This window comes from Heloderma suspectum, chromosome 3, assembly GCF_057233095.1.
Source record: "Heloderma suspectum isolate Gila_16-S chromosome 3, 16-S_ref, whole genome shotgun sequence".
Lineage (NCBI taxonomy): Eukaryota > Metazoa > Chordata > Lepidosauria > Squamata > Helodermatidae > Heloderma > Heloderma suspectum.
Window position 1 is genome coordinate 127,502,009 of NC_139460.1, and position 72,089 is coordinate 127,574,097.

The window sequence follows — 72,089 nt, forward strand, 5'->3', positions numbered from 1 at the left end:
AAGAAGAAGAAGAGGAGGAGGAGGAGGAGGAGAATGGCAACTATATTTCAGTAATACTCTGAATAGTGTCTGTAAAAATAATCTTCCAAACGTTTACATAAACTGCCTATTTTTGGAAACAATTCTTTGGATTCTGAAAGGTCATTTCAGCAAACCTTTCTTGTAGTTGAATTGCTAACGTCCAGGCGTGTGTGTGTGTTTTCAAGGCACACAGCACAGATTTTTTTGATTATGTAGATTTTCCCCCTACTGCAGTTTCATATGCAAAGCATGCATCAGCCATATCCATGCTATCTCCTAAAGCAGTCGTTCTGAAACCCAATCTGAGGACAGTGCAGACTAAATAAAAATTTCATTTTGATTTGGCCTCCCGCTGAGAATGGGACTGCTTTGTTTCAGCCGACAGAACAAGCAAGCCAGAAAGGTATGTCCTGCTTTGCATGGCTGATGGTGTGACTTGAGGATCACAATCAGGCCGTTCATGCTCCTAGGGCTCGGCATCTCATCCACATCCTGTACTGTCTTTCTGTTTTCCTTTCCATTTGCTTTCCTTCTGTGCTGCCTGCCGTCTACCTGCAGGGCAAAGCTGGGGCAGACCTTAACACTATTGTTTACTTTGGCATATGTTTAATAGCTGCATGCTGTTTAAGGTTGCTACTCCCCCCCACACACACACACACCCTCTGCTTGCCTTTGTATTCCCCCCTTCATGCACACTATCCATATTCACTTTCCCTATTATTATTTTTTAAAGGTGCAGAATACACAAATACTGAATTATCAGGAAATTACATAAGTACAGATTGCAATGCTCCAGGGATTTTACTGGAAGGTTTATAATACAGAATCCAACTGCAAATTTGATTGTACATTTAGCAGCTTTTAGGGACTTGTTTGCTCCTAGTCCTTTTTGAGCTGTTTAGGCAGACGAGCAATCGTCCATTATACTTAAAGTGGGGTGGGGGAATAAACACACTGTTTGTTCCAAAGGAAAAGAGCTGCTTTTCATCACTTCCATATATTTTGTAGGACATCACAGTGCAGGGCTGAAACATATCAGTAAATATTGCCTTGTCTAAATATTAGTCTTCACCTAGCATCACATTCAATAATAAGCCATCTAAAATTGACTGTACTCCCTTTGGCCCATGGTTTGAAATATGGATTGGGCCATGGGGAACTGACTGCTATTTTATACTTTGAAGATACTTCAGACAATATGTCAGGATTCGAGAACACACAGCTTTACAAGCATATCTGTGCTGTTCCGTTCCATAAATCCTTTCCTTTAAATAAAAACAATAGGTTTATCCCTTATTTAAACATCAGGGTAAGACTCATGTGTACTACAAGTTGTGTTTGACATGAGTAAGGCACTGTACACAGTAGAGACTAAAACTATAACCACCCAAAAGTAAATTGAAGGATTTTCCTGTGAATTGTAGTGCATCATAATGTATGGCAGCAGTGCTTTATACAGTCCACAACCCAGTTAAAACAAAATGCTAGCATGTAAGCTGATTGAAGCTGTGATCTTAAACTGCTTTCTTGGAAGAAAGTTCCAGTGAAACCAGACTTACTCCCAGATAAATGTGTATATGAAAAGGATTTGAGTCCCATTTACTTCACTAGGACTAAATAAGGTTTAATCAGTATATTTTGAATTACCTGCATTGTGGATTAGACACTTCAGACCTCAAACTATTTTATTTAGATTAGCCTAGCACTCAGCATCAACTGATACAATTTTTGTGGCAAAACGCCCTTGTTAAAATTCTGGCCACTTATATGAAATCCAAAGAAAGTTAGGCATGCCTAAGCCCCAGCAAAATCAATGAGAGTTCAGTGCACATTGATTTCACTGACGAACTAACTAACATGTTTAGTTAGGGCCAAATGAAACATGAAGTAGAAGATGTATGAATGCCTCTCACGACATCTTTTTCGTTTGTCAAAAGCATTCACTCATATTGTACCTGTATGTTTTTTCTGTCTGTGACCAATTGCAGCCTCAGTGGCTGATTTGGACTGAGGAGGCCACAGTGAAGGGGGAAGGATTAGACCTTTTCCTGGAGTGCCATAGCCCTGATCCAAATAACCTGCCCCACCCTAATGCTTCTAGCAAAAAAACAAAAATGTTGAGAAAGTAAAACATCTCGCACTTCATGTTTCGTTTGGCCCTTAGGCATCCCTATTTTTTTTTCAGGATTACACCTTTTGCTTAAGGCAGGCACTTTCGGTGTCCTTGACCCTCTAGTGCAGAGCTTTCCAAACTGTGTGCCGCGACACATTAGTGTGTCGGCGGCAGTGTGTAAGTGTGTCGCACAAAATGCAGAAAATTGTGCGGAAGGGCACCGTGGAGCTCCCTTACTTGTGTTTGCTTCCCTTGGCCCCTCCCCCAGAACTTCCCAAAGCAGTTAATGTTAAAGCAGCTAAGGCTTAGCTGTAGGGATGTACGAAAGGGAATTACCTGGTCCCGCAGCTTGCTTCGCGGTGGGGGGGGAGTGCTTCGGTTCTCCCCCTGAAGTTCAGGCCGGGGGGGGAGGCGCCCCACCTCGCCCGGACGAAATTCAGGCTGGGGAGAAGCGCCCCATCTCCCCGGCCGCGAAATACAAAAGTAAAAAAAAAAAACCACCCGTGATAGGCTACGTAACGATTAACGTAGCCTATCACGGCTAGATTTCCAAAGTCAGCCATGATAGGCTACGTTAATCATTACGTAGCCTATCATGGGTGACTTTGGGGGGGAAAAAAAGCGCGTACGCAAATGGCGGCGCCCATGGGCACCGCCATTTGCATTCCTTATTTGGTCCCGGTAGTCTACGTAAAGATTTACGTAGACTACGGTGAAAATAAGGGCAACACTATTTGCGTTGCCCTTATTTTCGCAGTAGTCTTCATAAATCTTTACGTAAACTACCGGGACAAAATAAGGAACGCAAATGGCGGCGCCCATGGGCGCCGCCATTTACGTACGCGCTTTTTTTTTCCCCCAAAGTCACCCATGATAGGCTATGTAACGATTTACGTAGCCTATCACGGCTGACTTTGGAAATCTAGCTGTGATAGGCGACGTTAATCGTTTCGTAGCCTATCACGGGTGGTTTTGGGGGTTTTTTTACTTTATTTTGTAATGGCGGCGGCAGCAGCCGGTCAGAAGACCGGCCCCCGCCCCCGACGAAACGCCGCCGAACTCCCGCCGGGACCCGCCGCCGCGGGGGACATTCGAGGGAGGCAAGTCCCATCCCAGGGGGGGTGGGGGGGTTGCGGAGAATTTCATCAACAATTTCGGGGGGCCGAATGCGTTGGCATTCGGCCTCCCCGAGATTCGTGGAGAAATTCTCCGCCATCCCTACTTAGCTGCTTTAACATTAGCTGCTTTAGGATCATGTGGCATCTTGATGTAGGGCGCACGTGATTGGCGGTGTTGGAGCAGTACGGCGAGGTAGAGGCGCAGGGCAAAGAGAGGGGAGGAGAGGTGCCACCCTGGGAGCAGAGCTTGGCCGACGCCAGCACAGAAAAGTGGCAGCGGTCACCAGCTCTGTGAGATTTCGAGCGCGCCCTTCGCGGACTTCTGCACCACACTCCTGCGTGGCCAGGCCAGAGTAGGGCGCAGGTGGAAACACCGCCTGGGACTGGGATTGCACTAAGCGGGCTGTCCGCCATCTTGGCCAGTTGGAACGGAGCTCAGTGGAGGCCAGAAGCCTCAAAATCAGTGTGCTACCAATCACCCGGGCGAGCGCAGCTGCAGGCTGTCACCAGTCAACCCACCTGCTGCTGGCTGAAGGGAGGCCACCCTCCCAAACCCAATGAGGCAAACAGCAAGCCACCCACCACGTGGCACTTATAATTTAATTTCTACCATTTTTTTTATTTTTACTTTGCTGTAATTGTGGATTAACCACCCACCGGCAGTGTACCACCAGAGAGTGCTGAAACTGGGCTCTGGACATAGGCATTGCAAATATTTACAGCAATATAGCCTTGTAGTGAGACATATATATTTACACCAATTTTGTTTGACTTTTGCTTCTCTACTTCATGTGTTTTTGCAGCTGAGCTCCTACCTGGGCTTATGTGTCCTAATATGGATTGTAAATACTTTAGTTAATTTTGTTTATTTTTCACATTTTCTTGTACATATTTACATACTGTTACTCATAAATGACAACAATGTATGTTATTATCTTACAAATCATATATTTTTAAAAATATAAATGAAAGGTTTTCATGAGATATGTTCTATCCCCATACATTTCGTTATTACAATTTATGTATCTGTCATATCTCTTATAACAAGTTAGTTTAACCTCCGGTTTGCTAGTAAAACTGAATTACCATGTCACAAAATGATGCATGTCTAAAAAGTGTGTCACCAACATGAAAAGTTTGGAAAGCTCTGCTCTAGTGGCATGTACCCAGATTAGGACCTCTTCATGTTTTGGTAATTGAAACTTGATTATTTTACTGGCTGCTGAGGCAGATACCTAACATCAAAACTAGCTGCACTTTCCTGCAAAGTTTACAAATAACGGGCTCTTTTTGTTGTTGTTGTTTGTTTTTGTTCAAGCATTTGGGAGAAGACAGAGTTGAATAAAATGTATTTGAGCTCTTGGCCATTGTTAGGCTTAATTTGAGCCATAATTCAGTTTTCCTTCTAGCAGTGAGCAGGATTTAAGCCAGTGCTAGTAGCCCATTTAGCTACTTTTTGTAGAGGCTGCCAGTGCAGAGGACATGATTTGACTAATACCTTAGGGAGCTGGGGGAGTCCAGAAGTGAGCCTAAATACTTTATTAGGCCCCTATATCATTTGAGGACTGGACTTAGCCTGGTCATTTTTTTTGCACAGAAATGCTTTGGAAGGCCTAAGACTGTATATAATGCTATGAGTAAGTATGTCACATTCACTTTTGTAAATAAGATTCAGTAAGAAAATGACCCACAAACCCATATTTAACACAAAGAGGTTGTACTGTTCATGCTATCAGCAGCATTTCTTGCAGTTGCCAAACACTGGAAACCTTGGACAGGGTCCACCATCCAAGGCTGGCCCAGTAGAATTTGGCAAATAGCACTGGTCAGGGACATTGCTAGGTTCTTAAAAGATCTGGGGCACAGGCCCATAACACAAATTTGCATGTGCTTATATATACGTATGTCCGAATTGAAGTGGGCAGGGGGAGGGGGCAGCCAGTGCACATCTCGTGTGTTTGTGTGTGTGTGTGTGTGTGTGTGTGTGTAGATAGACAGACACATTAGAAGTGTGCACTGACCCACCCACCCACTTCAACTCAGACCCTGATTCAGTGGTTTGGAAAACATCTCACTTCCACTCAGACCTATTTGGAGTCAGTCCACTTGAGCACAGTACCAAACATGAGTTTGGAAAACTAAGTTTTTATGCTCCCTGTTGACTATCATAGGGAAACATTAAAAAAAAAACTAAATTTTTTATCTTGGTCAGAACTGTGCGATAGTTGTAGACATAGTAGTCTCTTAGGATGGGATTATACCCACCCAATGTCAGAAAAATAGGTGCGGGGGGGGGGGCGGTTGTGTTATGTGCCTTTATATTTTGATTTTCTTTTCTTCACTTTCAATAACATTTTTATTCCTTGGAAGAATTGGATGAAAATTTCAGTATTTGTTGCCCCATCAGAGGAGATTATGTCTGCTAAATTTCAAAATGGTAGCCCCAGCAGTTTTTATGCAAGGGTATCCTTGACATTTTGAGGGTCTTGAAAAGAGGACATACTTATATCCCTATGTTCCTTGTGGACCATTGTTCTGAAAATTACACACAGCCTAGAGGTGTCCCTCAATAAGAAACCAGAAAAGTTTCAGAAGGATAAGTGCAGCAATTCAGGTGGAAGGGGAGTTCTCCAGTTTGGGGGAGGGAATTATTTGGTTTCCCTTCTCTTCAAACCCCATAGTTTGAAAATGTACAGGTCAGTTGTCCCTCAGACAAGAAACCTGCAAAGTTTCAGAAGGACAGGAGCAAGGGCTAGGGAAGTATGATTCTTTAAATCCAGTTTAAGGCTGTTTCATAGTTAAGTGTGCTGGCATTAGAAGAATGGCCATCTCATGGTCCCATCCTTGCCCTCCCCTAAAGCACAGTGATGGGAGACAATGGTAAAAATATGTCCTAGGATTAGAAGGTGGACCTGTAACTCATTGAACCACACTCCCTCCCTCATCTTGCAGCTCTTAGGAAAAACTAAAGCAAAATATGTTATTTTGACACATAAAGACTGCCCAATTCTGCTTGGGCTTCAGAACTGGTCCAAACTCAATGCACATCTCTCCTTCTCCTTCTCCCTCTCCATGTGTGTGTGTGTGTGTGTGTGCGTGCGCACGCATGTGCATATACTTGTGTGAGTGTGCTCACAAATTTAGAATTACTAGAATGTATTTACATTTCAACAATGTTAGCAGCAAAGGAACATGGGTGGGTGGATGCTTTTGCACTCATGTCCTGCCTATAGATTTCCAGTGAACTTCCTGGATGGCTACTGTGTGAACAGAGTGCTGGACTCAATGGAGCTTGGTTCAGTGCAGCATGGCTCTTCTTATGTTCTTAAATATAGAGTGCCTCTGAACATATGAAGAATGCTTTTTTCCCACTGAGCACTTACATTCTCCCCTACCAATTCCATTCTCCTCCATACAACAACCCCTCCTCATTCTATTGTCCTCCAGCAAATCTTCATAAAAACAGATGTCTCCCTACCTCCTCCTTGTTATGCCCAAGATCACATTGTATCTTCCTCCGCATAACTGAATTTGTGCCAAAACTTCACCAGGATTCTGTCAAGTACTCTGTTTTCAGAACTAGGACTAAGTTATGGAAAAACTCTGAGCATGTATTAAGTCCTTTCCATAACCACTGAAGCTAGAGTTCTTGCAAAATGGGGAGGGGGGGCTCACAAATGACAAAACATGCATAGGACTGGGCTCAAAGGGTAGCCAATTCGTTAGACTGGAATTGAGTGTGCAGCGTATTAAGCCTGCAGTACCATGTTCACAACTCAGGACTTATTTATTTCTGAGTAAACATGCAGACAATCAGGCTGCAAACCTTCCTGCAAAAGTAACTTGTGCTGGTATCCTATGCACAGTTTCCTGGCAGTAAGCCTCATTAAACATAATTGGTCCCACTCTGACTAGGCATACATGTATGTATGACTGAGCAGTATTTATCTCCCCAACATCCCCCAAATCCCTATTTTATTAACACTTTCTGTTCATGCAAGCATAGAAAGCTGCCTTATTGTCAGAACATTGGTCCATCTAGCCCAGTATTGTCGACACTGACTGGCAGTAGGGGAAGGAGAAAAAACAACCCTCTTGTCTGTTTGTATAAAGTCAAATACAGTTCAGAACTTCTCTTGCCTACCAAGAGAATTCTCTTTAAGAATTCCCCAAGATAAGTTCTGGGTAGAATAAAGAAGAAAAAGAAAGGCCAGGATAGGGGAGGGAAGAAGAAGAAGAAGAAGAAGAAGAAGAAGAAGAAGAAGAAGAAGAAGAAGAAGAAGAAGAAGAATGGTGATTGGAAATGGAGCAGGGGAGAGGGGATAGGATTCCACAAACTAAGTGTTTCAGAGAGGTAGCACTTCAGAGGAATTTAGGAGGCCAGATGTGTGTGTGTGTGTGTGTGTAAGGATTGCACAAATTAACTATATGAGGTGGGGTGGCTGAGGACTTTTTCTTGCTTTGTTAAAACTGTAAACCCTATTTAAAAGTCCCAGCACTTCCTCAGTCATGATGTCACATAGTCCTAGCCCTGCTTTTGGAATAATCTTGAGGCCTGCAGCTATTTAGGAGAACTTAAAGTTGAGAGAGAGAAAGAAGTTTGTGGAGGTTGACTGAATCTTTTGCTGTGCTAAAGCTACTAAATTTCTGCAGAAGCCAAAGTTTCCAGTTTGGGGTAGTAAAATTGGGTGCTGCATGAAATAACAGTATTTCACAGGGATCCCTTATTGGCCTTCCCTCTTCCTCTTCAAAAAGTCATTGTAAGCAAGCTCCCAGCACTGGGCATGTAAGAGCAGAAAAGTAGCAGGGAGAGAAACAACAATGAGTAGACTCTAGAAGGAAAGGTGGTAGTCTCCCCTCTTGTTTAAAAGGCTGTTGCATTCATGCTACATTCCCTATTAGTCTGCAAAGGGAGTGAGCCCTAAGGCCGCCTTAGTAACTGCAAGGCTACTGACATCAGAGGGAAGAAGCAGACTTGTATTCATGCAAATGATGGCAATTGGGGCTGCTCAGAAGATCCAGGGCACACCACAGAAGATCTGGGGGCCATGCCCTAGTGGCCCTTTTTAACAACACCCATGGCACTGGTTGAGAAATTGACTCATCATAGCAGGCTTGTTAGAGGACTAGCAAATCAAGATCAATGGACAGAAATATGGTCCCAGTACCTGTCTAATATAAGTAAAATGCTCTTCAACATCCTGAGTCTCAGACATCATTTTGCAGAGATACACTTACCTGAACGAAACCAATATTTGTAACTTTCTTTAAACAAACAACAAAAACCCTTTACAAATGTTGCTGTACTACGATAACATAAACTGCACTATCAGAATGTGATAATGCTGTAAATTGTACTCTAAATACTGTTTGTTTTCTGTTTTATAATTTACAACTTTAATAAAAAATAAAAATGGCATTTGTCAAACTGGTGGAATTGAGGTAGGATGGCCATGTGCCCTACTTTACAGAGGACAGTCCTCTATTTGAAGGGCTCTCAGAGGACAGTTGTCTATTTGAAGGTGGTCTCTTTTGCAGGGACTATCCAAGTCCGGTTTAAAGATAAAGAACCTTAATGACAGAGAGCAGCAGGGGCCTTGAAGTTACCCATCCACAGTGAGCTGCTGGATAGCTGGCTGAGCATGCATGCAGCTCACCAGGTGATAGCTTCCCCTACTATAGTGAGGTATCTATTCTATTTACCTTATAGTGATGATTTCTAAATGTGCATCTATACATGTAAATTAGCATATGCAAATCTGTGTCCTCTTTTGTCCTTTTTGTAGATGGTGCATTTTCTCTTTTTGGTCATCCTACATCAAGGTATTGTAGCGGACATAGGCCCTAATCCAATTATGTACAAACAGCTGCCAAGGGCTACATGCTCTCTCAAAAAAGCCATAATTGCACCTATAAACTGTTCTGCAGGGAGTGAAGGGGTGCTAAATCCAGCCCCCCACCATTCTTCCAACTGCTGATCAGTTCTATGGCCAGTTTTTGCACACACCCTGGTTAGCTGGATTAGATGGGAGACCAGTATAATATAACATGCATGTTTGCTGCAATTTCTCATCAAGCAAGGGATACATATGCAGGAGCCTGCTTTAGCACATCTATTTTCTCAAGCTGGAATGGTTCAATACACTTTAAGTAGTTGCTACTTCTTTACATTTTGAATAGGTGATTGAATAATTGGATAAAAGTATAAAGATTTCATCAGTGCAATTTCATCCATGTCCAGGTTTTCATCTATCCATCCAGTGGACAGATTAGGCTGTACATCCCTTACAGTGCATTCCTATACAGGTCTATCCATAAGTAAGACCCACTGAGTTCAGTGGGACTTACTCCCAGGTAAGTGTGAATAGGACTGCAGCCCTATAAACCTTGAGTTAATTTCTAGCCATTAAAATCATCTCAGGGTGCCTTCTTGACTATAACTTCTATGCGCATGAAGAGAGACTTCCTTGGTGGATGTTTCACAGCTATTGAATTCCCATCTCTTGGAGAGCTGCTAAACTGATATTTTTGGTAGGCACTGAAAGGTATTTATTTGGGCTGGATTTTAATGGCTGGGATAAAGCAAGCATGGTGCAGTCTTAGGCAGATATTGAGTTGGATTGGATCTATACTAAGTGAGTGAAACTTAGGTCAGTCCCACTGCAATCAGTGGGATGTATTAGACATGACTTAAGTCCAACTGATTTCAGTGGGAACTAAGTATAATTTATTTATTTCATTTCATTTCTATACCATCCACTAGCTAAAGTTCTTTGGGCAGTTCACAAAAATTAGAACCATAAAATACAACACTATACAATACAATGTAAACGTTTAAAACTACAGTATCAAATCACAACAAAAACAAAATAAAACCTAGCAGTGGTACAAAGATTTAAAATACAGTAACAGATTTAAAACAACAGAAACCGAAAGACTAAAATGCCTTGAAAAATAAGAAGGTTTTCTTCACCTGGTGCCGAAAAGAGCACAATGTAGATGCTGGGCGAGCTTCTCTGAGAAGCTCATTCCACAATTGGGCTGCCTGCCGCAACAGAAAAAGCCCTCTTCTTAGTAGCCAGCCACCCCCACCTCACTTCCTTTGACAGGGGCTCACGGAGGAGGACTGCTGAAAACAATCGTAGGGTCCAGACAGGTATATATTGGAGGAGGCGATCCTTCAGATAACCTGGCCCCAAGCCATTCAGGGCTTTGAATCTTAACACCAGGACTCTGAATTGGGCCTGGACATGGACTGGCAGCCAGTGCAGCTGGAAAAGTACTGGCATTATATGATCACATTGGGCAGTCCCCGTTAACAATCTGGCTGCCCTATTTTGGACCAGCAGAAGTTCCCGGACCGTTTTCAAAGGCAGCCCCACGTATAACGCATTGCAGTAATCCAGACGAGAAGTTACCAGAGCATGGATAACTGTAGCTAGGCTATCTCTGTCCAGATAAGGGTGTAGTTGGTATATCAGCCTAAGCTGATTACAGGTGCTCCATGCCACTGAGTCCACCTATGACAATGCTGGATCCAAGAGCATCCTCAAACTATGAACCTGATCCTTTAGGGGCAGTGCAACCTCCTCCAGAACAGGTTGAACTTCACTTAGCCTGGCAGATGAACCACCAGTAACAGAGCCTCTGTCTTGTCTGGTGTGAGTCTCAGTTGATTGGCCCTCATCCAGTCCATTACCATGCCTAGGCACTGATTCAGAACAGCCACTGCCTCACTTGGATTTGATGAAAAGGAGAGATAGAGCCAGGTGTCATCCGCATATTGATGACACGTCAGCCCACACTGCTGGATAACCTCCCCCAGCAGCTTCATGTAGACGTTGTACAGCATGAAGGAGGGCATAGAGCCCTGTGGAACCCCATAGCATAGCTGCCAAGACACAGAGCAAAAATCCCCCAGCATCACCTGGAATCAACCATCAAAGCAGGAGGAGAACCACTGCAGCACAGTGCTTCCAGCTCCCAGCCCATCCAGAAGGATACTATGGTTGATGGTATCAAAAGCCGATGAGAGGTCCAAGAGAATCAACAGGGATGCCCCCCCCCTCTAAGTTTGGATTTAAGGACACAGTCCTCTGGATACTGTTCTGCATATAAGCCCCATTGAACTTAATGAGAACTATGAGAGAGCAAAGTGCAAGAAAACCTCCCAGTGGATTATGCCCTAAGGCAGGGTTTGGCAGATGTCAGGCTTGTGAGGTCGACTTTGTTTTTTACTCAAGCCCCAAGATCCACCAGCTGGAACCTGATGCAAAAGACAAACATTCAAGCCCAAAGTTTTTTGTTTTTCTTTTAGTACTACAACTGAACAGAATTCACAGTTCTTATACACACACACACACACACACATATGCTCCTAGTTACCCCAAGATCTCTTCATTTCAGCAGTAAAATTTAGGGTGGAAGAGGAGTCATTTTGTTGCTGCTGTTACATCTTTTTGAGTCACTCTACTCAGAGATCTACCAGTAGATCTATCTTCTGCTCACTCCTTCCCTAATGATGCAACCCTACTCACAGTTATAATCAGTGGGATTTCAGCTGCCTAATAATAATTGCACACACAAATGCAGCCTTAATAGACATTTTATTTATAATTTTGAATCAAGTTTTGATTTGTTACTCACCCTAAGCCCTGGGGACGGGGCTAGACATCCAAATAAATTAAGGTTGTGATGTGCACAATTATTTTTGTGTTACCACTGAAATTCATTGATTCTTGCATGGTGAAACATTTTTAGCATTTCAAATGGTGTAAATACATGGACATATATAGATTATCTGGTTGCCAGTAACGCTTAGGATTTACAGTAGTTTGTAACATCTTATTGTGATTGATTTTTGCTTTATATGGGATATGTGTTGTTTTTGCTACTGTTTTAAGTTGACATATATGCTGTTGGAGTAAAGACAAATTAAGCTTCAGGTCTTCTGGTGGTCTACAAAAACAGATTGCTTCTTACCAAATCTTCTGTTTGGCTCAAAAGTGTGTGTGCTTTTTACCCACTGACCTTAGCAGACTGCTATATGGAATAGTTTTGCTCTTTACTGAGTGTTAGCAGCACAGAGCAGCTTTGAACACTTTCTAGCTAGCTAGTTTGGTAATATAGCAACAGAGAGAGGCAGGGATCAATAAAAAGCTAGCAAGCAGACAAATGGAAGAATTTGTTGAGGATCACTTAAAAAAGGAAAAGATCAACTGCAAGGTGTCATGATGAGGGACCTTGAGATCTAGATGTCTATATCCATAAGTGCTGCTGTCCAGACCCTACACCCATTCTCAAAAATGCTGCTCCCCATTTTTCTTGCAACCAAGCCTCCATAGTTTTCCCATACCAATCTTGGCCTTGGACTTAGTATCTTCTTATATTTCCAGCCATTGATTACCTTTCTCATTGGGCTGTGACATATGGAAAAGTTACTGTTCAACTCTTGTGTCTGCCAATTTTACATTATTGGGAATCAGCCAGCTTTTCAAGGATTACCCTAATGCAACTACGAAGAGAAAAAAGCCTGTAAGTGTACATCCATAAATGTCTATGTGGGAAGGGGAAGAGGGGCGAGTCAGTGGTAGAGCAACTGCTTTGCATGTGGAAGGTCCTCGGTTCAGTCTCCAGGTAGGACTGGAAAAACTCCACCTGAAACCCTGGAGAGCCACTGCAAGTCAGTGCCAACAATACTGGGTTAGACAGACCAACGGTCTGGCTCAATATAAGGCAGCTTTCTATGTTGCTATGAATAGGATTGGATCCAAATGAAATATGTCCCTACGTGAATGGAAGGAATTTGTGCAGAGGCATTTGCACATATTTTTTATCTGCGGAAACATAGATTTGCACAAATTACAGCAACAATTTACATAATGTGCACAAAGTTTGGCTGCAATTTGCATAATTTGAGCAAGTTGAGGCTGAAATTTGCACAGATTACACAAATTGCACCCACAATTTGTGAAAATCTCTATTTGCACAAATAAAAAATTACAGAAAATCTGTAAATGCAGTTCGAGTCAGGCCAGTTCATGGAAAATGGACTGAAGTCCAGAGACCCGGCCCAAATGAAGCTGGTCGACCTCCACCCCCAAATGGATTCCTCCGACAGGTGGATGACTTGAAAAGTTGATGACTACTGATCTAAGACACTTGATAGAGAAATACTTTGTGTGTTTATAGATATTCCAATTGCAAGAAAGGCATACCATTGATGTAGCATAGCAAGAGGATGTATTTTTTGTGAATGTGATTAGATTTGAAGCTTTGTGCTGTAACAGTCATCTGTTAATATTTGAATGATCACATCTATTGATGATTAAGTGAAACAAAACCCGCTGCAAGTCTTTGGGGTCATTCTATTTGTGGAAGAGCTTTTGATCAAGATAACAACAGAAAGGGGGAAACTACTTGGAAGAACAATGTTGGGTGCAACCTATTCATTTTCCTTTGAAGAGGAGTTTAACCCCAAACATATATATTAGGATCATAGGAAGCTGTCTTTTATTGATTCAGACCATTATTCCATCTAGCTCGGTAGTGTAGACTTTGACTGGCAGCAACTCTCTAAGGGTTTGAAGCAGAGTTCTTTCCTAGCCCTACCTGGAGGTGCTGGGGATTGAAGCTGGGACCTTCTGCTTGCAAAGCAGGTGCTCTGCCACTGACCTACACTCCCTTCTTATTGTTGAACTAGAGCATATCTTCTTTTTAATAAACTTTTTCCTAGGCTAGCGCTTCTTGAACTCTTCCATGACCATTTCATTCATGTCATTAGATCACAGAATGCATATAACTTAAAATCACTTTTTTTCTAAAACAGTAACAACACAAGACTCCGTTCTTCTATTTTCCAGGAACACCTTGTATATACTACCTCACAGCAATACATATAATAATTTTGGTGTATAATAGCAAAGTTCATATCCTTGTCAGACGATGACACAGCTATCTCCACACTGCAACCTTGAGGCTGCAATTCTATACCCACTGAAGTCAATGGTACTTACTTTTGAATAAACATGTAGAGGGTTGTGCTTGCTATTTAACTTTTTAAAAGTATCCCCAAACAATATGTTTAGCTTGTAAAAGGACCAAAGTGACACATTAAACTAGCTTTGCACCATAGCTAAAGAAGTGAAGTTAACCAGTAGGTGCTTATGTTGTTTTGTTACAGAGGCAGAACCAAACAGCTTAACTCAGAAGCTACTCTGGGAATCTAATATTTCCTGAGAAGGGAGCAGAAAAGGAAATTTGGAATCAGCAGGGAAAAAGTGACCAGAAAGTCCTGTTATTTATACCATATACTTCTGTGGAAAATCTACCCTTGGGATGGCTTTATCAGAACAAAGTTACACCCAGGGATATCTTTTTCATTAAATAGAATTTGTGTGAGATTCAAAGAGGAGAGAAATTTACAGCCCAGAGAAGTGTTTGGCTGAAGGTTAAAAAAAAAAAAAATCATCTCTCTATCTCTAGATACAGAAGTATTAACAATATTTTAGTTTGTCACACAAATAAATATTTTCCACCAACCATTACATTTTAACTCAGCATTTTAAATAAATCTGAAGAAGTTAATTCTGAACTTCAAAACCAGTGGGGGGGGAAAATACTATGGTAGAATTTAGCAAGCACATTTGCCATATATTCTCTATTCATTTTGATGGGCCTTTGAAAGCTCTCAATGTTAGGCTTGTTAGGTTATATTCAAAGAGCTTTTCTGCACAGTGAAATCATGATTTCATAGCATAAGGTTCAAGCTTCAGGTTTGAGGGGCCTCTTGGCAAAGTGGCCACTGGTGGGCTGTCTCCTATGGCGTCCCATCCCAGGGTTACCTGACAGCAGCAGCAAAGAGCAACTGAAGCACTGCTGCAATAAGCACTGGGCAAAGCGGAGCCACCATTTTAAATTCCTGCAGTGCCTCTGATGTAGCATCATTCTGGGGCATTGCATGAAATTAAAATGGCAGGCGACACTCAGAACCAGCTGCCTGGCGCTGTGCCATCAAAGCGCCCTGCCAGGATGCTCGGGCCCCAGCAGCTGCCCGACTCTGCCATACGCTGGCGTCAAGCTTGAACTACATATTAAGGTTTGTACAATAATCACATATGTCTCTTTATTATGCTGTCAGTAGTAGAATATACTATCTTTGCCTAAGAGTTCAAGAGAGAGCCCTGTTGCAAGAGACAGCTCTCCTTCTAGTTGTCTGCCCTCCTGTCTCCCACACCACTATCTGGACAGACAGACAGAATAGACAGGCTCCAGCACATGAGGGAGGAGCAGTGGAGGCTGGTGGCTCCAATTTCAGTGGGGCTATGCATCCGCTCTGAATTTTAGTCAGAACCAGCCAGAACTCTAAAGGAGCTATCCAAGGTGCTGAATCCAACCCCCGAAATGGGTTCGAACTGAAATTGGAACCCCCAGCTTCCACTGGGGAGGACCACACTGGCCCTGAAGGATGAAATAAAACAAAACTAAAAGATTCACAAATGGCTTCACTGGGTTTCACCCTTTAAATTCATGCCTAGACGAGCAGGCCTGCACTGGAGCACGCGAGCGTATAATTCTCTACAGCATGAAAAAATATTGGTATTAATAGCTTTTTCCAGGTATTCATTCAGGGTAGAATCAACACAGATAGGGCAGGGGAGTAAGCTCTGCCCTGAACCGATGTGTGTTCATGAGAAAGCCTGAACAGCGTACAGCTACATGCACAGGGACTCAGTTCAGGCCTGACATAGTGATGCTGCTACTCCTGGATGCATTCATTCTGCCCAGAATGAATGCCTGGAAAGGTCTGATGAGGGTACAAAGTAGGTGCATGCAAGAGAGAGCGAGAGAGAGGTTACTAGTTCACTAGTTAACCATTAGCAATCTTATTACAAACAATATCCAATAGGGGCCCATGACACTGTTGTAACCACAGTCTTTACAGCAGTCACACAATAGCAAAGAATGTGCTCTCTGGAAGAAGAATCACCTACTCCCAGGTAGGGATGAACAGATCTCTGTTTTTTTCCATTCCATCTGTGTTTCATAGTCTTCAAGTTAAATTCTATTCTGTTTGTTTAATGCAGGTTATTATGAATTCAGAGTTATATGTATGTTATTTATATTAACTGTGAAAAGTTAATAAAAGTTAATAACGCATCTTTCTATGTACATCTTTTAATTTTTTTATTATTTTTTTTTACATCCTGGCCACTTCCCTCTACCCAATTTGGCTTTCCCCTTGCCTATATAACTTACTTCTCCTCTCCTGCCTCCTTCTTTGGAAACATTTTCACTCCATTGAATAATGTTCTGCTCTATTTTCTCACCTGGCAAGCCGGGGCACCCACTTTCTGTATGTTTCATTGCCTTTCTAACCTGAGCTCTGTAACAGCACAATACTATGTCTGTCTACTCAGAAGTAAGCCCCATTGAGTTTAAAGGACTTACTCCCAGGGAAAGGTGTGTAGGAATGCAACCTAAATATACTTCCTTTATATATCTGCAAACACATGCATACATACAAATAATTACATTTTGTTGTTGTTACACTGTTACATGCACATACAGTTTGGCCTTGGAGGCTGAAAAACTGCATATCTTTAAACTCAGTGCGGCACATAATCTTACAGGGAAAGGCAATCTGATCCATTGGTTGTTCTGTATATAGTACATATTCATGGAGTTGGACTCCATGGTCTTATAGGCCCCTTCCAACCCTACTATTCTATGATTCTATGATTCATACAGTTAGAACAGAAGTGCTGTGTGGATTCCTCAAGCATCTCTATTCCCAGATACAAAATATTGCCATTTGAGTCCAGCAAAATGTGATATTTCCCATGACAGAAGCATAGCCTTTGAGCAAACATATATGGCCTGCTTAAGAAGGAGAAACAAGTGGATATTTATTGTTCAATAAACTCATCACCCCTAAAGTCTACAGCTATCAGACGATACTATATGAAGTTGGAATGTAATGGAATGTGCACTTTTGGCCTCCAGTCTTCCATCTTGGAGGATATCCAAAGCACTCTGTTCCTGTTATGCTGTAGGGAAATAAGTGGCCATGATTTCTTTCTTTTAACACAATACTGTTGTTTCATGCTGCAAAAGTAACTACTGAAAACTCAGCAACTCACCCTCACATCCCTGTTGACACCAATCTCCAGGAAGGGCATCACAGGAATGGGAGTGAGCAGCAGGATGGGCTTATCCCACACAGCCTGGGGTTTGGGATATTTTTGTAGCCTGGGAAGAAGTTGCACTAGAACAGATTCCATGCCATAGAAAAAGCTGGCGCAAAACATTTTGCTTCCTGAGGCAACAGACAAGGTGATCCCCCCTCCCCCGCATTCCACTTACAGAAGTCAATTGGACTGGCAGCTGCATCTTACTTCAACACTAGTGACAAAACAGCATCCTCCATTGCACCCAAGGGCACAGGGCAGGTTGCATTTATAGCTCTGCCCCAACACCTTACAAAAGCTAACTGCGAGAGTGAAGCTTGCATTTCTTATCTGGGAATCAGAAAGAACAGAATTTCAAATGCTTGAATCATGTCCTTATTCAAGATACGCCAGCATTAAGATGTCCAGGCCAATGGCAGAATGTCTACTATAGATTCACCATAGAATTTAGCATAACATTATTGATGCATCTATATTTCTTATTCTGCACAATGAGATATTTACATTTAAAGACGTACTGTTCAGAAATAGTCAAAGCAACCATTAGCTAGTTAGATATTACTATATATTCAATGTAAGATGTGGTATATATGATGCAAATAATCTATTTATTGTATTTATCAACTGATATTGTTTTAAAAAATCTAAATAATAAAAAAGATTCACCATCTTCTATTTCAGTAAGTATCATTGTCATTGTCATTAACATTGGTCTTGCATTTCATATCACAAAACGGAGACAGCAAAATGAGCTGCAGATAGTCTGGGCAAGAAAAGACAAACAGAAGGCATTCTCTGGCTGCTGTGAAAAAGAGGATCCAGACACTCAAAACTCTAATGCTAGACCAGTTCTTAATAATGCCCACTGCACTCATTTCCTGAAACCTCTCAGCTGGTACATTTTGGACAGGGTAGTTTTTATAGATGTTCAACAGGGTAAGGATCATAAAAGGATTAAAATGCAAACCTAGGAGAGCATAGGTAGTGGAACCATTGATTAGCTGATCCAAACTCTTTTCAGAAATGGAGGTAATATCTGGTTTCTGTCTTAGTGGAATGTCAGTAAAATATAATACAGTTATTTTAATTTTCAAAGGATTTTTTCTCAGGATTATTTTTAATGTAGATTCATTTTAATAGATCTGGTGAGATTTTTGAGTTATTTTTCACTTGTGTATATGGTGGGTTGGGATGAAGGCCGACATTCGAGATATTCCCATAATTACCTGAAATGACTCTGTATTGAACTACAACAAAGCATAATGGTATGACTCAAGGCCAAGGTTCACTTCTTAATGTGAAATTTCCTCAGTCTCAGCAGGTCCCTATCATGCTGCTTTTAAAATAAAGTTTTAAAATCAAGGGATGTCGGAGAAATCCACAATGGATTCAAATGAATTAGGATTACTACGAATCTGACCTGCAGATTCCTCAGCAGACTGGCTTTTTCTGACTCACATGGATTCCATTGATATGTGGACAGTTTTCACTTTTGGAAAGGATTTGCACTAATGTTCATTAGCACAAGTGCACATTAGCACTAATGCACACTTGCGCAAATGCGTTAAAGTGCATTAATGCTGATTCGTATTAACTAATGCACATTAGCACATTTAGGCAAGTGCGAATTAGCATTAACGTGCATTAGTGCAAGTAAAACAAAATTCTGGTAAGACAATATGGTTCCATCAGTGAGTGGATGATGGAATGAAAGATGCCTGACAATACATAAACATAAACAGAAATATATCAGAATCCATGCAGCCCTAATCGCTACTGATTTGCTTGCGTGTTTGTGATATAAGAATCTGTAGAATCTGGAAATGGTCAGCTAGACAGTTTTCCCTGGAAACCTACCTCACTGTCTCTGTGTGTGTGTTTATGTGAAGTACAGCAATGGGGCCCACTCATGGCTGACTGGTAAGTCATGTTAAAACATTGCTATATCAGTTCCTCATCTTTGGCACTCAAGACTTTCTCACACCTTTCAAGAAACGTTTAAATAAATCTTTGTACCTTGTGTGCATTCATTTTCAATTCATTTATTTCATTTCTATATCTGTTTTTTATCATTAACTCTTACACACACACACACACTCTGAGGGAAAAATAAAACAATCATTTGTGTGTGCTAATATTTAAGTGTGTGTGCGTACTTACAGTTGACCATTGCTCAGCATTAAGGCTTAGCTTTAAATAATGGGACTTACTTCTGAGTAAACTTACATAGTACTCAGAAGTAAGTCCCATCATTTAAAACTAAGCCTTAATGCTGAGCAATGGTCAACTGTAAGTACGCACACACACTTAAATATTAGCACACACAAATGATTGTTTTATTTTCCCTCAGGGTGTGTGTGTGTGTGTGTGTGTGTGTGTGTGTAAGAGTTAATGATAAAAAACAGATATAGAAATGAAATAAATGAATTGAAAATGAATGCACACAAGGTACAAAGATTTATTTAAACGTTTCTTGAAAGGTTTGAGAAAGTCTTGAGTGCCAAAGACAAGGAACTGATATAGCAATGTTTTAACATGACTTACCAGTCAGCCATGAGTGGGCCCCATTGCTGTACTTCACATAAACACACACACACACACACACACACACAAGGGGGGGGGAGAGAGAGGGAGAGCACAGAACTCTGCTTTGTTGAAACAGCATCAATCACAGTTCCCAAGCATTGCACTGCATCAGGTCAGGTGCATATTTACAAAATTCAGTTCAATGGGATTTGCACAGGAGGAACAGAGGCGGAAATGAATAGAGGGTGCACAGCAAGAATGTTTGGTGAGAAACACTCTGGGTTATCTTTGTATACTGAAATCCCCACAACTAACCAACCAAACTTTCCTGTTCAATTTAATTCAATGTATCGATCCAAGAGACTTCATAACGTTTGAAATGGACACAGATTGAATAGACTGATTTGTCCGTTTCGAATTATAAAATATATTAGCCTTGCTTCTAGACTAGTCTTTTACTCTGCCATCGTTTGTTTTAATGATAATGTTTTATCTGTTGCTATTTACATATTACCTTTATTTTAACTGGAGCAGGTGAACTTAGCCCAACAGAAATTGTAATTTGCAAAATTGTAATTTGAAAACTTGTAATTTGCTCGTCAAATAATGAATTCATCTGTCCAGACTTGGACAAAAGTTCTCCATTATTTTGAGATCTCATTGTGTATATACAGATTGTTGTGCACAAGTGTCAAATGTATCTTGGGAACTATAGGATGGCATCACTATGTGTCATGATGTCATGACTATATTATGTTCCCCTCTCTGATTGGCTGTTTTCACATGCTCTACAGTCAGAATGGAGCTCCTGGAGCTGATGCAAGCAGCTGTGGTATGAGCGGCATGGTGCAAGCAGCGTGAGTAGGAGTTGCAAAAGAGGCACCTCCATTTGCTGAAGCCCAGACCTCCTCTTCACCCACCAGCTGCCCCAGGCTGCACTGCTCCCCTCCTGACTTCCTCCTCAAATTCCCTTTCTAGTATCCCCTCACCATGCCTTCCACCAGCTCCCAGGCCTAAAGTAAGTTGACTTACCAAAAACAAGGGGGAAATCTCTCCAACACTAGAGAGAAATGGCCTCAGTTGACTAGCTGGATACAGGATGGAAACCACACCATGAGTGAGAAAGTAATACTGAAGAAAGGGTGGATGCTAACCTACATGGCTCTTTTTTTCTGATGTTATTGGTTTGTTGAAGGATTTCAAATCCATACTTGCTTTGGGAAACAGTAACTAAGGGAGCCATCCAATGGCTCCTTGGTGGCATATGGGAAGCCATAGGATGTTGCAGATCCCCTCCTCCATGGCCATAGACAGAGCTATGTCCACAAAGGAGGAGATCTGATCATGGATCTCCCCTCTCCCAGGGAATGGTCCACAGTGGCTTTGGTAGGCAAAGAAGGGAGAGGAGAGGATGTGGATCCACCAGATCCAAACGCCTCTCCCAGGGGCAGGAGAGTAACTATTGGATAGTATCCAATGCTGCCTGTGCACCAGTGAGATCCACCACTATGCAACAGGAAGCTACACTCCCTAAAGCATCTGGAAATGAGCCAAAGCCCACATTTCCAGAATGGACAGGTCAGTGCAACTAGCAGAAGGGAGCTCTACTGAGCTTTCCTGTTCCAGAAATAAGAGTTTCGGCTCATTTCTGGGGGTGCTCTAGGAAATGCTAACTTCCTGTTGCAGGAGTGGTGGGTCCCGCTGGCACAACATAATCAGTGGAGGCAAACAGGCAGTGTTGGATACTTCCCATTATCTCTGGCAAAAATTCTGAGAATTTAGACCAGTTTGGCTACATACAATACATTGGTTTCAGCCATAAGAAAAGCCACTATTTCTGGGAAACCAGCTGCTGGTGGTGCTTATTCTTCTAAGTTCTAAGTAAAAATGGCTGTGGGAAATAACTTAACCATAGCCAGCAAGAAAAAGCAGATATTTCTATGAATATTCAGATTTGTTCGGATAAGTCACTTTCCATACATTTGCTTACCATTCTGCGTTTAGGGCTACAAACAGTTCTACTCTTAACAAGTGTTTACTAAAAAGAAGAATTCCCATTCAGGGTCATCCACTGTTCATCTTACTTGTTCAGAAAGTGAGGCAACACCGTGTGACTTCTTTGGCCAATCAGCCCAAAGCAATGCAGCTTGAATTCTGAGTACCTGCAATCAGACCATAGAGTAAAAAAAACAAGTTAGACAGAAGGCTTGTCAAATAAGCCTGAATAATGAATAAATTAGAGACAATTGTGACTGGCAAAGAGTGAAAGAAGTGAAGTTTGTCACATAAAATATTTGTTATGTGTTATCTGCTCGGCTCAAATAGCAATATTCAAGCAGTTTCCTTAAGGATATTTTTATGCATATAAGCATATGTCAGTTAGTGAATGAAAGATATCGTATTTGGTGTATTATTATAAATGATGTGGTGTTGGTTCTTATCCATTCTATGTTTCCATGTGTGATGCAGTATGGTGCTGTAATGACATGTGACATAAATTGTAAACATAATATATCCCAGTGCTGTGCAACAGGTAGAAAATGATGTTAAAGTGCTGTTTATTATTTGTTGCTCATATGGAATCAAGACAGAACCAGGAATAATGCAACTGCTTTTCTTTTTTACATTCTTGTAGACAGAGCTAAAAGGGGGTGAATAGGGGAGAGTGCTCTTGCAGAAAGGTATCAGAAAGGTTGCTGTTGACACATTTCTAAGGTGCATGTTGTAGATTTCCTATCTGTGTGTTGCCTGAATCAACTTCTTTAGAAATGTAATGCCTTTATTGGCTTTTAATAACCGAGTACTATAATGCCCAGACTAAAGCTTTTGCAGAAAAATCCACCCATATTTTCAGATTGTACTTAACATTGATGGAAAATGCAGTTAATTCCAAGCCCTGTTGTCTATTATAATTTGAAGGCCTGAATTTCCAACTCAGTCCTACTGACGTCAAGGAGATGCACAAATAGGGCTGCTATACTTTTGTTCTCATTGAAGAGAATGATTCATTTCCCCTCTCAGTTGCTCCAGCTGCACTTTTGAGTGATTCCAGAGTTGAGAGGGTGCTGGGCTTCTAGTGTGAATGTCATTACCATGCTCTTCTTTTTAACTCATGTTGCCATTCTAGAGTTTCATATGCAATATTTACTGGCTGTAATGATTTTGTAAGGAGCGAGTGTTGCTATCATTTGAATTATCATCTGAATCCTGGGTTATTGATATACCACATTAAATGTGATAGTATCAGCAAAAGCTGAAGCAGACTGATTAAGGATATCTGTAACAGATTTTAAAGGGATTAATTGGGGATTAGTGTAGCCATCTAACAGGTGAACTAGAAAGACCTATGGTAAAACTATTATTGGAATCAACAGAAACCAAAAACAGACAAACCAAGCCTTACAGTCCAAACAAAGTTGGGTTGGATTGTGTTCTTTTCACTAGTGTTTCAGTGGCTTCACTGAGGCCAGCATCCTCCAACCTGGCACTCTCCACATGCCACCTGGGAGTTGTAATTGAATATATCCAGAGAACACCAGGTTCGATAAGGCTGGCCTAGACTCTGAAACTCCCTGCCAAGGGAGGCTGTTGCTTTGCATCCTGGTTCAAACATAATATGCATCTGAACATATGTAATGACAAACGTGGGTCTGAGGGGGCCTTTAGGCAGAGGTATTGTGCACGCACAGTGGATTGATGCCTTATGCACTAATAAATATGAAGTAGCTACTTCTAAACTGGACATTGGCACAAACACTCATTGAAGTCCAAAGTATACTTTTTTTTTTTTTTTTTTTACAGATCTGCTTTCTTTTAACATACACACACACACACACTTGTTAAAGAAGAAAACAATGGTTTAGTTGGTATATCCACTCCCTAGCACATGGGCCAATATGGTAGTTCCAATAGGCCTAACTAAAAGATGGAGAAGGATGAAGACTGGGGAAATGGGTGTTTGCAAAGTAAGGAGGGGAAGGTGACACTATGGATATGGCAAGGCAAGGGATTGGAATGCCATGTGACAAAGGGAGCTTGGGTGCTAATGGTGAACCACAAGGGAAGAAACAGATAAATGAAGAAATAGAGAAAGAGTGGTTATAATTATCTGTCTTTGGAGGATGGGAACGCAAAGGACTTCACTTCCTAAATGATTGCCAATAGTTAGAAAAATGCTATGGGCACAGATTACCCGTGGGTTTCTCAGCTTTTGTTACAAATTTAAAAATGGGACAAAAGCCTTAAATTGCTTAGGCACCCCTGAATACTATATTGCCCACCAAGAGCCAAAAAATGGCTTCTGAATGGATGAGGATCAGGAGACTAAACTGAGGCCATTATAAGGGCCCATCAAGAGCCACCACAATTTAGTTAAACACAGACTTTAGAAGGAGAGCCTTGAAACTGGGGCATCTTTTTAACGTTCCAGTAAAATTTAGAAATTGTGTATTCGGATCCATTTATGACCTATATTAGAAGCCAGTCAGACTCTGGGTTATTCTCAGAGCTGAGATCCAGTACCATGAGGGATGTGGATGTCCAAGCTAGGGGTGTACGAAACCCCGCTTACCTGGCTGTGCCAGGTTCCGCTGGTGGGGGGAGGCGATCCATTCCTCCCCCCAGAATCCTCAACGGGGGGGGACGCGATCCGTTCCTCCCCCCTGGAATCCTGGCTGGCTGGCTCCGTTCCACGGCCAGGCTGCAGAGCCGCCGGCCGGGCCAACCCGCAGTGGGCCCTCCAGCCACTGCCGGGTTGGTGTGGACGCAAATGGCGTCCTGTGTAGGGGATGCCATTTGCGTCCCTACGCCAGCCCGTGATAGGCTACATAAATATTTACGTAGCCTATCACGGCTAAAGCAGGGACGCAAATGGCGTCCCCTACGCCATTTGCGTTCCCGCTTTAGCCATGACAGGCTACGTAAAAATTTACATAGCCTATCATGGCAAAAAAAAAAAGGGAACGCCAATGGCTGCAGCGGCTGCCATTTGCATTCCCTTTTTTTGCCGTGATAGGCTACGTAAATATTTACGTAGCCTATCACGGCCATTCGAAAGATGCGTGAATGGCGGCTGCAGACGCGGCTGCCATTCGAGGAGCACCAGAACGGCCGACCAAGGTAGGCTCCATTCCGGGCCCATTTCGTGGGGTGAGGGGGGTGGGGCGCTTTGTTCTGCCACGGATTTCAGGACGAATTTCAGGGCGAGATCCGCGGCAGAATTCTCTGCCATGCCTAGTCCAAGCTGAAAAAAATGAAAAACCACTTCCTAAATTCCAAGCCATGCAGGAAGCAATCCTATGGGGATAGGCGGATCCCTTCGAACTCGGAGGTGACCGCCTATCCAATGCAGGGCAGGTGGAGCATGGAGGGGATCTTTGCCTCTGCACTCTGGCCACCCTGCATTTGTGGCTAGATGGCCAATTTTGGCTGTCTGGCCACAGTGCTTCGGAGTGGAGGGGGTGGCCGGTTGATGCATAGGAAGTATCGTACCAGCCCTTCCAAGGTCCCTCCCCCTCCCCTCGGAAGCCCCCCTTTCCTCCCACTCTACACTGCTCTTATGAGTGTGGAGCCCAGGATAATCCATGTTGCCTACCGGATGGTGCGGGGGGGGGGGGCAGGAAGGCAGTTTTCTGGGAAGTTACCTCAGAGCACTGGCTCAGTTCCCAAAAAATGAAAAATCCTGTGGCCATCCATCCACTGTCTAGCAGCCATAGGATTGTGCCCTTATGAGGTTCAAAACAAAGGGTACAAAGAGCTCAAAGGCTCAGAGGCTGAACCCAGGATGGGTCAGAAGAAGGGAAACAATAATTTAGGTTTGAGGAATAAAAAAACACTCAGGGAGGTTCCTCGCCCCTTGATTGATTCAAATCTGGCTAGCCATACAGAACAACATTCAAAACAAACAGGTATGATTAAGGTCATCAAGGTGGTATCCAAACCTCCTGACTGCCAGTCCTTGCTAGCTGACTGCAGCTGGCAGGCACCGGTGGCAATAACTCCTTAGCTGATAAGCAGGGTCACAAACCTGTCCAAGGCTAGGAAAGGAGGAGGGTTGCTCAGAGCTGGGAACTTTACTGGTTCAAACAAAGCAAAGATGACATTGCAGAGAGAAGTCATATTTCCAGTCCACAGTCTAAACACAGGGATTCACAAGCAAGGCTGAGGTTCAGGATTGGGGTCAAGGTGGGGCTGACAATATCCATCCAACACATGAAAATGACATTGTTCTTCAGCAGCTTTGCCCCTGCCTGCTTCCTGCTTTTAACTGCAGCATCCTGGAGCAACTGCTGGCAATCAGTCCTCTGGTTTCTGGGATCCTCTCTGTCTTAAACGGACAGAGGCTCACCCCTGTTGTTCTTTTGCATGAAGCTGCCTTCACTCTGCTGGGGTCAATGGAACTTTACCCTCTGAATCTGGGAAGGCTGCAGCCAGGCATGGATCATCAACAGGTAGTGAAGAGGCCGCTTGGGCTACTTCCGTGCTAGCTAGCCTCTTCCCCCAGAGTCTGGTGCCTGCCATTCCCCCTCATCCTCAGAGGAGTCCAAGGGAGACATAATAACAATGACCTCTCTAAGACACAGGGACTCTTCAGGATTGGGTCATTTTTCCTGGCAGGGCTTTGGATTGGCCAATTCAGAAGTACCCTCATGGGTTAGTCAGCTGGATGGTGGTATAACTAACGGACAGGAATGTGCATGTTTCTATGGTTACAGGTTAATCTATGGTTAATCAATGGAGGAATCATATAATTCCTGTGCCTCAGCAGCCTTATTGATGACATTCCTGGTATGTTCTGCACTGCTTCTTCTGGAACCAAAATGGATTCTTGACCCAAGATGTCAGCATAATGTCAATTCAATACATTGCTCACAATACACATGACAGAGATCCAGTATGTCTAAAGCTCCTCTGTGACAAGGCCTATCTCACCCCTTTTTTGTTAATGACCTTCCAGAAGCTGGTGAACACCTTTTGGGATGCAATCCTATACATATTTACTTGAAAGTAAGCCTCATTGAATGCACTGGGGCTTACTTCTGAGTAGACATGTCTAGGATTGCACTATCAGCGTGTCATTGTAATTTGCTGTTTTAATCAGTCTCTGATTTTTAAAAAACATTTGAAATCTTTTGATTGCTGTTGCATTTTCTGCTGCTGTTTTTGTACTCTATGTTATGTTTCAAATTGGGAGGATGTTTTTACTTGTTAAATTATTGTCTTGTAAGCCACCTACAGTAGAACTCCTTGGAGACACAGTCATCAAATGTTTAAAAATAATACAAATAAATAAAATACCCAGTTCTTTTCTAGGATAAACGGGGGGGGGGGGAACGACTATCCTTGCCACTAATGGTGTAAGTCAATGGAGACCTTGTTCCTCATTCTGGAATGTTATGTTTCTACTCTTTGTGGATGTACTATTTGCATGCATAATGAGCAGCCAAAGTACATGGCAGCAAGGGCTTCAACCTGCAATGTGAAGAAGCATGGTGGAGATACTTACTCACGAGTAGATCTACTGGTGGGTAGGAGGGTGCTTTTTCTCCCAGCCAGCACATCTGTTTCACACCTTCATAATGTTCTTGTTGATGTCTGTTCAACAGACATTATGTGGAATGTTGCAGGGAAATGAATTCCTCTTTAATAAGGAACTTGCTTTCCTTCAACCAAATCCAGAGCTGGGTCAGGAATTAGTGCCTCTATCCAGAACAAAGTATGAACTGCACCAGTTTTCCTTGGGACATATACTGAGAATGTAGTTATGCCCGGCCTGGTGAAATAAACCAGGGGTACATGTTCATCTCTCAGTGAATGGCAATGTTCTTGTTTACTGTTATGTTAAATGTACATTAGTTTTGCAATCAATTTAAACTGAATTATCTTATTTACAAAACTGAAACTATGTCAATCCCCCCCTCCCCCTCAGTGCAGTTATTTTCAGGGTTATATTCTAAAAATATATGATGGACATTTTTGCAGGATTGTCTTTGTTTGTGCTGCAAATTGCTATGATGTACTGAAAGGGCTATTTAAACATGATTTGGAAGTCTCATAGTAAACACCAGCTGCATGATCTTCCTCTGCAACTCAAAGTTATAGAATTTGGGACTAAAGGAACTCTGTTTCAAAAGGGAAAGAGTGTTATAAAACAAAGGGCACAGGGCCAGCTGTGCTGTGCATGGGATTTTCCTTATTTTTTAATCTGATAAAGTAGGCTATTGCAATTGAAAGCATAAGTATTTTTTTAATGAGTTAGTCCAGATGCCACAGCACTGTTTTTGCTGTGACTAACATGGCTATCCTTCTGGAAAAGTAGACTATGAGTGGATACAGATGACCATTTCACCACACATCTGCAGCTGATGCATTTCAAAAAACAACAAAGAACTATTTACTACTCGGATGAATGATACATGTTTCTAAGTACCCCAGGATGAGCCTTCTTAATGCAGGGTAGTTTTGTTGTCTGTGTAGACTCAGTAATGACTACCCTTCTGGAGTTTCTCCATTTTTCAGTGGCAGTTAGTGCTGTAGATGAGTCCAAGCTTTTCAAGAGAGTCATCCTAAAACGAATCCAGGGATGAGCTTGTGTGATCCCTCTCAGAATTTATTCTTGTTTGTTTGCTTTTTTGTTTGTTTAAACTACTTTATTTGAATATTTTTCAGGCACAAAAGAAAAATCCATCAACCAACATTTCATTAAGCACTCGTTTCAAACAAAACTTACCAGTTTTAGAATATAATCATAAATATCAAAATTTGAGATCTGCAATCTCACACTGATCCTTCTTTTTCCAGGGGAGAGGACTCGGGTCCCTTTGTACACAGAAATATGGGAGCTGCCTTCCCACAGTTCTGGACACATGCAGGTATGCGGGTGAACACTATTCTGTCATTGGTGGGACTGATTGCATGAGTTGTTCTGGGGTGATTGCTACTTTCCCTGCCAGTGGAGTGCTGATCAGGTGGTCATGTTAAAAGCTTCTTTAAAAGAGACTGTAGAGAGACCTTTATTGGAAAAAAATATCCTGCAGACTCACCACGTTGGAAAATTTCCAGCCAGTCTCTAATATTTCATGGTTGGGCCAGGTGCTTGAGCAGGTGTATCTCTCAGCTCCAGGGTTTTCTGGATGATATGGCCATGTTGCATTTGCTTGGGGGTGATGGGAGTTTACTACAACATATCTGGAGTGAGGCAGGTTGGAAAAGGCTAGTCTAGACCCATTTCAGTCTGGCTTTAGGCCCAGTTTAGGAACCAAGTCAGCCTTGGTGGATGACCTATGCTGGGAACTAGGCATCTCTGGGGGAGTGCGTTCCTGTTGGTCCTGCTGGACTTCTCAGCATGTTTTGATACCAGGGCATCCTTTGGCCTAACTCACCAGGATGGGGTGTATGGCATGGTATTATGGTGACTCTGGTTTGTCTTGGTGAGCCAGTTCCAGAATGTGATGCTGAGGGATTCAGTCCTGCTTGACACCGTGGCTTTTGGCCTGTGGGTTCCCACAGGGATCTATCTAATCCCCCATGGTGTTTTACATCAGCATGAAGTCATCCAGGGACTGGGAGTTAGGTGCCATCAGTATGCAGATGACACCCAACTCTGTCTTTCCTTTTCATCACATTCCAGGGAGGTTGGGAAGGTCCCGAAATGATGCCTGGAAGTGACAATGGAATGGACTAGATATGGACAAACACAGTGAAGGTTAATTCAGGCAAGAAAGAGATGTTCTTGGTCAGTAGAAAAGACCAACAAATTGGGGTTCAACCAGTGTTGAATAGGATTGCACTCCCTTTGAAAATGCAGGTTGGTAATATGGGTTCTTCTAGAGCAGGGGTGGGCAACATGCAGCCCATGGGCTGCATGTGACCCCCTCCACCAGCCTTTTTGCAGCTCCCACTGCCCTCTCCACCACTGAAAATTGGCAGTGTGGTAGCTAGGGTGTTGTTTTTTTTACTACTGCTGCTGATTTTTGGTGACAAAATCATTGGTGCGGCAGGGAGGGGCATGGTCCCCAGTTAGCTCCAGGGTAAAATTATCCCCTGATTCTGCCAAAGTTGCCACTTTGCCCAGCTGAGACTTGTGTGTCAACTATGACCATTGCTAGAGAATTCAGATCTGGCCAGGATGATACATGGATTAGTTACATCGCATCTGGATTATTGCAACATGCTCCACGTAGGGGTGCCTTAGAAGAGTACTTGGAAACTACAGTTGGTCCAGAATGTGATATCCAGGTTGTTAACAGGGGGTGCAGATATGAGCATGGGACTCCCTTACAGTAACAACTTCACTGGCCTCTTGAGATAATATTCAGAAGCCCTCCTATGTGTCCCCAGGTCCCCAGATCAGGAAAAGGGCCTTTGTGGCCTTTGTGGTTGTGCCACAAAGGGCTTCTGTGGTTGTGCCTGTACTCTGGAACTCCTTCCCAAGGGAAATTAATTTTTTAAAAAAACCTTCTGCAAATTAGTAAAACCATTCATGTTTTGGAAAGCATTTGGTTTGTAAGTGGTTGTTATATTGTTCCGGTTTTTACTGTCTCTGCTTTTTAAAATAACTTTTACTGCTGTTGGTGGTGCACTGCTATTGTGTTAATGTCTTAATATTCTTTTGGAACAGATGGTTTTAAACTGTAACTTTATGGTTTTACTTTTGTTATTAGCCACCTTGAACTTGTCTGAGGAAAGATGGATTATAAATGTTTTAAATAAATAAAACAATGACCTACATAATCAGCCCAATCCACTCATATGGTTGAAGTAGTCATACACATAAACAACCACATGTAGGATGACATCACAGGAAAATGGTTCCCACACAGCTGTGACTATGCACATCTTCTCAGAAGTAAGTCCCACTGCATTTAGTAGGGACTACCCAATATCAGTTGCATAAAACTGTATGTGGAATAGCCCCATTCACAGAAAACGCAATAAGTAAAATCCAGCCAATATGAAGTGCTTTTAATTCCCCATCAATTCTAATAGGTGAGTTAAGCACATGCTTAACAGCACTATCCTAAGCATGTTTACTCAGAAGTAAGCCATACTGAGTTCAATGGGGCTTACTCCCAGGTAAACATGTATAGGATTTCAGCCTAAGTCTCTCCCACTGAAATCATTAAGACTAAGCTATTGTTAACTTTGGCTGTATTGTATCCGTAGTCCTTAACTACACATTTCTCCTTGGATATCATCCTTAAGTGTCCTCACAGTTCCCTTGGCTCTAGCTGAAGCTGCTGCCTAGTCCTTTGTGCGTCTTCCATGCTGGGGTTATGGCAACAGTAGAGACAATGTGGTGGCTTCTCCTATGCAGGATGACTGCCTGTGGCTCTATGTGGCATGTGTGGGGGGCATTGCTGGCATGGTCCCTGACTGGAAGCCACCGGCTATGTTTCCAGGGGCCCTGGGGATGTATCTGTAATTTTTTACATCATTTTTGTCTTTTCTGTGTTGTGTGTTTCTTCCCCTCCCCCTCCCAGGTGAAGCACACATTGGACACTCCCAGGCTATACACCCTAAGTACACAACCAGTGTAGAAGCAGTGTATCTCCAATCTTGGTGTAATGTGAGTATAGGATTGCTCCTCTGCCCAACTGCACTAAAGGTAGCAGTTTAAGATTTTATGAAGAAGGATGTGAATTTGTTGCAAAGCTTCCTTTTTGCAGTATGTATGTATGTGTGTGTGTACTCGTGTATATATGTAACAAATTGTGTGTGTGTGCGCGTGCCTTTAATGCTACGAGTTTTAGAAAAATTAGATGACATATAACTAGGAAATAAGAGTGGTGTTACGTGGGTTCAATATTCCTCCAGTCTGCATTTGCACAGAATGACTTACATACTCCCTTCAGGCTCTGAAGCTGCCATGTCTGGGTGAATACAAAGTAAGCACAGAAAGCTTTTTGTTTCAAGACTCCACATATGTGGAATCAGTTACCAGTTGATATAAGAACAATGGAAAGTGTTCCCTGTTTTAACAAGCAACTCAAACAACATTTCCTAGTGACTAGAAATTGCTGTAACTGTAACTGTTTTAATTGGTGTTATTCCAGGGTTAGTCAGAATTATTTTTATGCATTTGCTTGTTGCTGATCAAGCTCTAAAATAGTCTTTCACCTCTGTTTACAGATCTCACACATAAAAATAGTTTTAATGCTCTGTGTACTTTTATTAGACATACATATTTTTGTTAAATGGCATAGCAATATATGTATACCTACACTTCATACCTTCTGGGGCTGCAACATTTAGTTGCTGTATCATTATTTGCATGTTTATTCAGTAGTAACTCTGACTAAGCTCAATGGGACTTACTCCTTACTAATTGTGCTTAGGATTGTACCTTAGGGTGCAATCCTATGCATGTTTAGACAGAACAACTCCCAGAACAACTCCCAGAATTCTCCAGCCAGCATGGGGCAATCAGTCAATGAAGCAATCAGATTAATCAATTAAAATTGTTTGGATGAATAAAAAGATACCATCCAACTAACTGGGGCAATAGTGCTTTTCTTCTTCTTTTTTTACATTTGAATCATACCAGTTCCTTCTTCCTCCCCCCCACCCCCAAATGTGGACAAATTAGTTTGTTTGAAACACCAGATGCCGAAATGGTTGCTGATGTTCTAAAAACACAGGGTGGTCCTTCATGTGGTGTTGCTCCCTAGGAGTCAATGGAGCTGTCCCTCTCACACTGGGCTTCCTCCAACATTGTTCACGTGACAACCCACATGGGGGAAGCAGGACTGTAGCTTTGTAAGCCCCACCCCAGAGCTACAGATATTCACCTGACTGTCTGGTCCCCACAGATGTATTTGCAGTCAACCATGATATCATCATATTACACCAATGCTTTATGAACTGCATTGGTTTCCAGTCCCTTTCTGAGTCCTTTGTGGCTCCAAGCCCTAAATGGTCTGAGGCCAGATTAGCTGAAGGATCATCTTCTCCCGTATATCATGCCCAGACCCAAAGATCATCTCCTATGGGTGCTCCTGCTCTCACCAAATGAGATGAGGTGGGTGTCTACTGAGGACAGGACCTTTTCAGTGACACTAAGGGGAGATGCCCTAACTGTAGAATGCCCTCCCTGGAGAGGCTTGCCGGAGGCATACGTTGTGGTCTTTCGGGCACCAAGTGAACACTTTTTTATTCTCCCAGGTTTTTTAGTCCTTCTGTTTTTAAAATCTGTGTTTGCACTTTTTAGATCTTTCCACTTGTGTGGATTTTACTTTGTTTTTATTCTGTAGCTGCTTTTATTTTTATTGTTTAGATCTTGTGCTATATTTTATTGTGTTAATAAATTTTGTGGTTTTAAGCTCTATTTTGCAAACTGCTCAGAGAGTTTCAACTATTGGGAAGTATAGAAATGTAATAAATATAGGAATAAAATAATTAATATAAAAGATTAATTAATATTATATAAAAATAATTAATATAGTGCTCATAGGGGAGTTATGGAAGGTTTGCCTGAATTGTACTACTGCAAGCATGGCAGCTTATGTGACCACTTACAGGACTGCATCCAAAGGAATACTCTGGCATCTCTATAGCTGCTACTCACATTCTTTTTTCAATTGGTTTTATTGATCTGATACTTTTTTGTTTTTAATTGCTGTTCCTCACCTTGGGAATTTTTGTTATTGAAAAGCAGGTTGTAAATCTATTAAGAAATAAAATAAATAAATAAATAAATAAATAAATATGTTCCCCTCTCCCTTCAGAAATTATTGCTTTTATTCACCTGCAGGTATAGGCTGCAATCTTGTACACACTTCCATGGGAGAAAATTCCATTGAATGCACTAGGGCTTACTTCTGAGTAGACATAAGGCAGTATCCAGTGGAGACTGCCTGCAAGCAGCCAGCCCTGGTGATTCTGTTGTGCAAGCGGCATCCACTGCTTGCATAATGGGGATTTGGCATTTCTGGGAGCAAGGCCCCAAACAAGCAGAAATGCTCATTTCTGGAACAGGGCAGGTTGCTAGAACTCCCTTATGTGAGCTCCACTGACCTGCCTCATTCCAGCAATGAGTGTTGACTGTTTACCCTCATTTCCGGTTGCCCTTGGAAGTGCTAAATCTCTGTTGTGCAAGCAGTGGGTGCCCCTTATGCAAAAGACCCGCCAGGGCTGGCTGCTTCCAGAAGGAAGCATCAGTGGGCCCTGCTCATGGATGGGCATCACTGGATACTGCCCCATGTATAGGATTACACTGTTAAAAAGTTATTATCTATTATAATGTCATCAGATTAATAATAACATTAGTTATCCTTAATATCTTCCTGGAGACACCCCCAACAGTGTAATCCTATACATGTCCACTCAGAAGTAAGCCCCATTGAGTTCAATTAAACTTACTCCCATGGGATCATAGGCTAAGAGTTGACTTCTGAGACTATGATCTTACGAGTGCTCTCAGGAGGAAGCAAATTCGTTGAGACCAACACACATTTACTTAAAGATAAGCTGGCAGGACAAGCGAGGGAAACAAGCATCTATCAAATGGCTCTTACCACTGTTCCATGTAAGGTAACATCATAATTGAGAGCCAGTGTGGTGTAGTGATTAGAGTGCTGGACTGGGAGCTGGGAGATCTAGGTTCTAGTCCCCACTCGGCCATGGAAGCTCACTGGGTGACTTTGGGCCAGTCACTGTCTCTCAGCCCAACCTACCTCACAGGGTTGTTGTTGTGAGGATAAAACAGAGGAGGAGGATAATATACGCTGCCTTGGGCTCCTTAGAGGAAAGGTGGTATATAAATGTAGCTGCTACTATTTATGTTGTCGTTGTCATCAACATTGCTGTTGGCATCAACATTGTTGTTGTTGTTTAGGATTGGGCTGCAGCGTCATATGAGCATTAGGTATCCTCCAAATCCTATATCTCTACCCTAGATATGCTGGATCAGGTTTTTTTAAGTATTTGCATCACTAAAAGCAAATTAAGTATATAGAAGCCACAGACAGTATCACTTAGATGAAAGTAATATGTTGGCATCAAGTGCATATTATTGCTGCTAATAAAGAAATGGCATATTTAATTCACACTGGGCCTGAGTATGGCAAACATCTGAATAATTATCACTACCTGTTCCTTGGAGGAAGAGCAGGATTAAGATGTTCTAAATCCATGGGTTTGTTTATCCAAAAGCAGTGCACTCAAGGTTTACTGCTTGGGAGCTTACCCAAAGCATCCAGCAAACAATATTTGTAAACAGAGCACAGGACTAGGTGAAGCTTGGTCTGATCCTCAAAGCATCTTATCTTTAGTCCTATGTGGCTGTCAGTGTGTACATGTGGATTGGGGGGGGGAATTATGTGTGCAGCAGCAGGTCCTACACCCATCATCTGATCAACTTCCACATGTTGGTTGGAACTAGTGTGTACAGTTGCCTGCATACATAAATGAGAATGATGTGAGTGGTACACTAGGACAAAAAATGTGGAAGTCATGCCTCCGTGACTATGCACATGCCCTGAATAATACCACAATGGAGGTGTTTTATTACTACTGCTACTATTATTAATAATAAATATTTTTACCCTGCTTTTCAGCCAAAAAGACTTCTGATAAAGATCAGATTTATGACCTAACAGGCACAACACAAAAGGAAAGTGATTAGGAGAGAAGAAAAGAAAATTCAGGCACCAGCTTCTTAGTTACAAAGTTCAGCAGGAAATAAATCAGCAGGTCATGGCACAGCAGCACCATGGAAGGGCTGCTGCTTCCTCTCCCTCTCATGGCCTCAGCAGTGGCAGTTGGTCCTTGAAGGGAGGAGGTGCTCAGCTGGAGTTGTATGCAGGCACAAAGGTCAGTTGGGTGCATGCAGGGGTGGGACTAGCAGCGCAATGACCGTCCCCCTTCCACAAATGGCGAACACCTGCACAAAGCTAGGGACATGGTAACGTGAATCAATAACTGCAGTCTCATAACAGACTTTTCTGAATGCATGACTTCGGTATTTATAATACATGGCCCTCCTGCTGCGCAGGGTCAGTAGACATGCTGACACATGCCTCTCAGGGGTTTGGACATGTGCTTCTATAGCAGCGGCTTTGAAACCAATGGCCACCTCCCTCACACAGGTTTGTTGATGTATTTCCAAGATGTTTTACATGTTCATCTAAAGATGTAAAATGTAAGGGAGAAAACCTCATTCACGTTTTCTCCTCAGGAAGTGGGACTTGGCCACAGTCCCCTGTCTTATGTACATCTGTACCACCATGGAAAGGAGGAAATGGCCCTCAAGGCAGCTTCTCGTGCTACATTTCTGTACCTGGATACAAATACCAGAGCACAAAAGAAAATTGCCCTACCACACCCCTTGTGAAGGGTGCACGTGTGGGTAGATATGTTTTCCCCTTAAAATTATGTAGAAATAGCAAACATAAAAGGATCTCTACACACACGTGCACATATCCGGCTCTTTTATTTTAAACTCTAAAATTTAAAAGGAAAAATCATTATTTATACACATGAACTCTTTGGACCTTGTGTCCGTTATTGAGTCATTACAAACATGCTTGCTTGCTTTAAAAAAAAACACCCATATTTTGCTAGGCGTATGGCAAACCAGTTAGCAGCAATCTCAAATCATAATCTTGCAAAGCACCGCTCAACCCACATGAGAAACGTTTGCTGCAAAGCAAAATCACCATTTGTTCTTGTGGTGAAGGATTCAGACAGCTCAATGGCTTGCTCTGTGAACAAAGCAGTTGTGTGGGCTACATACAATAAGCCTAGCCAGGCCAAGAGTTGGATTGTGTTGGCCCTTACCACTATGCTACTGTGCTGGCTATTTTTCTCTCTTGTTCAAAGTCCTTCAATCAATGACTTACATTTTCGTCGGGACTCTTGCATGATGAAATTGCCTGTGTCATTGTTGCCTTGTGCAGCTGTTTGAAAGAAATATGAGGAGGTTTCTGTCCCCTCCCTTCTTTAAAATGTTTTTGGTACTGTCGCTGAAGAGGGAATAATACAGTATGAAAGAAACCTGAAGGAGCCGTTAGGGTCCATTGTGTCAGTCCAGCTGCTACACATACATATTAAAGCCACATTTTAAAATGCCTGTGAAGCTTTTTTCTGTTTGTTTTGTTTTGCAGTCCATTTTTAAACCTTCATAGTTCCCCCTTTTCATTTTCAGAATATCTTAGCTATTAGTGAAACATGTGAGCCAATCCTCAGACAATTTCCAAATTAAACTGAAGCTGTTATTTGCTATTGGAAGGCAGGGATGCATCTCAAGCTGGTAACCTCGTTTCTAAAAGGCAAAATAAAATAAACATAGATAATTTATGTCAGCCCCAACTGAGAAGAATTGCATCCTATTTTGGCTCTATTGCCACTCTTAGGCTGGAATAAAGATTTGTCTGCCTGCCTCTCTCTCCCATTTGTATCCTGCCATGCTTCCAAGGGACACATGCTTATCCATGGTTATCCCATTTTATCCTCAACAATTATGTGAGGTAGGGTAAGTTCCCTTCACATCGACTGCATGGCATATTGGCGTTTGCATCCCTGTGGTGTGATGCCACTTGACTGGAGTATGTGTGTGAACAGCACAACTACATGGGTGCGACCTGACTGCTGCAGGGTGGTGACCAGAGGGGAAAGGCCCATGTGGATAGCCTTCCCCAGGGCTGGCTCAAAACATTTCGCTGCCTGAGGTGAAGGACAAGGTGGCGCCTCCTCCCATTTTATGTACAAACGCTGACCAGACAGACAGTTAAATCATACTTCAGCACTGGCAACGGGACAGCGGGCTCACTCAGGGGGTGAGGGGACATTGCATGGCACACCCAGCTCCATCCTCCAACACTAAATTGCCTCTCCCAACCCTGCAGCACCCGCTACATAAGGCAGCTCCCGCATGCTGGCTAAGGGTGGGACCAACCGCAGTGGAGGCTGGTGGCTCCAATGACAGTGGGGCAGTGAATCTGCTCTGGGTTTCACTCAGAACTGGTCAGAACTCTAAATGAGCTATCGAAGGTGCTGAACATCCTGGGTTCTGTCCCACGACATCGGAGCACCAGCCTCCACTGGCCAACCCTGCACTTGCTGCACGATTCCAATATTTGGAACATTATGGTTCCATGGTTCCATGGTCCCAATAATCTGGTTGCAGTGGTTCCAAAATCACATTCTGGTTCCATGGTCCCAATAATCTGGTTCCAATGGTTCCATGGTTCCAAAATCACATTCTGGTTCCATGGACCCAATAATCTGGTTCCAATGGTTCCATGGTTCCAAAATCACATTCTGGTTCCATCATGGTTCCATGGTCCCAAACCTATACCCACCTACCTGAGAGTAGGTCCCCTTGAACTAAGTGACACTTGCTTCTGAGTAAACAAGAATAGTATTGCATGATTAAATAAAAGGGAAAAGTCAGGGCATGTGTTTTAAACACATTTGCATACAACAAGTAGTTAGTCCTGAGAGGTAGATTGAAATGGCAATTTGTGGTGTGATGGCTGTTTAAAAACTCACCTGAGGTACTTCCAGATGGAAAGCTCCTAAGTGTTATCAGTCAGAATGTATTGCACAGCTATTCCAACTTTTTTCCTTAATGAATTTTCAGTAGTAAGAAAAAATATGGACAAAGTGGTGGGAAAATATGGGAGGGTTATAAATGTAATACGATGTCATCTGGACACCACCACCACCCATAAAATTCCATGAATGAGGCAGGATACTGGCCCCATAAGGGTGCAATCCTATGCATGTTTAGATAGTAAGAAGTCCTACAGCTCCCAGCATAACCCAGCCAGGTCTAAGCACCTACAGAGATGGTTACCTGTAACCTTCCCCAGGTTTTTGAGCCTTTGAAGGACTATGTTCATGGTTGCCTTGTTGTGATGCACAAGTCTGCAAATGACCAGCTTTCCGCATGGCTAGAGCTCCCACACTGCAAATGGTTTTCTGAAACTACTTTAGCTCAGCTCTAGTTCAGGTTGTTGTGGATTAGATCCCTTTATTTAGAACCTTAAAATTATAAATAACTTTTTTTTCTCCATCAGGTTTTAATAAGCTCAGAAAATACCTTTGTGCATTTTCGTTGTGAAACAGTAGTACGTATCCAATAGGAAATGCTCAATCTAGAATGAAGCAGTGTGGAACAACCCTTTCAGTGGTCCCTATCCTTTTAGACCATCTCCATAGTACACAGACAAGGGATCCATAGCAAATCATTTGTTTAGGTCTCCCTTCTCTGATCTCTCATGTATTATGCAGGGTTGATTTAATTATCCTTAAATTCTAATATGTTACTATTAGCTTAACCTTGAACACCCCCAGTTTCCTCCATAGTCTAATTGCTCTTCAGGATATAAAGCTTTCTCTAATATTTAGAGAAATATATTATCTGTGTTGCAGCTTCAGCCAATTACCTTACTTCATGTTTTGTCCCTTTTGGCTAATAAGAATAATCATTCCCCACTGCCTTTGTGATGGCCCTTTATGTAGTTGTGGAAAGTTATAATGTCTCCCCTTTGCCTTCTTTTCTCTAGATTGAGCATGTCCACTTCTCTTAATCTTTCCTCATGGGTCTTATTTTCAATATCTTTTATCACTTCTGATGATGTCCTTTTAATTGCCTCTAATTTGTCTATATCTGGAGAAGAGCGTGGTGCCCTAAACTGAATGCAGCACTCCAAATGAAGTCTAACCAGCATCAAATAGAGCGGAAAAACTGCTTCTCTTGCTCTACATGAGATACACCCATTAACATGACCAATCGCAAATTTGTCATTTTTTCCCCTGACACCCTTGCCCATTCAGTACGGTGGCCTTCATCAACAGTACCTCCATTCCATGAGCTCTTTTAGTCACCCATAAATCCCCATTTCATCTCTCTTGTCTTTGATTTAAGGGTTTGTCTGCAGGAAGAATGTGTATAGGAGTTTTTGCAGGATGTAATGCGTTTTGCAAACCCCAGGAGCCCATGAGACTCGGGAGCCAGAAAGAAGTAAACTGCTTTCTCAGACCTGCAGTAATGCAGGTGCTAGCTGACAGACCCAATTTTTAAGTGTTAGCTGCTCAAGGACTTTACTGCGCTATTTCTGAGATTCAGAAATGACATACAGAGGAGCAACGATACCATTAATGGGTCTTCTGCCCATTAGACCTCTCCACCTCGGAGAACCCCATCTAGAAGACATTTTGTGAAAGAGTTGCTGTCACTCATACTATCTGGACTCTTCCAGAACAACCAGCCAGGAGATCCTTTGATATTAAATTTGCAACATCATAAGGAAGAGATCCTTGACAATTCCACCTAGCAGTACCTCCTGGCTCCATCAAGATATATAAAATCTTGGTTGGCTAGTGGTCAGCTCTGTTTTTCATATTCATGTGTATTTTTAAAATCCTACCAAGAGGAGACAAGAAAATTGTGCTCAGGCATTATACTTTGGGTGGGGTGGGGGAGCCTATGCATCTTTTTTTCTGAATCATACATATTATTGTTCCCTTATTTTCGTCATAGTCTACGTAAATCTTTATGTAGACTACCCCTGTCCAAATAAGGAATGCAAATGGCGGCGCCCATGGGGCGCCGCAATTTGCGTACGCGCTTTTTATTTTTTTCCAAAGTCACCCGTGATAGGCTACGTGACGATTTACGTAGCCTATCATGGCTGACTTTGGAAATCTAGCCGTGATAGGCTATGTAAATCGTCACGTAGCCTATCACGGGTGTTTTTGTTTTTTTAAAAAACTTTACTTTTTAATTTTGTAATGGCGGCGGCGGCAGCCGGTCGGGAGACCGGCCGCCACCCCCGCCCCCGCCAAAACGCCGCCGAAACGCCGCCGGGACCCGCCGCCGAGAGGGACATTCACCGAAGGTAAGTCCCATCCCGGGGGGGGGGGTGGCAGAGAATTTCCCCACCAGTTTCGGGGGGCCGAATGCATCGGCACTCAGCCTCCTGAAGATTCATGGAGAAATTCTCCGCCATCCCTGCTTCCACCCCAACATGAACCTGCAAACACAGCAGCAGGGTCATGGCCGGTGGGTGTGATCTCACTCCCATGACTCTCTTACTGAATATGTGGGGGAGAATGTGCATAGTCTTGTTGAAATCAGTGGGGAAAGTTAATTGTGTCAAGTTGGGCATCTTCTAGACCGAAAGGCACAGTTTCCTATGCTGCCCGCCCGCCCACCAACAGGACCCACTGTGAATGCAGCCAGGAGCTAGCAGTTGTTAAAACAACATGAAGTGAGTGAAAATACTGCTTTCCAGAACAGGGCAGGTGGTGATGGTTGTGGTGGTGGTTGTTAATTACATTTCTATACTGCCCAATAGCCCAAGATCTCTGGGCAGTTTACAAAAATTAAAAACATTAAAAATACAATATATCACAGAAAGGAGCTCCACTGACCTGTCCCGATCCGACCGGAAATGAGCGTTTCCGCTAATTTCCAGGGTTCCTTTACAAAGTGCAAATTCCCCGTTACATAAGCAGCACCTCTCACTGGTGCAACACCATCAGCAGGAGCACAGCACCCCTTTGGATGCTGCCCGGTATAAATGAATAAATACACTTAAATCTCATTCATTTGAATAGTACTAAAGAGTAACCAACTTCCTCTGGATTAAACCAAACACAGTTATGTTTTCTTTAGATCATGTAGATCATTCATATGTTCCTATCTCCTTTGTAAAAACTTGCTCCAGCATATTGAAATGTTACTGTTTTTTATGAGAAATCTTACTCTCCAGGAACACAGAGAGTCAGTATTTTATTACCATACACATACTGGTACATTTACTTTGCTCGAAGAAACAGTTTCTGTTGATATAGTTCAACTAGACTGAAGGGGAGGAAAAACGGTAGTTTTTTGAACAGATGGTTAGGACAGATGACTGACTGACTAAAAACCATGACTAGGAAGTGACTAAATGTTACTTGCATTATGCAAAGAATAATTTTCCTGTACATCATTCCTCTGCCTACCATAGTCTCCTCCTCACAAAAAAAATAGGGGTAAAATATACTGAACATTTTGAGTGCCTTTTTTCTGGGTGCATTTCATACAGGTTTCTATCTGCACAACAATTTTGCATCACAAAAGGCACTCTCTCAGGTGTTTTATTAGTCTGTTTGTGCCCACTCCACAAACTGAAATAGTTTGAAGTTGGTCAAATGCAATGCTTTAAGTTTCTCAAGGCCTTTTGTTGCTCTCCTAATTCATCTTTGCAAGTATAGATCTTTCCGTGCTGGTGTAATATCATAATTGCAGTAGAGCACAGATATGGGAGAAGGGCCATAGCTCGGTATGGTAGAGCACATGCTTTGCATGCACAAAGGTCACAGGTTCAATCCCTGTCATCTCCAAGTAGGGCTGGGAAAACCCCCTCTCTGAAATCCTGGAGAGCCGCAGCCAGTAATTGCAGACTATACTAAGCTGAATGTATGGACCACTGGTCTAAGGAAATTTCCTATGCATCTCACCCTAAATGTAGGACCATTTCACTGATGAAAATGTGTGACCACTGTATGTATACTCAGCTGGGAGCTGCAACCAGTCATAGTTTCTTGATGACAGTGCCTGTCTTTTATACTTGCCATAAACTGTATTAAGAACATAAGAACCATGCTGGATCAGACCAAGGGTCCATCTAGTCCAGCATGTTCACACCACAAGCAGGACATGAGTGCCCTCCCGCCCCTGTTCCTCAGCAACTGGTGTAGATAGGCTCACTACCTCTAGTACTGGAGGTAGCACATAGCCATCAAGACTAGCCTTTTCCTCCAGGAATTTGTTCAACCCCCTTTTAATGCTGTACAAATTGTGGCCATCACTACATCTTCTGGTAGCAAATTCCATAGTTTAATTATGCACTGGGTAAAGAAGTCCTTCCTTTTATCTGTCCTGAATCTCCCACCAATCAGCTTCATAGGATGACCCTGGGTCCTAGTATTATGAGAGAGGGAGAAAAAAGTCTCCCTACCTACTTTCTCCACACCATGCGTAATTTTGTACACCTCTGTCATGTCTCCCCTTGCTCTCATTTTCTCCAGGCTAAACAAGCCCAGCTGTTGTAACCTTTCCTCATAGGAAGTTGCTCCAGCTCCTTGATCATTTTAGTGGCCCTTTTCTGCACTATTAAATAGATCAACTAAAGATGTTAGTTTATGCAAGAGAACACTGACCCTTGAGCCAGCATAGGTGATCCTCATATGGAAACCTGCAGGTTGTCCTCCAGATTGGAACTTGTGTCTCCGAAGGGGGCTGCATAGGGAGGATCTATCTATACCTGTGGGGCATTCATGTAACCCCTTTGATGAATATTTTCCCTCCAGCAGGTAATCAATACAGTCAGCGTTGAGTGTTTTCATTGTTCAGTCATTAAGTCGTGTCCAACTCTTCATGACCCCATGGACCATAGCTCACCAGGCCTTCCTGTCCTGCGCTCTCTCCCGGAGCGTGCTGAAGTTCCTCCCAAGGAGCAAGCATCTTTTAATTTCATGGCTACAGTCACCTTCTGCGGTGATCTTGGAGCCCAAGAAAATAAAATCTGTCACTGCTTCCATTTCTTCCCCTTCTATATGCCAGGAAGTGATGGGGCCAGATGCCATGATCTTCATTTTTTTAATGTTGAGTTTCAAACCAGCTTTTGCACTCTCCTCTTTCACCCTCAACAAGAGGCTCTTTAGATCCTCTTCACTTTCTGCCATTAGGGTGGTATCGTCTGCGTATCTGAGCTTCTTGATAATTCTCCCAGCAATCTTAATTCCGACCTGTGATTCATCCAACCCGGTGTTTCTCATGATGTACTCTGCAATATAAGTTAAATAAGCAGGGCAAAAATATACAGCCTTGACATACTCCTTTCCCAATTTTGAACCAATCGGTTGTTCCATGTCTGGTTCTTACTGTTGCTTCTTGACCCTCATACAAGTTTCTCAGGAGACAGGTAAGGTGGTCTGGTACTCCCATCTCTTTAGGAATTTGCCACAGTTTGTTGTAATCCACACAATCAAAGGCTTTAGCATAGTCAATGAAGCAGAAATAGATGCTTTTATGGAATTCTCTTGCTTTCTCCATGATCCAGGGAATGTTGACGATTTGATCTCTAGTTCTTCTGCCTCTTCGAAACCCCGCTTGTACTTCCGGTACTTCTCGGTTCACATACTGCTGAAGCCTAGCTTGTAGGATTTTGAGCATCACCTTGCTGGCATGTGAAATGAGTGCAATTGTGCGGTAGTTTGAACACTCTTTGGCATTGCCTTTCTTTGGAATTGGAATGTAAACTGACCTTTTCCAGTCTTGTGGCCACTGTTGAGTGTTCCAAATTTGTTGGCATATTGAGTGCAGCACTTTAACAGCATCATCTTTTAGGATTTTAAATAGCTCAGCTGGAATACTGCCATCTCCACTATCTTTGTTGTTAGTAATGCTTCCTAAGGCCCACTTGACTTCACTCTCTAGGATGTAGGGGTGAACGAAAGTCACTTACCTGGTCTCGCAGCTTTTCGCAGTCGGGGGGGAGGCGCTTCACTGCTCCCCCCGCAAAGTTCAGGCCGGGGGCGGGAGGCTTCCCGCCTCGCCCAGCCGAAATTCAGGCCGGGGAGGAGGCGCCTCGCCTCACCCGGCCGCGAAATTAAAAGTTAAAAAAAAAACCTCCGCCCCCGTGATAGGCTACGTGACGATTAACGTAGCCTATCATGGCTAGATTTGCAAAGTCAGCCATGATAGGCTACGTCAATCGTCACGTAGTCTATCACGGGTGACTTAAAAAAAAAAAAGCACGTACGGATAATGGCGGCCCCCATAGGGAGCCGCCATTCCTGTTCCTTATTTGGTTGCTGTAGTCTATGTAAATCTTTACGTAGACTACGGCAAAAATAATTATTTTCGCCGTAGTCTACGTAAACATTTACGTAGACTACAGCGACCAAATAAGGAACGCGAATGGCAGCTCCCTATGGGGGCCGCCATTAGCGTACGTGCTTTTTTTTTTTTTAAGTCACCCATGATAGGCTACGTGACGATTGACATAGCCTATCACGGCTGACTTTGCAGATCTAGCCGTGATAGGCTACATTAATCGTCACGTAGCCTATCACGGGGGCGTTGTTTTTTGTTTTTTTTAACTTTCGAGTTCGCGGCCGGGCGAGGCGGGAAGCCTCCTCCCCAGCCTGAATTTCGGCCAGGCGAGGCGGGAAGCCTCCCCCCGGCCTGAATTTCGGCCGGGCGAGGCGGGAAGCCTCCCCCCGCCGGCCTGAACTTCGCGGGGGGAGCAGCGAAGCGCCTCCCCCCCACCGCGAACAAGCTTCGACGACAGGTAAGTGACTTTCGTCCACCCCTAGGTTTTCCCTACGTTCTTCAATTTAAGCTGAAATTTTGCAACAAGAAGCTCATGATCTGAGCCACAGTCAGCTCCAGGCCTTGTTTTTACTGACTGTATGGAGCTTCTCCATCTTTGGCTGCAAAGGACATAATCAATCTGATTTCGATATTGACCATCTGGTGATGTCCATGTGTAGAGTCGCCTGTTGTGCTGTTGGAAAAGAGTGTTTGCTATGATCAGCGTAATGATTGGCAAAACTCTATTAGCCTTTGTCCTGCTTCATTTTGTACACCAAGGCCATGCTTGCCTGTTATCCGGGTGATTTCTTGACTTCCTACTTTGGCATTCCAATCCCCTATGATGAAAAGGATATCTTTTTTTGGTGTTAGTTCTAGAAGGTGTTGTAGGTCTTCATAGAACCGATCAACCTCAGCTTCTTCGGCCTCAGTGGTTGGGGCATAGACTTGAATTACTATGATGTTGAATGGTTTGCCTTGGATTCATACTGAGATCATTCTATTGTTTTTGAGATTGTACCCCAGTACAATAGTTCACTGATTCCCAAGATGTCAATGTTCAATCTTGCCATCTCATGTTTGACCACCTCCAGCTTGCCTTGATTCATTGTTCTTACACGCCAGGTTCCTAAACAATATTGTTCTTTACAGCATCGGATTTTCTTTTCACCACCAGACACATCCACAGCTGAGTGTCCTTTCGGCTTTGGCCCAGGCACTTCACTCTTTCTGGCGCTACTTGGAAATACCCTCTGCTCTTCCCCAGTAGTATATTGGACACCTTCCGACCTGAGGGGCTCATCTTCCGGCGTCTATCTTTTAGCCTTGTGATACGTTCCATGGGGTTTTCTTGGAAAGAATCCTGGAGTGGGTTGCCATTTCCTTCTCCAGTGGACCACATTTTGTCAGAACTCTCCGCCATGACCTGTCCATCTTGGGTGGCCCTGCACGGCATAGCTTATGGCTTCACTGAGTTATGCAAGCCCCTTCGTCACAACAAGGCAGTGATCCATGAAGGGGGTTTTCATATGTAGCCATAAAGGCACTTCTGAGCTGTGTCTGTGTGCGCATTTTGTGGCATTTGTAAATGCTATCCATGCAGGAGAGAATTCAAAAGAAAAATTACATTCACATGCTAGCCTAGCTTTCCCAACCTGGTGACCTCCAGATGTGTTGAACTGCAACTCCCATAATTCCTAGCCAGCATAGCCAATGGCTGGGAATTATGGGTGTTGCAATCCAACACATCTGGAGGGCACCAGATTGGGGAAGGCTGTGCTAGCCAGTGGAGGTTTTACATTCATGCTACAAACTGATTTAAAGCAAACCTAATTTTAACTGACACCAATCATCTGTTCAGCAGGAAATCCATGTGCACTGCAGCATTTGCACATCCCATTGCTGTACAGGAGGATCTCTGGATCAGGGCCATCATTTATTCTTAATTGACTCACAATAATTATATAATTAGTATTCCTAAAGCACCAACTGAATTCTTCATATTTATACATATATATAGATTTAAGTGCATTCTTGCATTGAGTTTTCTTCTTTCCTGTTCCCTACTATCAGGGATGGACAACCCCCTTTGAGGAATGTTGCTCAGATAGTAGGAACTCTTTTGGCATCTCTTGAAATTCCTGAGATGTTATGTCTGAGGAGGATCATTGAAATAGCTTCAGTTTTCCCTTGATGCAAAATCCAGGCAAAACCTTGACACGTGTGGAAACCCCCTGAGAAATGTCATGAGTCTTATCAAACCCTTTTCACCTCCTCAAGATCTGACATTTTGTCAGAGAAGGAACCTCCAAATACTCTTTGAATTCTGCTTTAGGGGATGTTTCAGCACCAGCTCCACATCTTACTTTACCAGTACAAAGGTTTAGGTAATTTTTTTTTCCCCCAGTACCTTAAACGTAATCCATGAAACTACAGCAATCATGTTAAGAGCTAATTCCTATGAAGATATAAATTGAGGCTTTCTTTTATTTGGATTAGTACCATCACCCTTGTCCAGAATCCTATTTAATAATGTTATTGACTAAGACCAGCAGAGAAGACCTCATCAAACATCAGCATTTTCCAGTGGCTGTAAACTGTGCACTGAATTCTTTCTTACGCTCCTTTTAAATTATTGTGCATAAGTGCAAAGGCACTGTACTCCATGATTACTGTTCTCCACAGTTAATTATAATCTTCATGTGTTTGTTGATGCTACACAATAAAATCAAGTACAGTGGTTGAGAAATGTTGGCTTGCCCCCTTTTTGCCATAGCTTTCATCTTTTTACAAAAACAGCAGTGCAGGTTTCGTTGTTGTTGTTGTTGTTCATTTGTTTTTATTTACTTCCTTGCCATTAAACTCAACTCCTTCTTAGCCAGGTGAGAGATGCTCTAGATTCTGAGGAACATTTCCAGCAGCAATGTCCCCTACCAAAGAAAAGAAAAGAAAAGGAAAGGAAAGATATTTATAGCAGCTACTGAGGGTCCTGCCGAGCTTGGAAGGCACTCAGGCAAAGATCTGCAAAACTTAAGAAGTTATCCAATGAAACCATCCCCCTAAAAGTTCATTTACCACCCAAAGCTTTGCACAAAGCCTTTCAGTCAGTACTGAAACTATTCCAGCAGTCATAAAACGTCAACCTCTTTGTTAAGTTTGTTTATTTGGATTAAATTGGGAATATCATTTTACCCACATGAACAAAAATGATGAATTTTGCTCCCTTTTGGAAAATTCGGCTTTGGCGTCTTATGTGAAATTGCCCCACAGAGGGAAATGTGTTTAATTGAATAGGTGAGTGAATGACAGTTTAAATATGTAGGTATATATATTTTAAATAGGAACCATATTTTTCCAGCATGACAAGGTTCTTTATGGTGCAAGCCTTTCTGAATAGGATCTGTGGTAATTGGCAGCTATATAATTAGAAATGCCTTGTGAACTGGGAAGTCACAGAGTCCTGGCCACTAAAGCTAAAAAAGTTCTGATGGATTTTTTCCCCTTCCTTCAGTTATCATAATAACAGTAATAACAACAACAACAACAACAGGGAACATCTCTACTATCTGGGCTTTAGGAAATGGAGACCTGGCTAATGATCACTGCAATGCTGATGGTTATGTGGACAATGTTTACATATTAATGACTGGTGCCATCACGAGTTTTCACAGTTATGACTTACTATTGATGGTCAAGACTCAAGAGATGTCTTAGGACATGCTGGTAACAATACGTATGGAGGATGCTAACCTGAGATACTTCAACTTAAATTCAGGATGAATACATATTTGTGTGGAAAACCAGAATCCAGAATTATGCTGCTGCTGTGATATTTTCCACAGAAACACACTCAAGGCCACAGCATAGCTCACATCTATGAAGAAGATGTCCCAACTGATAGTAAGCCTAACAATGGAACATGAACCCAGATTTCTGAACCGGGAAGGGCCCCTCATCCTCACAACTGTTTTCCCTGGACAGGGACAATTTCTTTGTAAAGAAAAACTAAGTACTTGTGAGGTGTGAGGTGAGCTTTCATTTTGATGTATGTGCATGGAACAGGAAGTAGTTGCTCAGGACACAAAGAGTAAGGAATGCAGGCTGGAAAATGTCACCTCTGAATCATCCCTTAAACTTACAGAACATGATGTAATGATCCAACTGGCTTTCAACCTGTTCTGGAGGGGGCTGCTCCCTCCTTAATGGAGCAGGTCTGCAGTCTGGGGGTGCTCCTAGATTCATCGTTGTCACTGGAGGTGCAGGTGGCTTTGGTGGTGCAGAGCGCCTTTTAGCAGCATAAACTGATGTAACTGTGGACCTCTCTGGACAGAGACAGCCTTGCCAGTTATTCATACCCTGGTAAATTCCCGTGACGGTCACAGCAATGCATTATACATGGGGCTGCCTTTCTCTTCTATTATTAACTGCCCATACAACATCGCTAATTGGGTGGTTACAAATGCTGTAAAATAAATACATTAAAAAGTTGCTATGTCAGACCAGAGTTATGCATTACCTTTGCACCTGGCTGCTGCTGAAACAAGCGATTTGTATTCTCCCAGCACCAGTGCAGTTGTTTTAACCACATCGCATTTTTTGTTGGCATGGATGAAATCACCTGCCATGCCATCTCATATACATACCTGCAGAAAGTGAACTAGGGATGTACAGATTGTGTAAAATCCATTGCATCTGCATTTCACAAGTTGCCAGGTGCTTTTCAGTCTGTCGTCCACTCATCGATGGAATCATTTTTTTCAAGTTCCCAAATTTGCGGAAATTTGCATTTGCACAAATTCACACTTGTGAAAATGCACAAATCCCCCCCAAATGTGCATTTTCAGCCTTCAGCCTATGGGGGGAAATGCACATTTTCAGCCAGTGTTTTCTTGTTTTATGTAGTTTTCTATTACTAAATTTGGGTAGAATTCTGGAAAGTTGAAAAAATGGTCTGCAAGTCCCTGGAATGCACACAACTCAAGGAAAGCCGATCCACTGTGGGATCTGCAGGTTGGATTCATAGAAATCCAAAGTAACTTGGTTCCATTGTGGATTTCTCCAACATTCCTAAGGTGAAACTCTATATTTGCATGGGCATGACCACTCTTTTGGGGACTGCTGCTGAAGAGGAAAAACACGCTCACATATTTGAAACTGACTGTTCATTTTTTTTCTTTTTTGTCTGCCATTTTTCCCCCATTCAGAACAGTGGCATTCACAAGCCACTGTTGTGAATGCCACAGAAGTGTGTATGTGTGCCTGATGCAATACTGTAACGCTGTAGTTTGTGGGAGAAAATTCTGACAAGTAGCTGAGTGCAAGAATAAAGCACTGGTTTTCCAATGCATCTGAGATGTGCTTGTATCTGAGGAAGAATTCAGCAGTCGCCTTACGGTGTCCCTGCTCCAATGAGACAAGACCATGGAGGCTTAAAAAGGTTGACTTTCCAACAGTATCCATGATGCAGGATGAATGACTTAACCCATGTTGTTCCTTAACCTTGGGGCCAAATCAGGACATACAAAACCTGGATGGAACTTTACATGGTCCCCTCCTCCAACAGGGCCCCAAGGCACAATTCTAAGTTCCATAATGTATCATTCACAATTGCAGCCATTTGCTGTCCTAGCTTCACATCTCAATTAAATAAGATTTTGATGTTTTTCTGGTGCATAAGACCACAAACTGGCATGACATTTTAGTTTGTCTCACCAATGCTCGCCATGCAGGGCGGTAAAGCAGGGAGCCTATGCATGTAGAGCAAGCTCCCTTCTTTAGACCTCCTCCAGATGACATGATTATGATGGGGGGGCAGCAAGCACAGCCCCACCCCAACCCCACTCTTCCCTCATGCAAGGGCTGGGGGATGCTGGGGAGTTGTGGTCGAACGCATCTGGAAGGCACCAGGTTGGGGAGGTTTGGGCTTTATTGTATTGAGTTCAAGGTGTAGTTTTTTCCCTTGTGTACTTTCACTTCCACATACCTTATTTTGGAAAAGACAACCTCACATTTTTAGTTTGTTATCATAGTTGTCTGTTGGACAGAAGAAATGGCTCCAGATGCACCTCAGAGCCTCCAGTTGTTTAGGGCGCAGGGAAGGAAGAGAGAGACTGGGGTCTCGCAGCGCTGTGGGCTTAGATGCTGACACGGGCTGGTGGGAAAAGAGAGTCCATCAGGGCTCCGATTGCCTCACTGGAGGCAGAGCTTCAAGATGGGCCAGACAGAAGACCTTCTCCTCTGGTTTGCCTTGAGCCTATATAAGCATACCCAACCTGCAGTTTACTATGCTGCAGCTTTGGAGTGTGAAAAGAATTGGGCTGGATCCATTTATAGGGGGATGTGGGATTGGGCTCCCCACCACCCACAGTGGGGATCTCCTAAAGGGATCTTGGGTGTGTAGCTTCATGGGGGCTGAAAAGGTTGCTGCCACACAGCCAAGGCACAGGAGGGGACTCCCGTACCGCAGTTTGCGCCATCGTAAGCCCAGACATCTCTACACACCTGGCACACGGGCAGGGTGGCAATATTGGCCAGCAGGTGGGCTGCCTGTTGACTGGATCCATGCCACTTTGGGAGGGGCCATAGCTTGGTGGCAGAGCCCCTGCTTTGCATGCAGAAGGTCCCAGTTCAATCCCCAGCATCTCCACGTAGGGCTGGAAAAATTCCTCCCTCAAGCCCTGGGGAGCGAGTCGGTGTCAGCAATACTGGGCTAGATGAACCAGTGGCCTGACCCAGTTTAAGACATGCCCTATGCCCCTACCAAAATCTTATTCAAGCTACAACCAATGAAGTTGTGGCCAATTTATTCACCCACTTAGGTCTCTGTTTCACTCTGTTGCCTTCTCCTCTTTTTCACCGTGATCCAACTAGATGCTGCATGCAAAATTTTGGGTCCCACTAACTTCTTCAGTGGGATAGTTAAGCCAATACTAGATTCTTTGCCATTAGAATCAATGGGGCTCAGGATACTTACATTTAGCTGGATTGTTCCCAGTCTTTATGTTTGCTGTGTGTGTGTGTGTGTGTGTTTATGTTTGCTGTCATTGTTGGCAGCAGCCCTGTGCTGAGCATACTATCTTGTTCTGCCCACAGACTGCTTTGATAGCCAAGTTTTACTGTTTGTTTGTTTGTTTGTTTTCTCATTATTTACAAACAGATCCCACCACAATTAGGGATGGCAAAGAAATCCTCTGCAGATCCAAATAAGGCCAGATTCTCAAGAATCCGACCTCTGAAGTCCGCAGTAGACTGGCTCTACTACCTCCAGGTCCGCTGGATTCTCCATGGGGCAGCTCCCCTCCATTCTAAACATTGTGATAGGCTAATGGCAGCCACCATTAGCCAATTGCAGGAAAATTACGGCCGTAAATTGTGTAGTCCAACAGATGCAGTAAGGCTCTGGGGAAATCCATGCGGCCCCAAGCGACCCAGATTTCTCACCTGTGGACCCTCCCCCCAGACCAGACATCAGGGGGTTCATACTAGGGTTGTGCATGGACCCCCCGATCTGACTCAGAAGCCACTTCGGGGCTTCCAAGGCAGGCTTGATTCAGCTTGGTCAGGGCCCCCCCTGACCCACCTCAGGCTATGAAGCTGAAGCGGGATTCAGACACTGAATCTGTGTGATTTTTCTGGTTCAGTCCATGGAGGCAGTTCTGCTCTACCTCTACGATATGATGGTGGTCTGAGGGATTTGCTCTGCAAAAATCATATGAAATCAAGACAATCCCTACCAAGGATCCATGTTGTTGTGCTGTGGCTGCACCCACAAGTGGTGGATCCATGATTTCTTTGGTTCGGTCCATGGAGGCAGATGGGCCCTGGGCCAGGATGGTAGTTTTTTGGGTCTCCCCTTTAAAAATCATATAAAATCATGAGGAGGCCCTTTTGATTTTATGGATCCTCATTTTACCCAGTCCCCATAGCATGTGCTTTCTTCTCGGCTTTGATCTGCCAAAGGAGAGTGGGAAGGATTAAGGCTTCCTCTGCCATGCCTGGCAGAGACTGGCACAGTTGATCCCAGTGGCCACTAGGGGTGCACAAAAGCCACTTACCTGGTCTCGCAGCTTGCTTCGCATTGGGGTCAGGCGCTTCGCTGCTCCCCCCGAAGTTCAGGCCGGGGGGGAAGGCTTCCCTCCTCACCCGGCCGAAATTCAGGCCGGGGGGGAGGCTTCCCGCCTCGCCCGGCCGAAATTCAGGCCGGGGAGGAGGTGCCTCACCTCGTCCGGCCGCGAAATAAAAAGTTAAAAAAAAAAAACGCCCCCGTGATAGGCTACGTGACGATTAACGTAGCCTATCACGGCTAGATCTGCAAAGTCAGCCGTGATAGGCTACATTAATCGTCACGTAGCCTACCACGGGTGACTTTAAAAAAAAAAAAAAAAACGCGTACGCAAATGGCGGCCCCCATAGGGAGCCGCCATTCGCGCTCCTTATTTGGTCGCTGTAGTCTACGTAAATCTTTACGTAGACTACAGCGAAAATAAGGGCAACGCAAATAGCCGTACGCACTTTTTTTAAAAAAAGTCACCCGTGATAGGCTACATGACGATTTATGTAGCCTATCACAGCTGACTTTGCAAATCTAGCCGTGATAGGCTACGTTAATCGTCACGTAGCCTATCACGGGGGCGTTTTTTTTTTTTTACTTTTATTGGAATGGCGGCGGCGGCAGCTGGTCGAAAGACCAGCTGCCGCCTCTGCCCCTGTCGAAGACCTGCCAAACTGCCGCTGGGACCCGCCGCCGGGAGGTACATTCGGGAAAGGTAAATCCCGTCCCGGGGGGGGGGCAGAGAATTTCTCCCCGAAACTACTTCGGGGGGCCGAATACGTTGGCACTCAGCCCCCCGAAGTTTCAGGGAGAAATTCTCCCCCATCCCTAGTGGCCACAGCAGAGGCAGGATAGGACTGGAGCAGAGAGAGAAATGCCATGGAGCCTCCCTCTCGGCTCCCATCCCATCCTTCTGTCGCAGTCGCCGCCACCATCATTGCACACAGTGGCAGCTCGTCAGGGCAGCGGGCGGCTGCTCAATTATCAGGCGGCTCATGCACCCCAATGGATCGTCTTGTGCCCCCCTGGAGTGCTGCACCCCACTTTGGAGACCACTGCTCTAGCTAAATAACGTTCAGACAGCCCTCTCCTCCCCAGTTACACCACCTCTCTCACAATGAGCAAATAGAGTTTTGACTCACAGCAAAGCTCCCTCCCTCCTCCCCCTCTGCCTCCTCTGCCCTTCCCACTCCCTCCTCTTCTTCTGCCTCTCCTGGTGGCTGGATCTCTCTCAGATTGATGCATTTGGCACCTCCACGTCCTCTCCCCTTCCCCCCTTCCTCCTCCTTCTCCCCCTCCGTGTGATCTTTCAGAAGTTGATACATTTTGGAGACAGCCTGTCTGGGCTGTGCAGAAGGCCTAAGAAGAGCTCCAAATATATGAGGCGAGTGAGGCACTTCATGGAGGAGCTGCTTCACTTCAGGGTGCTGGTCTGATCCACTTCGTATCATGATGAGGCACCTCCGAATCAGCCTGCTTTACCTCATTAATTGGTCTTCGTACCGAAGCAGTGCACAGCCCTAGTTCATACATCCCTAACCACAATACCTTCGGGCCCATGAAACTAACTGATCTGAAAGAGAATGATTATAATTAAGGAACGTTACAACATTCCTGGCATAGACCAGCATGAGCCTACCAATACACCATGCTAAGCATCTGAGTCCCCTGTCCAGGTGCCTCCTTCGAGGGAGGCTTGGACAGTGGAAACAAGAGAGAGGGCCTTCTTGGTGGCAGCTCCCTGATTATGGAACATTGTCCCCAGCAAGGCCTGCCTGGCACAAACATTGTTATCTTTTTGGTGCCAGGTTAAGATATTCCTCTACTCTCGGGCATTTTGCAGCATATGATAAGGTTTTTAATCAGGATATGGGATTTCTTATTTTGATTGTTAACATTGTTGGGGGGAGGGGTGTGCGCGCCCTGTCTGTTTACATGTAAATGGTTCTTATATTATACTATATTGTATTTTTAAGGTTTTTAATCTTTGTAAACTGGAGCAAAAGATAACAATTCCGGGCCAGTGATGCCTAATAAGCTGTAAATCGTCCAAGGCTTGAAGAATCAGCGCCTTGCCCTTCAGCAGGCTCAAATCATTACCCCCCAGGTGTAGAACCAGAACCTGTGGGGGAATCTTCACCAGCCCTTGCTGGAATAACATGGGCAGGGGGTGCTCCCAGCTCATGCCACATGTCCAGCCACTGAATGGTGGCATACCGGCTGAGCCCAAGCTGGGATCTGCAGCTCGAGGAGGCCCTCTGACCAGCCTAGAACACCATGCTGTGCCCACAAATGAGCACCCACACCAGTTCACGCACCTTCCAGCCATCGAAAAGAACAAGAAACAAACATCTGAACTCCAGTGTCCTCACATCATTAGAGCCCTGGCAGCAGCCTTATGTAGGCCCAATGGCCTTGGAGAGCCACCTGCCAATGGACTGAACTTTGTCTGTTGTGAAACCTAATGATGCAGCCGTGGAAGCGGCCCCACTCTGGAATGAATGTGTACCAAAATGAAGTGTTCCGAAACCCAATGCCTTCAAGGCCTGCCACATAACCACCCATAATTAATATTTGGTTAAGGGAGAGGAGTTGCTATGGCAGGACAAGGGGCTGGGGAGACTCCCCTGGACCTCAAGAAATGCCCCCAAGGCAGCAACTGGGCAAAGGTCCTGCACTGGGGCAGGGAACAGAAACAACCTAACTCCCCTCCCAGCCTGGTCAGTCCTGGATTTCCTCAGCAGAATAAGGACAACCTGCTGAGAGAACTGCACATCACTAAATTGTGAAGCCCATCCCAACTGATCGCCTTAGCTACCACGACCAATTCGGCAACCCTAAATGCTCTAAAGAATGCTGTAAGTGCCGCCGCATGGAACAATGTGGCCTCATGCAGTGAGTAACATATGAAGGGACACTGAATCCCCCAAAACTCTGTAATAAGTCTGGTGGCAGAGGGCGTCTTGAGTCGGGAGGCTCCAGAGACCCCCTGGACCAACCCTGGATCACCCGCCTGACCCAAAAGTCAGCTGTGCTGTCCACCACGCCCTTCATCTTAGACCAGAAGCCCAGTGCCATGAGCCTGCCCCCAATGGTCCAGGCTGAGAGTCCCCTCCTATGGACATCGACATAAAACAGGAGTAAGTGATCCACCGGAATGGGCCACAGCTGCTGCAGATGTGATGCCACCCTGAAGGTAAAGAACTCCTACATGATCTGGCATAAGAAGCTTTTGTGCTAGGGGATAAAGACTGCAGGATAGCCTGCTCTGCCTCTTCCAGCCAACCTCCCATAGAGCGGCTGGCATGGTGTCCAGCACCTCCCACATCCAGGGTGCCAGTTCTCGGAAACACTGCACCTGGTTACGCGACAATGCATCAGCCATGGCGTTGTCCAAGCCCGAATGTGCCATGCATGGAATAGAATATTAAACCGTAGGAACTGCAGTGTGAAGGACCGAACCAAAACCATGACTCTATTGTTGTGGGATGACAGAGAATTGATGACCTGAACAGTGGCCTGATTATAGCACCAAAAATGCACCATGGAATTAGAGAGGTGAGCTGCCCACACTTGCACTGCGACATATATTGGGAAGAGTTCCAAAAATGTAAGGTCCTTGCCCACTCCCCCAGCTAACCAATCCACTGGCCACTGTTCAGAGCACCAGTGATCCCAGAACACAACTCCAAAACCCAGGGCCCCCAGTGCAGCGGAGTGTATCTGCTGTTCCGCTTCCAATAATAACTCATGCCTCCAGAAGGAAATGCAGAAGGAAATGCCATTAAAAGTGTCGAGGAAACACAGCCAACCCAATAGATTGTCTTTCATGTCAGACGATACCTGTATCCGGTGGTGTGGCAAATGCAAGCCCCACATAGCATTACAAAGGCATCTAAGAAAGGCCCTGCCAGGTGCTTCAGAGATCAGTCCAACAGCAGACACATTATCGCAAAGCAGATGCCTGCCTCAACTCCTAAGGCTGGGGCGGGGCAGGCAGTTCAACACCGTGCACTCTGTTGGGAGTTCAGGGGTGTCTACTCCAAAACCCCACGCAGATTTCGCCATGGGTGCTCCATTTGTGGGGGTCAGCATGCCTTCATCAGCTGCCCAAAGACCAAGAGTCCTCAGGGCCCAAATCAGGAATGGCAGGGCAGCAGGAAGTCCAGTGGTGGCCCACAACCAAAAGGGGCCCAGTCCAATTAAATTGGGTCAGTTGGAGTGCCTCTTGAGGCAGTACCTGCTTTAGGACAACACCCATTATCTGGAGGAGGGATTTTCGTATGGTTTTAGGATTCCGTTTCTTAGCCAGAGCCAGGCCCAAATTTCCTGGAATCAGAAATGTATTGCCAGCTTTGAACATTTAGTCAAGAAAAAGATTGACAAGGAGGTGGCCCAGGGAAGGGTCATTGGCCCGTTCGACTTCCCCCACCTTCCCTGACCTCAGGGTGTCTCCTTTGGGCATAGTACCAAAGAAGGCAGTGGGGGAATACAGGTTGATCCACAATCTGTCTTTCCCTAGGGGGAAGATCGGTGAACGATGCCAACCCTGAGCCCCTGTGCTCAGTTCACTACATGTTCTTTGACACAGCAGTATCAATGGTGAAGGCGATGGGGCAGAGCCTTGGGCTGCATGCATGGCTCCCAGGCCAAAACCGTGCGGCGGTCCACCTGGAGGAGAGAACCCTGAAATGCCCCCCATGGGGGTGTAGAATGGCCAATCCATCCCCGACATCAAGGGGAACCACCGCCATGGTGGAAACGGGCTCCATCCAGTCAGGGCTGCCACACACACACACCCCGGCTCCCACAGCCTCACCTGAGCCAGAAGCTGTTGCTGCATCAGGAGTCTGGCTTTGTTCATAGTCTGCTGGGACAGGATTTATGGAGCTGGCACTGTGCAAGTGGAAGGGGACTGCCCCGTGACTGTACACCCAGAAACTGTGTCCGTTGCAGATTCTGCTTGCCCTGAGGCCACTTGTGGTGTAGCTTTGACGGCCTCCAGCCTTGCTGAAATAGAAAACAAGTCTTTCCAAGCCTGCCCCCTAGTCACTCTCGACCCCGTCCTCAGGGAAACCAGATGAGCAGGGGTGCTTAATGGTGGGATTCCCCTGTCCTTCTCCACCACCTCCAGCCTTGCAACAATCAGGGCCATGTCTGGATCCTCATCTTCAGGAGAGGAAGAATCAGCCCTGTGAAAATGGCGCTTGGCCGGGGGGCAAGCAGCCTTCCCTTTGCCTTCCCTCCTGCCCCGAGACCCTTTTTTGGCAGCATCACGACTTATTTGTCTAATGGTATATGCCAGAGAGACTTAATGTGTGTGTGTGTGTGTGTGTATGTGTGTGTGTGTATATATATATATATATATATATATATATATATATATAATTTTATGTGTGTGTGTGTGTGTGTATATATATATACACACACACACATACATACACGCGCGCACACACACCTTTTTAAAAAAAATATTATTACAATCCTGTGTTGCTGCCACCCACCACAAAAGCGGCACTACAGACCGTTCAGGAGCCATGGGCAACAGCCCCCCAGGCTGGCAAGGCAGTGTGCCACCGCCCACAGAAAAAGCAGCAATTCATGCCACTTCAGGGCGCTGGAAAACTCTCCCTCCCTATGCAGGGGTGGCAAGGCCACTCTGCCGCTGCCCACTGAAATACCTGGCCCTACGGGCCACTCCAGAGGCACGAGAACCCCCCACCCCCTGTTGAGCAGCAAGGCTGTGCCACCACCACCCGTGCACAACATGGTGATTTAGGCCACTCAGGGGGGATTGCTAGCTGGGGAGGCACCCACCTGCTATGCTGGCCAAGCGGGCTGCCACCACCCACCCCAAAATGGAAGGATCGATCGGGCAGCAGAGGGAGCCTGGGGGGAAAAAACCACTGTTGGCTGCAAGGCTGCACTGCTCCCCTCCATGGAGGAGGCAATTGAGGGCCACTCTGGGGTGTGGGAAAACTCCCCCTCCCTCCGCTGGGATGGCAAGGCTGTCACAATGGAGGTGCAGGAAAAAGCCCACCAAGAAAAGCAGCAATCCAGGCACTGCAATTGGCGGCCCAACGGGCTGCTCTGGGGCATGGGAGCTCCGGGGCATGGGAAAACTCCCCCTTCCCTCTGCTGAAGTGGCAAGGCCACACTGCTGCCTCTGTCCGCGGCCCTATGGGGTACCCCTGAAACATAGGGGAGACTAGCCAGGAAAACCCCCGGGCAAACCGCTGCTGCTGCTGCTGCCACTACCAAAGATTTCTCCCTCTCTCGCTGCTGCTGCCGCCGCTGCCACCACCAAAGCTTCCTCCTCTCACTGCTGCCGCTGCCGTGCTGCTGCTGCTGCTGCCACAGAACCCAAAAGCTTCCTCCTTCTCTCCAGTTGAAAAAGCAGGAATGAAGGAGGAAACGGTGGCAGCACAGCCTAAATATTGGCCGGCATGCCCCCCCTCCCCTCCTGACATCAGCAGTGAACGCCTATGGCCTTTGCCCCCATCACATCCTTCCCCCTACACACAAAATCCCCCCCCCCATGGCCAGGAAAGCCGGATGAGGGGGAGAGGCACTTCTACCTGAAATATTAAAGGATACACAAATGTATATTGGGCGGTTATTTCATTACTACTGATAAGAGTGGCAACAGCATAGGGCAGCCTTCCCCAACCGGGACATACTTGCTTAGGACTATGGAGGTATGCAGTCCAACACATCTGGAGGGCACTAGGTTGGGCAAGACTGGCATAGAGACTTAGGGTGCAATCCTATCGGGATAGGCGGCTGCCTTCGAACTCGCAGGCAACTGCCTATCCAATGCAGGGCAGGAGAAACGTGGAGGGAATTGTCGCCTTCTCCCTTCAGCTGCCCTGCATTTGCAGCTAGACAGCTGATTTCAGCTGTCTAGCTGCAGGACGACAGAGTGGGGGAAGCGGCTACTGACAACACATAGGATGTTTCGTACCAGCATTTACACCTTCCTCGTCCCAGAACGCCCCCAGGAACGCCCTGTTTTCACGGCTCTGAGCTTCTCTTCCGAGTGCGGAGCACGGGGCCATTCCACGCTGCCTGAGAGGCAGTGTGGGAGGGAGGGAAGGTCGGTTCTCAGGGAACTGACCTCCCAGACAGGTTTGGCTATTGGGAGGTATAGAAATATAATAAATGAAATGAAATGAAATGAAATGAAATTCTTGCAACAGTTAGTTTAAGTGTTCTTTGGGGTATTATTTGCTTCCAGATATCAGGCATCGGGCATTAGCCTGGGACGAGAAAACTCTGTATAGCAGAGCAACAAAATGATTCACCTGCTGTCTGAAGCAAACTCTAGGTGCTCGAATGCACTTATATAATAGCTACCAAGGTCCAATCCAAATATCAGTCTGGGATATGCCAATGTCACTCTCATAAGTCAGAGTAAGCATTAAATAGTATTCAGTTATTAATGTAAAGCTCTCTGGGTCCAGATTTTGTCAAATATGAAGAAGACCCATTGAAATCACGTTAAGTCCCATTGATTACAATGGATCTGCTGTAAGAATGACTAAGTCTGTACCCTGTCCTTTGTATCTGGATTAAATTTTGGTTATAAATAATTTGTCATGGCAGGTTTACAAGAGACTCTCACGCCAGCAGCATCAGCGGTCATAATAATTCATTTTCCATATTGATTCCTCTGGGATGTGGTATCCCTGGAAGATTCTATTTGCACAACTCCCTCAGGTCTCCGCTGTGACTTATGAGAGGGCCTAAACAATGCTGATACACCTCAGATTTGTATAGGATATGTAGGAACCCCAAATGAAATATGGTGGTGTATCCCTAGCACTGTTGTGCTATAGGGTGTCTGTTCTGATCTCACGAGGACCCCAAAGAGGAGGGCTGTAGCCCTCGCTCTAGGGCAGCCCTGTTGACAGCTCCTGCCAGTCCCAATTGAAAGTGTGGTACAGCAGTGTGGCTAGTGCTACTGTTTGGTCTGTTTGGACCCTGAACTGGTATGCTGCAGTAGTGTTGATGTATATCATTTGTGTTCTGGGGTCTGAAGAGCCCTGAACAGGAGTGCTGTGTAATACTGTAGCTAGCACTATAGCGCTCCTGGGAGTGCTGTAACACCAGTGCTATAACATTCCTGTTCGGGGTGATGCCAACCCCAAATAGGACCTGTGTATTTTCCCACGGTTAGGCTATAGTGATCAAGGTTGGCTTGGGTCCACAACAGGAGTGCTATCATGCTAGCAGTAACATTATATAGTGCTCCTGTTTCAGGCTCAGTGGCATCTTTGCATAGTGCTGCCAGCTGAGCCCTGAACTGGATGGCTCCAGTTCCACATGAGCGCTGTAGTGCTAGATGCATCCCCATACAACATTCCTGTTCAGTCTATAGTGTTCCAGATCAGGCCTGAGCCAGGTATTTTTACCTCTATAGCAGAGTTCAAAGTCAAACTGGGACCAAGGGATTAGAGTGTCTGATTTTTTCTCTGTCTCTCTTTCTGCATGTGGTGTTGATCTAGTTGCCTATCTATGTCCATCCACCTATTGGTCTAGTCTCCCAACACTTATGCCACAATAAGATGCAATCCTAGGGGGATGACCAACTATCCAGTTCAAGGTGGGTGGAGTGTGGAGGGGATCTTCTCCGTACTCCAGCCGCCCTGCATTTGCAGCTAGACAGCCGATTTCAGCTGTCTAGTTGAAGTGGCTCAGAGCGGGGCCGGGGGGATGCCAGATGGCACATAGGAAGCATTGTATGGGCATTTCTGCCATCCCCATTCCTCCCCACCCCAGGAACGGCTCCTTTTCCCTCACTCTGCACTACTCTTCCGAGTGCACCAAGCACAACAAACCATACTGCCTATGAGGCGGCCGGGGGTGAGGGGAGGTGGTTTTCTGAGAACCGACCTCAGAGCACTGGCTCCGAGGTCAGTTCCCCCAAACCAAAAAATCCTATGTCCATCTAGCCACTGTCTAGTGGCCATAGGATTGCGCCCTAAGTCAGTCTTTAAAATGCCACAAGATTTTAGGCAACATATTATTGTTTGCTGGGCCTCATTTTTCTGGTTTATAACGTAACACCTGTAATACATTGCAGTTCAGTTCCTTTCAGGCTGGTTAGAAGCCAGGTAGCAAGTTGCATGTCTGAATAATATAGAAGCTGGTTCTTGCAAGTATGTTAGTGTGTTGTGGCATGAACCATATCAGTGAAATGCAGTGTAAAACCAGATAAAGCACAAATGACTAAGGCTGCAGCCCTAAGCACATATACTAGGAAGTAAGTTCTATGGAAAACAGTGAGACTTATATCTGAGTAAACATGCATAGGAACTAGAATCCAAACTGTCTAATGGCCTATGGGATGCTCTCCCAGGGTCCATGGGATTGCTCCTTTGAGGAAGTATAAGACATCTTACAATGTCATAATCAAAACGCACCCTCACTGTTCAAGGAGACAGACAGCTATCTTTCAGCATATGGGCAGATAACACCACCTTTTACTAAGACAGTCCACTGGTTCATGTAGCCCAGCGGTGCTGTCTGTTCGGACTACCAGCAGGTATCCAGTACAGCAGGCAGAGGTCTATCCCAGACCTGTTACCTGGGGTCTTTTTAACTGGAGATGCCAGAAATGGAGCATGGAACACTCTGCAAGGAAACCTGTGCACACATCTTTTATGTTTTCCTTTTCATCCCCTATTACAGTACCACACAAGAACCTAAATGCTGTCAAAAAATAGTGTGCCATATCACTTGCTGTGATTAAAATTAGCCCTCGCTGATTAAAATTGGCTGCCACAGATCAGTCAACAAAATCTGTCCTTGGTTAAGCGACCAATTAAAGCCCTAGTAATTATACTTCCAAGGAATTGTGTAAAAACTCTAGAATGGAATTACTTTTCCTCCTTGAATTCTGTTAGAAAGAATTCAAATAGAAAGAAAACACCTATTATGCTGGTTTGGGAGTGTAAAAATGGCCCTCACCTTCTCCCATGTTTGCGCCTTCCCTATTCCTTCTCTGATATGGCTACACTTCCACTCTGGATTAATTACAGCTTTTCGTGTCATCCAAACCTGGACAAACTGTGGTTAGTCTTAACTATAGTTAGTGGACACAAGCCAGTTTCAAACTATTGTTTATGAATCTGACTTGTTTTCAGGAAACATAGTTAATATTAACTACAGTTTAAGGTTCAAACAACATGCTAAACTGTGTTTAAACTAAGGTGGAAGTTTCCAGTTTCCTCCTTGTGGTCACACCACATTAGAACTGGGACCAGGGAACACGCAAGCCCTGGAAGGTGGCTAGGTTCATCCCCTTAATGATAAACCATGGTGTAGCATTACATCCAAAAGCAACCATTATGTCAGATAAAATATCCAGAGCTTCCTTTCTCAATGACATTGTAATTATAAATACAGAATATTTCAACTTCAAAACTGTGACCCATCTAAAGACTTCAGGAGGATTCTATATAAAATTAGTATTTGTCTTTTAATCTATGCTATGAATTTGATTGTATTGTTTCGGGATGGTACTAGGAAGGTATTACTGTTCTTTGTGACATTTTGGGGTTCTGATTAGCTAACAACATTTGCAGTCTAATGCTTTTTAATGGACAAGTGGCCTAGTTGTCAGAACATCATATCTTTTGTTTTCTCTTCAATTTGTTGCCCCAAAATGTTACAGTAATGATAGAAAGTGGCATTATTTTAAAAGATAAGGACCAGCAACATTATTTTCTGCCTGACCTTTACGGTTACCAGAACAAGCAGCTTTTATTAGCAAAATAGTTCAAGCTTTTTATTACAAAGGATATTTGGCATTATTCCATGAGAGAAATATATAGTTCTTGACAGGGGAAGTTATTAAGGCTTTTTTCCCCTCTTTTGCTGGGCTAACATTTTAGCAAAAATAGAATCCTAGGGTATTTTAAGATGAAGAAGGAAGCTGATGATGAGAGACAGGAATATTTTATATATTACATTTTATGAATGTATTAATACAATTTTATGTCATTGACAGCAGTATACCAAAACAAATATAATGGCATTACCTAAAGGCTCAAGGAGATGTATTGGTGACCTTTAGCCTCCCAGCTGCACATTTGCATACATTTTCATATATTATAACTAGACAGGATGGATAGATAGATAGATAGATAGATAGATAGATAGATAGATGATAGAATTATTAGGCAACTCTCAGGTTTGCTATGACAAAAGATCACAGAAAAAGATGAAGGTCGAAAAGAAGGGACTTTTAAACATCATTTTACATTTTAATTTCCTTGGGCTGACCAGCAGTTTTAGTACTTCCGGATGGAAATCTAGTGTCCTTTTGCATGTGTAGAGATACCCCTCTTGTTATCCCCCCAGCCTTTCCTGAGATGCCATTTAAAAGCCTAGTTCTGGAGTTGTTCACCGGCTCCACAGTTATTGTCATTCTGTGTTGACTAACCTAAACTTTGGGAAGATTTAAAATAGGTATACATAATTCATTCATTTCTTAATAAAGTAAAATCAGGACAGCATCTCTGCTCATGCAAAATGCATGAAAAACAAACCGTTCCTTCACTGTGAGGCATTTCCTTGGTCAGCTTCAGCAAGGACCTGGGCTCTTGTCATGTACAAAACTCACCCTGTCCTGCAATAGGGTGAAGGGAGGGACCTGTTTCAGGCACAACCATTGATGAATATTTGGGGGTTGATGAAGGCAGGAATTAGTGTCTAAATGGTGTAGCATGTCTTTTTAAATTATTGCCCCTAGTGGGGGGGGGTTGCACCATTTTGACCTCTTTTCAGGCAGCAAAATATCTTGGGCTGGCACTGCTTTCCACCAACTTCAGCTGTCTCAAAGGTCTGAGGTGCACACACTGCAGCTATACTACCACCATAGTAGCAGTAGCACCCTCCCACTCATGTTCCTGAGAAACTGGTATGCAGAGGTATACAGCCTCCAATACTGGGAGTAATATATAGCCAACATGGCTAGTGGCCACCGTTAGGCTTATTTATTTATTAAAATACTTCTATACTGCTTAATATATTAAAATCCCTAAGCAGTTTTTATCTTCCATGAATGTGTCTAATCCCTTCTTAAAACCATCCACATCGGTGGCCATCTCTTGCACATGCAGTGTTTTTGGACATGTTGGTCCATAGGGACTGTGGGTGGGATCCAAATGCCAATGGTAGCATAATACCTTTATTAGGGCCAACGAAAAGTCACAAACTGTTGAGCCTAGCTCTTGACTTTCACAGTACTGTTCCCTGGACTAGAAATTACAAATTGCATGGGAGCGGGGAGAAAGGGCTGGTAAAGGGCAATGTAAAAGCCTAATCTGGAATGACCATCTTAAGATAGTGATTCAGGAAAGCTCTTTGCAGACCAGTTAAGCTGGTTTATGCCTAGTGCAGAAGGTGTCATGTGAGGTCTGAGATCATTTGCACTGGGCACAAACTCACTTAGGGCACAATCCTATGAATGTGAAGACAAAAAACATGTGTAAACATGCATAGGATTGCATCCTTAATTACTTAGACATTGCAAACAAGACTTCCATCATGCCCCTTACCAGAAATATCTGTCTCTTATCCTCAGCTCCCATTGTCAGTGTGCAATTAGTTGCTTAACATTTCTTTCTCCTAGTGGGGAGGTGGATACACTCTATTCTACCTAGAATAGAGTAGTGTTAGGTTCCTTGGCTTCCTTGAAAACCATTGGTGGCTTTCCTTTTGAGCATCTCTAGAATATGATATACATTATTCTTGTGGAAAGCTTAAAAATCAGTTGCGTTCAGTGCACCTTTCACTTGCCAGTTTCCCCCACCCCATGTCTCTTCCTAGAGGGGGTAACCATCAGTAGGGGGTGGCTTGCTAGAGCCAGGAGGAGTCTTACCAATGAACTTTTAGGAGCATCATTTCCAGCTAACAAGAGGCCAGCCAGGCTTCTTTTGTCACCAGCAAGCCTGTCTTGCCACTAGCTACCCATCCCATTTTCAAAGGAAAGCGGGGTGACTACAGGTAGGGATGAACCCATTTTGAGTTGGACCTGCCATAGGCAGATAACACTTTTCAGAAAGCCCCAGGTCTCATAGAGACCTTCAGTCTTAAATGGATGGCTCAATGGATCAGTATTGGATGATATTCTGGAGGTGACAGACTCAACCTTGGGGAAGCTGGGGGTGGCAACAGCAACAGGAAGCTCTGGCGTGGGCTGGTCTATGAAGTCACGAAGGGTCAGAAGCAACTGAGTGAATAAACAACAACAAGTTGGTGGTAGCTGCTACTAGTTCCATCACCCACCTCACTTTTCTGCAGTTCACTGTGGGAGTTGCAAGGTCTTCCAGTTGTCTGTGAAAGAGTCACACTGTAGTGAATGTGAGGAGAGCAGCAAATACTTAAGTGATCTGCCACCTATGTAAAGAGGTTGCCATGAAATGTGGTGGCCAAGAAAAGCAGATCTTGTTCCTGATGTGACAATTCAATATAGTGTTGTTGTTGGTTTCAGAGAGACTCAGCATCTTAAACCATGTTACAGATTGCACCCTTCTAAGCATCTTTGGGCCACACTCCATATTTCATGGGAGATTCCTGACTGGATCTCCTGATATTTTCACTTAAAAGTAGCTGTACAGGATTGGATTGGACTGGATTATTGGTGATTGAGGTGTGGGTGTTCGATACTCCTCCTCCCCCTCCATGCCATTTTCCTTATCAAAATCCAGAAACTTTTTTTTTTTCTTGCAGAGCTTTCAGCAATTTTGGGGAGAGCAATTTTGTTCAGGAAAACAGTGAGAGGGAAAGGGTTAAACCTCCCTCTACTTACCATCAGTGCTCTGATCAAATGTGGATACACACACACACAGCTGCTTGTAAGCAAAAATAAAAATATTGGGAGATCCGATCATTTTACTTTTTTCTCCTTATGTTATATTATATGGCAGCGTTATTGTTTCTTTCCAATAAAGGGTAAAACTCAAATTAGAGTAGCGTACACATGTAAACCACATTTCTTTCCTTTTCTTGCTATATCAGTATGTTGGGTTAATATTTGTAGGTGGTAACATAAGTAGACAAGAAATAAGAATAAAGTCCCTGATAGCTGCATGAGTTAAAATGATACATAAAAGCAATGGTGTCCTCTACTTGGAACATTTTGAAAAATTAGCATTCGCTGGAATGTATAATTCTTCTGGAAATAAGCTGGAAGTCAATGGTGCTATGTTCCTGGAAATGATCATGTGTAGAGGATCGCAAAGAACTGCCTTCATTGACCATTGTGTGTGTGTGTGTGTGTGTGTGTGTGTGTGTATCTATGTGTTTGGGGGATGGCATAATATTTCCACTTGCCTTGGTTTCCTGGCATGAAAATGTTTATAGCGCTCATTAGCTAAGAGGATGTCGGCACCGGTCCAATGAACACAGATCTGCCTTCTGATTTTAGCCATTAAATTGCAGTGGGATTCATAGGCTTAACATTGTGGGTGTGAGAATAATAAAATGGATCTCCATCTTTAGCCCAGTTACCATGGATGCAGATAAAGGTCATAGTGGCAGCTGCTAACTAGTTGCATTTTTAGCTGTGTCTCCTATGCTGCTATAGGTTTCCACTATATGTGGAAAATATGTTTACTATTAAGGGTATCCCACTTTCTCAAGTGAACATCCGCCTTCAGGCACTAAATATGGTCACTAAAGACACCTAATATATTCATTTATTTCAGAGGGCTAGCTATGTTGCAGCAAAAACAACAAAGAGCCCTGTGGCACCTTAAGGACTAACATTTATTGAAGCAGAAGCTTTTGTGGACTACAGCCCACTTCTTAAGATAGATGAAATGTTATCTTTAGTTGACAGATACATATCTGTCAACATGGGTCCAGAGGAAAAAAGTATAAGCAATGGGGAAAACAGCACCAGTTACTGAATTGTCAGAACTGAAAGAATCCAGTTTTCCAATAGATAGCTGCAGTTTCACACTGAAGCACCCTTTGACATCCCAGGGGGGTTCTAGAATGTAAACACTGAGCTAGATTTTATCAGCAAATCTGAATGTATTCAGGTTGGATTTAATTAGAAGTCTGTGTTTCTTTCCTACTACTAAATTAGAATCATATTGCCAGAAAGATAGATTGATCTTTATTGTGAATGTCCCCTTCTCATGCTGGTTTTGTATGCATTTGGGTCCTGTATAGAAATGTCACAAACCTAGTGCTACCACTGCAATTAGCGCACCACCCCCTTCCATTTTTTTTCCACACACTGAATCTTTTTTTCACAGTGTGAATTCTGTATTCATCTGCAACAGTCCTATGACCGGTGAAGAAATCAGAGCCAGTCATTACATGACCAGTAACGTTGCAAGGGTAAGATTTTTTTCTTTTTTCTTTTCCTAATTGGGTTGTTTTGTCGAGCACCATGATGAATCAAATGGGAATAAATTTCACGCATCCCTATTTATTGTTACACCTTTCAGAAGGATAGCTTTGTTAGTCTACTGTAGAAAACTAGAGTAAGAGCGCTGTGGCAACTTAACAATATAGTAGCATAAGCTTTTGTGGGCTAGAGGGCACTTCATCAGATACTTGGGATCCTAACTTGGGAGGCATGTATGTATGCACTTGCGATCAGTTCGGGGGTGGGGGACAAAGATGACCCAATTGCCATGAAATGCAAACTGGTTTAGCTAGGGCTGAGCTAAAGTACCCCTTCCATTTTGATGCCCCATTAATAAGTGGGGGAATGGGGGACATTTCAGTGATGGGGGGGGTGAAATTCGGGGAAGGGCAACCAAAATCTCACCAGTGCTGCCACAACTCCTCTGCTAGCAGGTGCTGCCCCCCCCCTCAAGACTGCAGAGTGGTGCTATATTATGATGTCATTACTATGTCATCATGTATCATCGCTCCAGGGGTGTTGTGTGTGTTGGAGGGGGGGCATCAGCTAGCAGTTACTAGGAGGACAGCTGGCAATGAGTTTGGCTATCTATACATTTTGTACTCCAACATGCAGAAATTGCTGGAGGTTTTGGGCCCCCTCCCAAGCTCAACTTCAAGCCAAACATTCTCTACTGAGAACTTTTGGATCAGTACAAGGTGTGTCACATTTCTATGCAGAGCTAAATGCATACAAGATAAAATCAGAGTTTATGATTTTTCATGACCTGGAGTCAAAAGACATAGAGGAATTAGGTATGCCTAAAAAATTATTGTAATCAATGGGACTGGGATCATCACCAGTTAAGTCAGTTAATATATATTTTTCCTTTCAGTTTTCGTGTGTGTGTGTGTGTGTGTGTGTATATATATATATATATATATATATATATATATATATTTACTTTTTAAAAAAATGAAAACATTTTTGTTCGTATATTATCCAGTCCCTTAGTAAAATGTGGTCAATCACTGGCAAGATGACACATTATGACCTTACTCCATCAAGGGGCAGTTTGTGCAAAGAAACATGACTATGTGCAAATATTAGCCAGTGAATGCATGGGGGGGGTGGCTGCCGTGGTAGGGGCAATCTGTATTCAGCAGCTAGGCAATTCTATGTTCAGTCTACGTAAATATTTACATAGCCTATCACGGCTATAGTGAAGAAGCGAATGGCAGCCGCGGCCGTAGCCACCATTTGCAAAGCAGCGTGAATGGCAGCAGGTAGGTGTCTCATTTTGCATGCCTTTTGCGGGGGGGGCGGGGGGGCTTTGTTCCACCACGGATTTCGGGGGGCCGAATGCACTGGCATTCGGCCTCACTGAGATCCGTGGTGGAATCCTCTGACATCCCTAGTCTAGAGATTCAACAACACAGCAGCTGTGTTCTGATTAGGAGTGGACGGATCAGTCTAAATCCGGTTCGTGTCACTTTTGCATATGCTCATAATGAAATCTCTTCCAACCTGTTTCCACATCAGGGGTTTTGAGGGGGGGTTGTTTGTTTAAAAAAAAAAAAAATCTGCTCAAAATTATTATTTAAAAAGCTAATATCAGGTGGTTCTATGGCTGCCTTTTAATGAATGTTATCATCTTTTTTACAGGTCATTTCCACTCCAAGCAGCTACAAAGTCCTGCTTCAAGCACAGTGGCTGCCACATGTGCTGAAAATAGGACCATAAATGCCTCTGGGAGCATGATGTATGGTCTCTCTCTCAGGGACATTGTACAGAAAATAAGATGGCTGCCTCCTAGGGTTTTGAAGGATAACTACATTCCAATCTTTACATTAGCCTAGGAGGTATAGGTCAGGTGACTTCATTTCAGAATTTGGACTGAAGAAATTCATCGAATATGCCTAGTTCTGAACCCTGTTGAGAAACAAATCAGCACAGATATCCTCTTTTCTCTCCAGTCAGTCATCTATTTGGTAAAGGACGAAAGGCTATCCTTGAGCTATTTGTGGATAGTGTCATTATATAGTTTAGTCACTAGGTGGCACTGGACTTAGTTGTATTTGGGTGGAGTCAGGAGTTTCTTGGGAGAGAGCGGAGGACAGGAAGGCCTGGCGTGCTATGGTCCATGGAGTCACAAAGAGTCGGACACGACTTAACGACTGAACAACAACAACAACAACAAGGAGTTTCTTGTCTGTTTTGTTGAAGTGAAAGAACAATGTTTTTGTCTAACTTCCAGACTAGTGTGTATTCTAAGGCTTCCATGAAAAGCTCTAATGCCTTAATTCTGGATTAGGATGTATTTATTTACTTGTCTTTTCAGCTCACTGGACATTACAGTCCAGTGGATAAAGTATTTGTTTCTTTGAGGTGGTAGATCCACATTCAGAGTCCTGTTCAACCATTGAGCCTTGCATTACCCTGGGATTGTCATTTGGCATGACTTGACATGTAATAGCATATTTAATACAATTATAATAATACATATTTTAAAAGCATATTGGCCAGAGACATTGGTGTAGAAGTGATTATCATAAAACTTCCTGCAACAATGAAAATTGGGCAGAAGATTTTATTCATTCATATCATAAATCTTTAGACAATTTAGAGCCTCCCTACCTGCCCATGCACTTGAGGCAGCTTTTACATAAAAGGAGTATACAAAACAATAAAAGAAACAATAAAACCTTCCATAAAAGCAGATATGAATGATAGAAACAGCAAAAAACAAAATGACATCAAATACAATTAAAGTGTCATGGAAGATATTTAAAAGATGTGATAGAAAAGGCCTGGAGTTTTTAATGCCTCCTTAACTTTCTATATAAGCACAGCAACTATTTAGGTTCCTGTATGTAGGTATTTTGGTGGATCAAGCCAATCTTCCCAAGCATATATCCATAGGTCCAGCAGTTGTTTTGATGTACAGCCAAATCCTAAACAAACTTTTCCATTGTTTTCAATGAAATGTCCCTCCAAATAAGTGTGTTAGGAGCAATTATTTTTAATTATATTGGTTATAATGAAAGAAGGTATGGCATACTGTTGTTTCATAATAGCTAGTGTTCATATTGGTTAACTCATCTTTTGCATACGTGTAATGTATTTATTTATTTTATTACATTTATATCCCACTTTTTTTTTCCTCCTCAAGGTACCCAAGGCGGCGTACATAATTCTCCTCTTCCTCTCCATTTTTATCCTCATGAAAACAACCCTGTGAGGTAGGTTGGCTGAGAGTCTGTGATTGGCCCAAAGTCACCCAGTGATTTTCTGTGGCTGAGAAAGGACTAGAACCTGGGTCTAGTCGACTCCTAGCCCATCACTCTAGCCAATACACCACGCTGGCTCTCAAAGGATTTCAAAGGAATAGGGAAAGCTGGCTGTAAAACAATACCCTTGATTTCAACAAGATTGATATATAATTATACAGACCCATGATCCTAAGGGACTGCAGACACACACATTTCCCATAGACAGGTATGACAGCATGGTCTATCCTTGTTTTCAGGCAATGTCACCTGCAAGTAGAGTGCTGAACTAAGAGAACAAACATGGGCCAATTCAAGGTTCTATCCCTCCTGTAGGAATTAGGCAACAACTTTAGATCTGTAGTTCCCAGTTTATATCACAGTGAGTTGGATCCTAAAATCATGTGGACAGTTTCGCTAACAAAAAGGGCACTCCTGTGCATGTTAATGGAAGACGGGAGGCACTTTTTGCCTATTCTCCCTCTGCCTGCAATGCAATTCGCTGGGGATGCTTGAGAGATTCAGTCAACCTGACCTGTACTTCCTGGACTGATGTGTGGACCAAAACATAGTTGTCCTTAAGATTTCTCAGACTTCCCCAAATTTTGTGATGCAGTTCTTA